This window comes from Zingiber officinale, chromosome 6B, assembly GCF_018446385.1.
Source record: "Zingiber officinale cultivar Zhangliang chromosome 6B, Zo_v1.1, whole genome shotgun sequence".
Taxonomy (NCBI): domain Eukaryota; kingdom Viridiplantae; phylum Streptophyta; class Magnoliopsida; order Zingiberales; family Zingiberaceae; genus Zingiber; species Zingiber officinale.
Genome location: NC_055996.1, coordinates 94,818,960 through 94,885,108, shown reverse-complemented (window position 1 = coordinate 94,885,108; position 66,149 = coordinate 94,818,960). Strand labels below are relative to the sequence as shown.

The 66,149-nt window shown below is 36.7% G+C and overlaps 3 protein-coding genes across 8 annotated transcripts in view; 2 read left to right on the top strand and 1 right to left on the bottom strand.

The window, feature by feature from the left end:
* Positions 1–6,488: 6,488 nt before the first annotated feature.
* Positions 6,489–27,532, bottom strand: LOC121993233 (calcium uptake protein, mitochondrial-like). 2 transcript variants are annotated; one of them, XM_042547945.1, is made up of 8 exons: positions 27,065–27,532; positions 23,447–23,514; positions 11,698–11,921; positions 11,490–11,573; positions 10,547–10,760; positions 8,523–8,696; positions 8,328–8,447; positions 6,489–6,872 (listed from the first exon to the last, which is right to left on the bottom strand). In XM_042547945.1, the coding sequence occupies exons 1-8, from the start codon at positions 27,372–27,374 to the stop codon at positions 6,831–6,833; spliced, it is 1,236 nt and encodes a 411-aa protein (XP_042403879.1). In that variant the 5' UTR covers positions 27,375–27,532; the 3' UTR covers positions 6,489–6,830. The 2 variants fall into 2 exon arrangements, with proteins under 2 accessions (XP_042403879.1, XP_042403878.1); XM_042547944.1 differs by having other exon boundaries at positions 6,489–6,952; positions 27,065–27,531.
* Positions 27,533–50,973: 23,441 nt separating this feature from the next.
* Positions 50,974–54,881, top strand: LOC121993232. Of its 4 annotated transcripts, none has more exons than XM_042547942.1 (10): positions 50,977–51,148; positions 51,393–51,505; positions 51,579–51,667; positions 51,743–51,861; positions 52,594–52,665; positions 53,007–53,062; positions 53,185–53,341; positions 54,016–54,114; positions 54,198–54,287; positions 54,526–54,881. In XM_042547942.1, the coding sequence occupies exons 3-10, from the start codon at positions 51,592–51,594 to the stop codon at positions 54,583–54,585; spliced, it is 729 nt and encodes a 242-aa protein (XP_042403876.1). In that variant the 5' UTR covers positions 50,977–51,148; positions 51,393–51,505; positions 51,579–51,591; the 3' UTR covers positions 54,586–54,881. The 4 variants fall into 4 exon arrangements, with proteins under 4 accessions (XP_042403873.1, XP_042403876.1, XP_042403875.1 ...); XM_042547941.1 differs by having other exon boundaries at positions 50,977–51,273; XM_042547939.1 differs by lacking the exon at positions 51,393–51,505 and having other exon boundaries at positions 50,974–51,148.
* An 11,108-nt stretch (positions 54,882–65,989) lies between these two features.
* The window catches only part of LOC121993230 (homeobox-leucine zipper protein ATHB-13-like), a 1,598-nt gene continuing 1,438 nt past the window's right edge, over positions 65,990–66,149 (top strand). The window contains exon 1 of one of the 2 annotated variants that reach the window (XM_042547938.1): positions 65,990–66,149. This exon is cut by the window's right edge and continues 789 nt beyond it. The gene's annotated coding sequence lies outside the window, so the exon portion shown is untranslated. The other variant, XM_042547937.1, reaches the window with a different exon arrangement.

The window sequence follows — 66,149 nt, the reverse complement described above, 5'->3', positions numbered from 1 at the left end:
CGATTCTCCACTTTTTGTCCGATCGCGTGGAGTCCGTTCAGAAGATCTTGTATGCGAGCATGAAGCTGACTCGCTAACTCACCTTCTTTCCTTTTTATATTATATAATTTATTTAATATTAAATCTTATTTGCTTATCTTCATGTCGGGAGTGCCCTCATGCAGCTCGATTAGTTTATTCCACAACTCCTTTGCGCTGTTGAAGGGGTCGACCCGATTCAGCTCTTCTTTTGTCAGGCTGCATTGTAGGACTCGAGTCGCCTTAGCGTCAACCTCTATCTTTTTCATTAGGTGTGTGTCCCAGTTTTCACACGACACAAGTGCTCTGGTGTTGTCAACTGGTAGGGAGAAGCCCGTTTGAATGATGATCCACATCTCTACCTCTGCCTTCAGATAATACTTCATTCAACCCTTCCAGTAGTCGAAGTAGGATCATTGACATGCTAGAGGGGGGGATGAATAACACTCGTGGCTAATTCGTTCATTTATCGAAAAACTTATAATAACACAGCGGAATAAAGAACAAGACAAAACCAATGCTAACACAATTTCTTTTACTTGGTTCAGAGCATGTGGCAACTCCTATTACAAGGTCCGTGATCGTTAATCGCTTTTGGAGGGTAATCACTAATAGTTCGGAAATCTTTTACAAGTAAGCAATTACAAGTACTGAAAACAAAAAGTATACCGATAAAAAGGAATTAGGAATTTGTTTGTCGGTTGTCGAAGCAACTTTAAAGAGAGCAGCAGTTGTTCATTCTTGATCTCGGAAATTGTGTTCTTGTAGCAACTGGTCAAGCCCTCCTTAAATAGCCAAGCTAGGCCTAATCCAGATCCACTGATCTTGGGATCAGGTTTGACTCATCACTGATCAGTCGACCGATCCCTTGGTTCGGTAGACCGATCTTGCCTGAATTAGTCCGTCTTCCCGTCCAGATTCAGCTTCGGATGAGTCCTCGTTCGGTCGACCGATCCCACCGTTCGGTCGATCAATCCCGCTATCCTCGCTGCCTTATCTGGTCTAATCCGATCAATCCGGACTGATCTCAGTCACCGTATATCCACTGTTCGATCTACCAACCCCCACGTTTAGTCGATCGATCCTTCGGTCGAACCCATTCATCTGGTTGGAAATCTATCTGCTTGCTTAGAGGTTCAGTCGATCGATTCCCAGTTCGATTGATGGATCAAGGCCGAAACTAACCTTGCACAATTGTTAGTTTCCTGTAAAATAGAGTTAGACAAAATAGCAAATGATATATAAATCAATAACTTGACAACCTTCGAACTGTCCAGTTTTGACTTCGAATTTCCTCCGGAAACCCTAGGTCGAACCGACACCTACTGTTCCCTCACGGGGAATGCACCTTCACTTATTCCTCATAGGAAAAGTTACCTGTTACCAGATCAATCCTCCAGACTGACAGGACTTTCTACTGGACGTCTGCTCCATGCGTGTGTGTGTAAGATGGAGTTAAGTTGATTTTATCTTTAACTTTGAAAAATATTTATGATATTAAAGTATATTTCAAAAATAATTTAAGTTAAATTTAGATTTTAAAAATACTGAAATTGAGATTTTAAAATATAAGTTTGAATTTTAAAATATAATTAAACATTTGAAAATAATTAAGATTTTGAAGATCATTTAAAAATAATTCAGATTTTAAAAATTATTTAAAAATAATTAAGATGTTGAAAATTAATTATGATTTTGAAATTAATTAAGATTTTAAAATTAATTAAGATTTTAAAATTAATTATGAAATTTGAAATTTATTATAATTTTGAAATTAATTAGGATTTTGAAATTAAGATTTAATTAAGATTTTGAAAGTAGGATTTTGAAATTAGAATTTTGAAATTAATCAATTAATTAAAATTAATTATATTTTTTGAAAATTGATCATGATTTAAACATTAATTATCATTTAAAAATAATTTAGATTTTAAAAATTAATTAAATTTTTATAATTAATTAGATTTTAAATCATCATCTTTAATTTAATTAATTTAGATTTGGTTGACTACTTTATACCTAGGTCTATCTAACCCTTTTTCTAGATTTTCAATCATGACCCTTACTAGTTTTATGAGATAGTTAATTTTATCTTTAATTTAAATTTCAATCTAAGAATTGATCAATATTTGAGTTAGACTAAGGTTTAACAGTTAGTCAATTAAATATTTATTTCAATAATTGGCTTCCAGACTATGGCGAGGCACTAGACCTTCTGGGATATGGGATCATCCACCACTTCTAGACAAAACTTTTTTAAAAAATTAAATATTTAATTTCCTTTCTGAAAATCTTAGCTCTAACTAGTCAAGTGCGAATCAAGTCTAAGTCATTATCTATCCTAATCTAACCATGAATAATAGAAAGCAGTAAAAACATACATCAAGTAAGTTTATCTAATGAATATCTTTCTATTGGCTCCCCCCTGGATCATAGCCTCGATAAGGCCTATTAAGATAATGAATTTGATCCTTAGGGATCCAATATTGATTAAGTCTAACTTGATTAATTAAGTTAGACTTGGGGGCCCATGCTTGGACTGTTCTTTTATGTGTTCGATTAACAAGCGATAGTTAAGATCTAAACTTACGGTTAGCCTTATATCCAAGTCCAGATCGATTGTATACGACTCTTTATTTTCCAAGAATTATGTCAAGATTCTTGGAACCTAAAGTAAATCGTTCCAATGAGTCCTTTAGTTCTTTGACCTGAGTTTTTAAATTGGAATTCTCTTCCTAAACTTGCTCAGTCAAAGAGCTGGAGTTAGTCACTTCCTTAAGGGATGTTACCTACTTTTGGAGAGACTTGACCCGGACGTTGGATTTGGCCAACTTTCTTAATAAATATGCAACTAAATTTTGTAAATCATCTATCTAAGTACTAGAATTTAGGAAACTTACAATGTTGTTTGGCCCTTCGAAAACGGATACAGATCCGTGACTTCTATCGAACTCGGTTTTTGATTCGCTCTCGGTTTCGAACTCGGGCTTAGTTTTGGCAACGTACGCTTGTACTGGTAGAGCGAGGAAGCTCGCTTCTTCGTGTCCTTCTTTGTCTGACTCTTCTGATGACTTGGACAGCGTTGCCTTCAATGCCTTTCTTCTTCCTTGCTTCTGGTTTGGACATTCAGGCTTGTAGTGTCCCTTCTGGTTGTAGCCGTAGCAGATAACTCCAGACTCGGTCTTAGGGTTAAATTGAGTCACCTTCTTCTTCTTAAGTGCTTTTCAAACTAGTTTGTCTAGTTCAATGGTGATTTCGTCTTCAAGATCCGATTCGTCTTCGGATTCAGGTTCGGTTCAGCGCTTGTTTTTTAGTTCCCTCGTTCTACTTGTACCTACAATCAAAAAAATACCTTGCTTGGTCAGGCATGCATTAGTCTGTTCATGAAGTTCAAATTCTGAAAAGAGTTCATCTATTCTTATAGACAAAAGATCCTTGGATACCTTATAGGCATCTACCATTGATGCCCACAATGTATTCCTCGGAAAAGCGTTCAGTGCGTACCTTATGACGTTACGATTCTCTACTTTCTGTCCAATCGCATGGAGTCCGTTTAGAAGATCTTGTATGCAAACATGAAGCTGGCTCGCTGACTCACCTTCTTGCATTTTTATATTATATAATTTATTTAATATTAAATCTTACTTGCTTACCTTCATGTCGGAAGTGCTCTCGTGTAGCTCGATTAGTTTATTCCACAACTCCTTTGCACTATTGAAGGGGCCGACCCGATTCAACTCTTCTTTTGTCAGGTCACATTGTAGGGCTCGAGTCGCCTTGGCGTCAACATCTATCTTTTTCATTAGGTGTGTGTCCCAGTTTTCGCATGACGTAAGTGCTCTGGTGTTGTCGACTGGTAGGGAAAAGCATGTTTGAATAATGATCCACATCTCTACCTCTGTCTTCAGATAATACTCCATTCAGCCATTCCAGTAGCCGAAGTCTTCATCGAAGAAAAGAGGTGGTCGAACTGTGTTGTAGCCTTCTTGGTGGGCCATTAAAACAGAATCCCGTACAAAAAAAACAATAACAAATGTTCCAAGACTTGGATATTTTTAAAACAAACACGATATATAATTTTCTTTCAAAAAGAGCCCCCTCTGCTCGATTAGTGGTTTCACCAATTCAGAGCAGTCTCGCTTTGATACCAATTGTAGAATCGTTGACGTGTTAGAGGGGGGATGAATAACACTCGTGACTAATTCGTTCATTTATCGGAAAACTTATAATAACACAACGGAATAAAGAACAAGACAAAAGTAATGCTAACACAATTTCTTTTACTTGGTTCAGAGCATGTGGCGACTTTTACTCCAATGCCCGCGATCATTAATCGTTTTTGGTGGGCAATCACTAATAGTTCAAAAAACTTTTATAAGTAAGCAATTACAAGTAAAAAACAAAGTATACCGACAATAAGGAATTAGGAATTTTTTCGTCAGTTGTCGGAGCAGCGTTAAAGAGAGCAGCAGTTGTTCGTTTTTGATCTTGGAAATTGTGTTCTTGAAGTAACTGGTCGAGCCCTCCTTAAATAGCCAAGCTAGCCTTGATCCAGATTCACTGATCTCGGGATTAGGTTTAACTCGTCGTTGATCGATCAATCGATCCCCTGGTTCGGTCGACCGATGCTGCCTGAATCGGTCCGTCTTCCCGTCCAAATTCAACTTCGAATGAGTCCTCGTTCGGTCGACCGATCCCGTCATTCGGTCGACCGGTCCCGCTATCCTCGTTGGCTTATCTGGTCTGATCCGATCAATCCGGCCTGATCTCGGTCGCTGTATATCCACTGTTCGGTTGACCGAATCCCAGGTTCGGTCGATCGATCCTTTGGTCGAACCCATTCATCTGGCTAGAAATCTATCCACTTGCTTAGAGGTTCGGTCTGATCAAGGCTGAAACTAACCCTGCACAATTATTAGTTTCCAACAAAACAGAGTTAGACAAAATAGCAAATGATATATAAATCAATAACTTGACAGCCTTCGGACTGTCCGATTCTGACTTCATATTTCCTCCAGAAAACCCTAAGTCGAACCGACGCCTACATTCCCTCAATGGGGAACGCGTCCTCACCTACTCCTATCAGAAGAAGTTACTTGTTGCTAGACTGGTCCTCCAGATCGACTGGACTTTCTACTGGACGCTCGTTCCACGACCCGTCCAGACTTTCCGCCTAGGCTTACTACCCCCTAGGATCTAGGGTTACCTCCCTCTAGGGTTTTTCATAACTTAGGGTTACTACCCTCTAGGGTTTTCCACCTGCCTAACCGCAATTAGAACTTTCTATCACTTAGGTTACCGTCTCCTATGACCTAGGGTTACCACCTCCTAGAGGTTTCCACTTACCTAGAATCCACTAGGACTTTTGCCTAAGACAACTTAGGACTTTCCTACAAGTTCAATCAATCTTATTAGATCACAAGACAACTTAACTTTAGACCTTTTGACATAATCAAAATCCAAATTTGATCGTCTGATCCTTCTCGCATTAATAATAATAATAATAATAATAATAATATTATTATTATTATGAGAAATTTAATTTTATTATTATCTTTTAGAATAGTATAATATTTACTACAATATAAAAATAATTTATATTTCATACTACAAAAATTATTTTTTAAAAAAAAAAATCATATGAATTTTATTTTATTTTTCTCTTCAAGGAGATCATGGTTGGACTTCACCCAAGAGATCTTAAAAACAGTAACTCCTTGAGAATTCAGTAGTAACGTCAACAAAGGTGAATATGAAAGTACTTGGGCCTATGAAAGTAATCACTCGAATACTACTTAAATTTGACATGACTCGACTTTAATTCATTGCAAATAAAAAAAAAACAACCTAATAAACATATTTCTGATATTAGGGATCAATAATGCAACTGCAATTAACCAAAGAACACATTTAAAATTATAAAATTATCAAAAGACACACATAACTTTTAAATTTATCAAAAAAAAATATTTATTTTTTATTTTACTAATATTAAAAAAAACACTGTGATACAACATTACAACATTTCTGTGATACTGACTTTTAAAGAATAACATTATTATGATATTGCATTTCAAAAATAAATAATAATGCTGAATTTTAAAGAATAACACTATTATGATATTACATTTCAAAAATTAATACTACTGTGACATGATTTTTAAAGAACAACACTATTATGATGATTGAAAATCAACACTACTTTAATGTTATTCTTTACTTTTATAAATCTTTAAATTAAATGTATCTTTTAAAAATTCCAGAACTTTAAATGCGTACTTTTGATTTTCTTTTCATATGAAAAACCTTTATCACCAGAGCAAGTTAATACTCTCAAAGTAAATCAGAAAATTGATAATAATCATAATCATAAGCGCTTCATTTTTGCCACTCTCGTACACCAACTCCTATTATGCATCACTAAAAAAAAACATAAGCATATTCTGATCATTATTTTAATCTGGTCCAACTAAAGCAAATGCATAATATCTATATTGCACCAACCAAAATGATAAATGTCAGAATTCGTATATTGGATCAGATTATACAACTCTTAACAATTTGACTACGGTACACGCTTTTAGAGATATAGTAGTATTTTTTTTATAACATGAGCATAAAAAAGGATTAACTAAACCAACACAAAGATCGTATATATGCTACAATATGCAAGTGAAGAAATTAATGAATCAGTTCTTCATAAGATTTTCTCTACCACAAAGCTAAACATTTGCGACGAGGAGCAGTCTCTTGTGCAACGCAACCAACAAGGCAAGAGCCCCATGATGCCTGTGTTGCTAGGATACTGTATGTCAGTTTCGCGTCCTTGAAGAGCCCTTAAAAACTCCTCTGAGCTTAAGTTTCCGTCACAGTTTGTGTCAAAGACATGAAAAATGACATCAACTACATTTTCAGTCAAAGAGATGCCACAGACCTAGAAACATTACCATTGCTTTGAGATGCATTCTGACAATTTTGAACCAAAAACATAGTATACTATAACAGGATTGTCTGCCCTGCCTATATGAAGCAACGGAAAACTGACAACATATATTCTTTTTTTAAAAAAAAAATTGGATAGGAGTGAACCAAATACATAAAGTGAAAAAAGGAACAGTCAAATACAGGTGAGACATAAACACATCCCACCATTATCAAACGTATATGCAAGGGGATGCAAACCAATACTAATACAACTTATCAACAAGAGATGTTTGCAAAGCAACAGTATTCGCTGATATCTAGGATGTCATGTCCAATACCTTATGATTTTTTTTAATTTTTATACAAGATTAACAGAGATCTGCTAAAATTGGTTTGTCTCGCTCCAATTCGGAATGCAGCCAAAGAAGTACCAAGAGAGTTGAATCTGATGAAAGTAGATTGGGGCACAATTCAATTCGTCCAAGGTGAACATAGTTTGATCCAAAGTAAATCAAAATCCAGTTGATTTTGATCAAGTTAGATGCAGTGCGGTTGAGATGAATGAATTTTTTAGGGGTGAAATTTGACCTCCCAAACTGAAAATAGTACTGTTCAATTGGCGGAGTAAAGTAGATGAGAGTTTGTTACATATTCAATTGGATCATTTAGCTTAACTAAGTCCAAAGTGAGGATATAGGCTTTATCTCTTTTTTTGTCTCTCACTGCAAAAAGCTGCTAAAGATTGCCGAAAGATTTTAAAAGTTGTCAAAAGCTCTGAAAAGGCTATCAAAAGTAGCCAAAATGATTAGAGTATTTCTCCTTTTATAGGCCTCAGGGTGAGCACCCTCTAATGTCTTTTGCCATATCACTGCTCAATTCTATTCAATTGAAGTGAATTAGTTAGCATTCACAACGTGGATAAGTGATCAGGTTACTAGGCGTCGAGCGAAGGTGTCCTTCGGGCGGCCTCCGGCCGCCTGCTCCGAACAAAAATTATAACCTGATGGGGACGGTGAACTCAGGAAGGGATCGTAACCATTTGCGGCCGGATCGCAGCCGCGATCCGGCCGTAAATGCGAGTGGCACATCCCCTGGACCACAAAAAGTGGTCCAGGAGATCCTGCCTCCATTAATTATTACTAGATACTTTTCCTTGTAGTACATGCCAAATGGATTGGATTTTGTGGCATGTATATAGTGATGATTTCGGGCAAAAAGTACTAGATTTCTACATCATTATATTATTATTTTCTAGATTTGTTATTTTTGTTTTGAATACCTATAATTTAACATATCCTAGCTGCTCCAACAAATCTGAGATTGTTCATGAATTATCATCAATGAAGCAATGAGAAAAGCTGTTGAAAGAGAATAGAATATCTTACATGAGATGCTGCACGTATGAAGTCTTGCTTTGTCAACAAACCATTTACTTTTCCATAACTAAAGATGGCCACTGACAATGGTTTCAATCTTTTCCGCAATTCAGCAAAAGCCTTGAATTCCTGGAAATTTCAAGTTCCACATAATTAAGAGGTTCAAAGATTAATCACCCAAGGAGCCAAGGAAAAAATTCCCACCTCGAAGCTAATGTGTATATTTCTAAGAGAACTACTATCTAATTCATCCACAAGATCTAATAACTTGTTTATATGGTTCATATCTGCAGAAGCAACCATTGATAAGGCAAAATCCTTAGCTGATATAGTTCCTCTTGATTTGAAGTCATAATGAGCAAACTCCAAGCGCACAATCTGAACATCATAAAAATAAAATAAATAAAAATCTTGTGTAATTCAAGACCAAAATACAAGTTAACTATTTTTAGTCATCAAAGATGAGCAACAGAACCAACGTGCAAAACCAAAGATTGAGACACGTCAACAAAGCTATAGAGGCCCATTTGTGAAGCTATATTCTTCTGAAGTCATCCGCAGATGATTTTCATTTTTATCAGAAGTCTAAAAGAACTTGGCCTCACTAGTTTATATTGACTTCTTAATGGCATTACAAAGAATTTTTGTCCTCTCTACATATGGCACTAATTCATTTTGAACCGATCCAAGCGAGCTTCAATATACTTCTCTTGTGACAGGCTATCTCTGAGCGGTCTCCAAGTAAGATGCTTCACCGAGACCATTCATTTTACAACCATATGTGCCTACTTATTCTCATTCCTACACACATAACACCAATCAACAACCCTACCATCCCTCAAAACTTTTATGTCCACCAAACACAAAACTTGCCAAGAAGGCAAGTCCTTACCATGCAAATATTTGACAGAAACTATAACCACCAACTCAACTTTTGGAGGCAAAATTGCAGCCCAGCATTAACAATAACCAATTCACCATGCACAACAAAAAGAAACCACTATTCTGCAAACAACATCAATCACACCAGCTGAAGGATCCACCACGAGATACCCAATATCTGCATCCTCTGAGCAGATACCCAAGCTACATCACAGAACACTACAACTGGCTACCACTCCATCCAACCAAGCCTCCTAGACAACCATGACCAACAAACATAGAGAATTGCAATTACCAAAAGGCCTGCTAAATTCATGCACCTCAGCCTCAAATATTTGGACACATTTCACACCACTGCCCTCATTTTGCTTCTTTGCTATTCCTAGGCTTCCAGAAATGTGAAACCAACTACAATATAGACCTTCAAAAGTGCAGGAGCGCCCTTATTACCACCAAATCCCTCCTCCAGCCACCTGCCTTCCAGCCAATTCACCCCTAAACTGAAACTTCCACCCCTTTGGCTTCTTCATAATGTCCCATACCTCCACAGCAAAGGGACATTTGAAAAAAAAAAGTCTATGCCCCTATAAATCCTCAACACAACTGAAACAAGGAGGCACAACACCCTCAATTTAGCACCTGACGTACTTGCATGAGAATGCATCTCTCAAACAGGTTATTCCATGTCATGACACCAACATCACTAAAAAAATTTAAGAAAGCATATGTAAAATTGCAAACTTCCTTGGAAAAGGAGTAAATTGCTAAATCTTACTTTTCTTTAAATTTAAGGAAATTGAAGATCAGTGACCATCAGAACAATGACCTAAACTGGAAATTTCTTAAGCCCCCGGGGCTATGGTGCAACGGCAGGGTCTAGGTTGTCACCCAGACACCCGCGGTTTGATCCCCAGCTATGACGAATTTGCAGGAATTTTTCCTTCAAATGGGGCATGCAACCAAATGATGCTGGACTTCTTGACCGCTCGCCGCGAACATTTCCCGATTTACCCTAGTGGCCTGTGGGAAAATTCCGTGGAGCCGGGTCGGTCACCCCCTGGGCTAACTGGGTTTATCATTTTTTTTAAACTGAAAATTTCTTAGAAAAATAAATCAATAAAGATACCTCCCTCATCAATATTAATATTATCCCATACAACTTCACACTCGGTAATGAAAGAACTGGATATTTAGATTTAATTCATCACGAAGGATTAAGTAAAAAAATCAAATTATTCTTTGATACAAAAAGAAAACTAATGCAAGGGAAAAGCAAGGAGTACAAGGGTCTCAAATGAAAGATAGCCAGTGATTCATAAACCTTATATCAAAAGGGAATGAATTACCTCATCATGCAACTCCCGAAGAAATTGAACAAACTTATCATGCTGGAGGGATCCCATCCCATCCTTGCCAAAAAAGTGCTCAATCAGACCTCCAGTCTCAATAGAACCACCAATGTTTAGACCAATCTCCAGTCCATTTCCATGAGAAGCCCCTTGTCTAGTATGAGCCCGCATTAAGTCCATCACTTTCATGAATTCATCTTTTTTTATCTCTCTGGTAAAAAATGAAAAAATATTGAGTAATGAAAATGAGGCCACGAACTTAACCAAACTAATATATTGTCTTTCTTGTGCCTCTTTTAGAATGATGTTAACCACCAGAAACAGAAAGTGTTCGGAGTAAAAATAAGGTAATTAAGTATATGAGAAAGAAATTATTTAATATCTTAGAATTTCAGATGTGCATACATGTTCAAAGACTAAATAACAGAAACAAAACAAACTTATTCCTAACACCAAAGGCAGATAACAGTCTTAATATTCACATGACGAAGGTTTTGATAAACTGGAAAGTAATCAGGATTGAAAAACACTTGCAGTGAAGCACATAGAACTATAATTAACTGGTGTATTAGGGAAATCACTGGTTTCTTGATTAAGAAAGTCTAAAATGTATACACATTCCAACAAACTGATTTCCCTAAGTCAACTTACAATACAATTTCAGCTCAGCTAAATGCACAGGACCAGATCATGCTAATGTCGCCATGTAATATGGTAAGATTCTGTCAATAATTCATAACAGTCCAAAGTTTCATATCCACTACTTTTTAAGATTATAAATAAATTTATATCACAATGACTAAAGTATACCTTCTCCCTTCCATTATGGGTGCACAAGTGGCGAGTATAGATTGAATGAGATGGTGTCAAAGAAAACTTAGGAAAAAGAACCATGCAAAGTACAGGAACAAAATATGATAAAAGATGGAACAAAGCCTACCCATCATTGTCAAGATCAAACATTCTGAAAGCAACACTGAAGCTTGATTCAGGAATGCTAAGTAAGGTCACAAAGAATATGTACCTAGAAAGGATGAAAAAAAATGTGGGGTGAGAATAAAAAATAACATAATGATTTATATAAGAGAAAATTATCTAGCTGCAGGAAGTGAATGTCTGAATTAAAGAACCAGAAGTCATTGACTTACTCTGGGAAAGATATAAGTCCATCACTATCAGTATCAAAAAGCATAAAAAAGGCAGAAGGACTGCAATATAATTCCCCAGGATTTCGCTCCCCTCTCAAATATCCTTCTCTAACTATGTTGGATTCTGATGGAGGAAAAACAGGAACAATTGCCCGCATCAGATCAGCAGGCTTCATAACAAGTTCTCCCTCCAAGTTTTGGCTTGATGCAAAATACTTGAAAATCTAAATGAAAGGGAAAAAAACATGGAGACAAGTAAACATATCACACTAGTCCCTAGTATTGAGCCAACCAAATAACTAAAATGTAGCATGATTGGAACAGGAAGAAAGAAATAGTAACAATGTATGATCATGTCTACACACAAAACAATAATGATGTATAATTGGTTAGGGTCAAATTCAAACAATAGCAATGAAAGGGAGAAAGAAATTTTGACGCTGATAATTAATTAATTTATCAATATCATCATGGAAGGGGAGCCTTGGCGCAACGGTAAAGTTGTTGCCATGTGACCAAAAGGTCACGGGTTCGAATCCTGGAAATAGCCTCTTGCAAAAAGCGGGTAAGATTGCGTATAATGGATCCTTCCCCGAGATCCCGCATGGCGGGAGCTTCGTGCACCGGTTGCCTTTTTTTTTATCAACATCATCATGATCAAGCAGTGTTATGCCAAACTCCCAAGTATTTGGGGGGTTGACTATGAGGATTTTCCCTTCCATTGAACTCTTTGCAAGAGGTTATATCATTAGTAATGTTCATATCAACTAGATCAATTTTTATTACATGATTAACTAATGTTTATTATGGTCTCCTTCCCCTTATATCTTCCTCTAATCAATTTAGCTTGTCCAGTTATAGAATTCATTTGATTACCTTTGACCATATTAACATCAACTTCACCTATTTTTTTCTCTTCTTTATCATCTACTGCAAATATACCTAATTCCTTTTTGGATAGTAGTATTTAGATTTTTTTTTTAAATAATCCGACATATCTATCTTTCTCTTCACTTCTATATCCAAAATGTAGCATTATAATAATTGACATAAATGTTGTAATACCCAAGTTTTAAACCCAACAGTTGAGACCCAATAACCCATCAACCAGAACCCACAAATCTGAATCCGATTTGAAACTTAACTCTAAGCTCCTGGTTCCTTTCCCCTTTTATGTTTGTGTAGAACAGATTGTTAGCACATGATCTCCTCTTTTGTGTGATCATCCCCTCTGGATCTGACAAAAACTATGGCTTTTCCCACATGTCAGCCTTTCTTCTTCAAAAAAAATGTGTATCTGATTCTCACCGCGCAAATCAGATTTCTTCCCCTCCTCCAAGAAGGCAACTCTCAAGCTCTTTCACCACCTTCACAAGATATGACATCAGCTTCACAAGAGATTGTAGATGTTTCATCCTAATTGCAAGCTTTTGCTTCTTGAGCATGGCCATTTCTCCCATCATTCCAATTATTGTAGATGGATACCATGCATAAAACCCATGATTAGCACAATATGAACGCAAAGTGATCCACAGTGAAAAAGGCAAGTTTAATCAGAGGCAGACACCAGAAGCAAGGGTAACCATTAGCACTCACAAGTCACAACAATAGGTTGTAAATAGATGGTGCTACAGTGTTATAGGGATCTGCACCTTTTTCAAAAACACAGAGTTAATGGAAAGCAACCATCTACTTCCACAGAGGCGGTTAGTTTAGCAGCTTCCAGAAGAGAGAGACAAACCACACATTTGTCTCTCCTCGGCAAGCCAAGCCAAGCACATTAGTCGAGCCACATCTTCCACTGGCCAGCTGAACCTCAAAACTTCAACATTCACCTCCAATGATCCAAGTGCACCTTGGGCAAACTAACCCATCCCCCAAAAGCTAACATCCACTCCAACCGAAATGCATCCCACCTTGGCAGAATTTTATAGCCTCATATGGCACCTCAACTGAGTCGTGATCACTTCGAGTGAGTTGCATTAGCCCACACTCCACCTTGACCAAACATAACTTGTACTCATCTGATTACATGCTTCCTTTGTGGTTCGAGCCTAATTAATGCATCTGGCATACTACTTTTATTTGTTGTAATCCTATTGTAACAGCCCCTATTTCCAGTGAAAAGTACAAGGCCAATCAATGGTTGTTAGGGGCAACAATAATTTCTCTCCATCTTCCTCATGTCTCAACCAAGTTGATAATTTATCATAGTGACTAAATACTTTAGCAACTATCTTGACGGAGGCTACATTTTTGCTCATCTAACATCATGACGTGCAACTACTACTTCCATGGCCGATCTCGTAGATTTGATGGCCTTTGTCTAAGGTGAGTTCACATTTGGCATCTCCTTTTTGTTGTTTTTAATGGTTGTGGTGTTGTTGAATGGTGAAAATAAGAGATTTGATAAAGTAGATTAGATTTGTTATTGAAGTGATGAAATCTAGCTGCAACACTGAGTATGCTTGGGTACCTTTGATTTGTTCTCTTTAATTCATACTTTTTATCTTTGTTTCTCATAGTTGAGGAATGAGATTTGATTTACGAGGAAAGATGGGTGTTATTGTATCAATTTTTTTTATCTTCTCCACTTTACAAATGGTAATTGTTCTAGGGTTGAGTCAAACATTCTTAATGGACCAAAATAGTACATATTGAGTTCAAATATGATCTTAATTTGTGATTTAGAATTTGCAGAGGGTCATTAAATTGTTTTTAAGCTGATAATGCCTGATAGTTTGAAACAACTCACCCTTCAGTTAAAAAAAAAATACAAAAGATCTTAGTCTCATGAACCCTTATTTATCAAAAAATGATAAAGTTTTAGCCTTAAGAAATTTAGAAAAAATATATTTTATGAAGCTAGGGGTTTTGAGAAATATAAAAGAGAGTGAAGAAAGATGCACATTCTGAGAAGAACCAAACTAGGGAGTGTGATTTGGAAAAACAAAGTAAAAGTTAGGCACTTTGCTCGGGAGTTTTGCCTTTAATGATCATTACACATTGTCTAATATCATATATTTTAGAGAAGGGCTACGTATCAAAGGATTATATATATAGAAAATGCTCTTTTCCTTGGTAAATGGAATATATGGTTGTCGTACATTATAAATAAATGCTTCATTTACTTTAATTTTCTTTTACTAAGCATATATGCAAATTCAATCGTAGTTGATAGAGCCATAGAGGTAAAACAAATAATCTACTAATTTAGAAGAAAATGGTTTTCTTCAATTGTCATTAGCAAGCAAAAGTTCAATGTACATAAATGTTATATTATTCATTTTTTTAAGGACCTAGTTGTGATTTCTAAAAATTTACAAACTTATTTGCAAAATTGCAAATTTAATTAGCCTAATCCTCCTTCCTAAACATGTACATCATTGACTCCTTTCCCAGTCATGACACCCATGTCACTGTCAGTCATGACACCCATGTCACTGTCCATGTCGTTGTTGCCCGCGTCGCAGCCACCCATGTTGTCACCCACATTGTCACTACAACACACATTGCTACTGCTCACATCATCGTCACCCATGCCCTCTTGCTTCTCTTCTCTCTCTCATTCATTTTCTTTCACCTCTTGTTACATAGCGCCATCATCGCCGCCCAGCTAGAGTTGTTTGCCATTGTAGCTATAGCAATTGCGTCAGAGGTGATCACCATAACTATCACTGCCTTGTGCCAAGTTTCCACACATGTTTGTCATCCTCGGTTAATTATAAAGGTTTCACCTTGCTCCCACCTCCTTTCCTCACAATAAAGGGCCTAGCGTCCTTCGGGTTTTTTTGTTTTAGCTTGCATGCAACATTACCTCCCTTATCTGTCATTGCAACCGCTGTAGCAGCATCTAAGGCTGCTCTGCATATGCAGTCTCTATATATAGTTTAAAAGGTATGATTGCCGAGGTGAAATTTTCATATTTTGTTGGACATGGGTTGGAAATAGGGGAACGGATGAGAGGTTTTTGGAATTTAATCATAGTTGGAGATAATTGTGTTGTATGCTAAATAGTATCTAATAAAATATTAGAATTGGTGTCCATAGTTTAAATTTCTTATTTTGTATAAACTTCTGGTAATTTTGTTTGCATTGTAATATAAATTCCTTTTTGGTATACACTATATAATAAAATATTAGAATTGGTGTCCATAGTTTAAAATTCTTATTTTTTGTATATACTTCTGGCAATTTTATTTGGCATGTGATATATGTTCCATTTTAGTGTACCCTTCCTTTTTGGTGTACCCTTGTAGATCCACTTGTCTGAGGAGTTTAGAGTTCACTAGAGTGAGCCAGTGCAATCTAAGTCCTCTATCAGGTGGTATTTCCTACTCAATTCTATTTAGCATTTTCTTGTACATGATTAAATTAATGAAACATAATTAGAAGATTATCTTATATTGATGAATATGTTGTTTTCAAAGGGAAAAACTTTAGAAGACAATATTGCATGATAAAATCGAGGTTAAAGAGGTGATTAAAGAGAATGAAAATCTATTTAATAGTTCCTTGTACATGCATCCTGATATACCTTTGGATATTTGCTTCGTGTTGTACATTGAGATATTTGCTTCATAGTATATACATTTGGATATTTGTTTCTTGTTATACATTGGGAGGGTTTATTTTTTGTTTTTTATTTTTTTGGAAACCACTCTACACTCTTACCTTTGATACTTATTATTTCAATTGTTTGTCTTTTTATGATGCTCTTAGTTCTTATTGATTTGTGCCTGCGTACCATTGTTGTTAGTGATAACGCAGACTTATGAAGACTTGATAGGTGATAGAAACTTGGATAGTACCTTAAAGGAACTTAATCCACCTTGAGAACACTAAAGAACTAAAAACACAAAAGCTTATGTAACATAAGATGGACAATGTGTAATACTATAAAGAGGAAACTTGGATAATAATGTCATGATGCTGAATGAATATGAAAACAATAATTTGTGGATCTTTGTTGTTGCCTTCTATAATAATAGATTGTACATATTTTTTCTTACACCCATTTTGCACTAGTGTGCTCATTCTCCACTTTTCCTGACCTTCAGATTCACAAGCTTGAAATGATTTTCGAGGCCTAAGATGTTCATGCTCAGAGATACCCTATTAATGTCCATCCATTTTATTTCTCTTATTGCATGGATTGTTTCTTTATGCATTTTAATTTTGTGAGTTTCTTTATATTAGTTAGTATGGGTATTATGATAGTTTAAAATTTCGAACGTATTGGTGTTTCGGAATAATATGGTTTCAGTAACGTATCGAGCCGATATGATTTCGATACAAAAAAATAAAATATTTTTTTAAAAAAGAAAAAAAAAATGTTGGATCTCGGTGCCCTGCAAGCCCGTGGAGGTTGTTGCAGAATCATGGCAGCTTCCACAATCCCGCAAAGGTTGTCGTGGGATCCCGGTGCCGTGGGATCACGACGGCCTCCGTGACCCTATGAAGGTCGCCGCAAGATCGTGCCCACAGTGCTAGTGTCAGACAGCGGTTGGAATGACAAATTCCACCCATTTCATCCAGCATAGTACAAAATTTTAAACCATGAGTCTCACATAAAGGAGATATAATAAGATAATTGTTAAGATAAAAAATGACGAATTAGTTGTAATTGAGAGCTTTTAACTATTTAAGATCATTTTACAAAAGGATAAAGGGCTCGAGAGAAATGCCTTATATAAAATGAAGGGTAACGTTGCGTCTTTGTGATCCTAAAATACCTTTAAAACTTAAAAGGAAATTCTAAAAATGGCGATTAGATTTACTATATTATATGGAGTTGAATGTTGAGTTATGACTCAAGCACATGAGTAAAAGATAAGAGTTATAGAGATCAGAATATTAAGGTGGGCATGCGAGCATACGAGGACGGAAAAGATAAGAAATAAAAACATAAGAGAGAAAGTCATGGACATGCCCATTGAGGGAAAACTCTAAAGGGTGCACTTAAGATGGTACACACATGTACTTAGGCGATCAATAAATGCTCCAATTAGGCATTGTGAAATTATGATAAATATACGCATTAAATGAGAAAGTGAAACGTTAAAGAATACTTGTTTAGCAACGAAATCAAGATAATATGAATTTGAATATAAATGATTATATAGTAGGAAATAGAGCACAAGAGAATCCATATAGTCAACCCCACTTAATGGGATAAGCCTTGGTTGTTGTTGTTATTATAGTATGAGTCTAGTTATGCTTGTCATCATGAGTGAGACATTTTGTCAACATATTTTTATATTATTTAATAGAAACACTCAACATTTATTATTGTTACAGCTTTATGCACCCTTTAGTGGTTCTATTCTATGGTTATGATGTAATGATTGATGTTGTCATGAGCAAGAAGGCTATCTCTTATATAAGGACACTCCTTTGGATTATAAGGGTAAAATAAGAGTTTCATTTTTAGGCCATCATGAAGAAGTAAACATTATTAGGGAGATACAACAACCAGTCAAATTAGGTTTAAAAGAGCCAATGAGTTAATGTAAGAAATAGAAATGTTAGTATGCCATTGATTTCTTAGCAGTTTTTTTTATTCTTTTTTGGAGAAATAATATAACAAATAATATGTGCAAAAACCACTAAAAGATGAAGGAAAGTGAAGCATCATGTACCAACTAGATGAATCTCTTTAGGACAACATACCATGTTATGATTTGTTGATTCATGGAGTTTATGTGGATAAATAAGTTGGAAACATTAAACATTAGTAGTGATTAAGATAGAATCAAAAGGAGTTTGAGGTGTTTCTTGTGATAATTTTCCTACAACTTAACCAAAAATTAGCCAAGAAAATAACAAAAATAAATTGGCACATAAGAAATTGTTGTTGGAGCACATCCAATGTTCCTCCAAACACTTCAGTGAGGATCAACTTATAATACTTTTAGGTTTAGGCACATGAAGCTTGTCTGAAGTGTTTAGAGGACTCCAGAGGAGATCCAACTCTTGTTGGTATCCTCAAATTAGTTCCCATCTCATTTCATTAAGAGTATTATCTATATCCTCAGGTTTAGTATTCCCAACAAAAAATTGTAGTACATTTCCATTACTATTAAATACCACTGCAATATAAAAAATAATAATTTCTATATAGATTATTTTTATTCTCCAATGTTTGCTAAATTCGAAGGGGAGTTTTGGCGCAACGGTAAAGTTGCAATCATGCGACCTGGAGGTGGGTTCGAGTCTCAAAAATAACCTCCTACAAAACATGGTTAGATTACATACAATAGACCCTTTCTTAGGACCCGCATCGACGGGAGCTTCGTGCACTGGACTGTCTATTTAATGTTTGCTAAATTCATTGAAACTAGACACTTTGAAATTCTTGAACTTTATGGAGGTGGAATAGAACATACAATGTGGCCAAAAAGGCATTTTATGCTAACCATGTTTTGTTCCTGAGTCCTTGTTTCCTTTCAACAATATTATCTCAACTGACAATGCAACATTCCTTCAGGTGCGTGAATAAGCTAGTAATGTAACCATTAGCTGTTTTGATATGCAAGGCAAGAAAATTGCATGACTGCAAGTTGAGTAACAACATAGGACATTTGGATGATGGAGAAATATCCAACAATGCACATTGCTCTTTTGGAGGAATGGAATCTGCAGGAGGATTTTGACATAGATGGAGAAGAGCTGAAGCTAAGAGGCTTGGATTCTCTATCCTTCATAGAAGGCATAATTGTTGCTAGGTTCAGTGTGAAGGCTGATTTAGTTACATTGTCCATTCAAAGTTCATAGCCATATATTGCTTCATATTCACTTCAACTTTAAAGGAAACTTCCTGGAATTCCTTAAAGCACTCAATGCTTTATTTAGAATTCATTCTTCAGTATCACTCCGCTTAAGTATATAGGGGAGCTGTGGGTTCAATTTAATTGCAGAAATAACTAGAGGACAAGGAAACATATCACGTAGGCTCAAACCAGTAGACTGAATTGATTTGTCAAGGGAGAATTTGACAATGAGAAAAAATAATCATATTAGTTCTTTAGGTTAACATGCTACTGGCATCTCTTTTATTTGAACTTATTTTGCATTTCTGTGAAATTCATTCTTGCCAATATTTTCTATCTCATTTCAATGACAAGTTCCGTGCAGCTATTATCACATTATCTAGTCAGGTTTCAAACTGTAACTCCAATCAGGTTGAACCCCTAGCTCTCTTTTGTGTTAGGAGCTGACTTGATATGTTAATTGGGTTCAATTGTTTTATGGTAGCAGTAGATAACTTATGAGATTTGCCAAAAGCATAGAAGGTGAAAACTTTCATCTCCTCGATCTAACTTGGGTAAGAGCCTTTCTTTTGGTTGTTGCTTATTGGTTGTGATAAATTATACTAGAAGCTTTATATTAGGTTTGATATGCAATCAATGTAATAAGTGTATGGTGGAACTAGTATATGGATGTTTGGTCCAAGGTTTAAAGTCTTAACTTGTATTGGAGTTTTGGTCCCTGGCTAGAATGAAATAGGTTCATTTCGTTTTGCCAGTGCCAAATTAGTGTCGGTCACTCCAATGGGGAGTAGAGGGGAAAGAAGTGAAGGAGAAAGAAAAGGAGTGAGGAGGTGGCATGAAACGAGGGCTAGAGCTAGGGCAAGGAATGCTCAAGCAAGTAGATAGGGATGCTCGAAAGGCATTGTGGAACGATGAAAGCCACTCGTGGTTTGATCATAAAGCCTGGACGACAAGAGAGGAAAACTAAGAAACCATCGTGGCTTGGAGAAAAGTCAGAAAGCATTCATAGCTCACTCGTGAAGCTTGGGCAAGGCAAAGAGGAAAGTTCAGGAGGCATCACAAAATAGCAAGCAAGTGATGAGGATACTCACGAATGAAAGAAGAGCTCACAACGAAGAATTGTTCATGTGGCAAGGTTTTGGTGGATCTTGTATGTTGATCAGTGAGTGGAATAAAAAAAAAATTTGCTCATGCCAACTAGCATGAGATGAAATTCTATACCATGGTTTGTTCTACTAGCAACATGCAGTACCTACGAGTGAAAATGGTCACGGGACTGGTACTCAAATTTTTATTTATACCTCAAACTCTCATATTCATTTAAATATCCACTATCAATATCCAATTAAATTCTCTCTTGAGATTGAGTTGATAAATGGTACTCATTGGTAGGTACATGATTTAAATGGTTAAGATATAAGGTACATATAATTGTAAGCAAACTTGAACCTTTTATCATTAAGCATAATTGAATACCAGAAACTAACTTGAATGGGTCAAGAGTACTCCATTATCAGGTATCCATTACCATTCCTACCTACAAGGAGAGCAAGTAGTGATTTGAGGAATTAAAAACCCCTAGTGAGTTGTTTGGGTGGCAACAACAAGCATTGTTGTTTTTTTTTCTCTTCTCATCAGCAACCAACCTCAGCATCTTCTCTTTTTGCAATCCATAGCAAGTGAGAATTATAATCAGGTGCTACCCCTCAATTTGAGAATGGTATAAGAGGTTTCTCTAATGATATTGGGTAATGACATTCCTCTTGCTTAGATCAATATGTTCAGTTTTTGAGCGAGCAAGCACATATCCTTAATTGTCCTTCTAGCAATTTAATTGTGTGGAGAGAATCACATTATTGTGATCTTTTTGAAGACCATATGTAATTATATTCAGCCCCAAGTTTTATCCACAAACCTGTAGATTGAGTTATGAAAGTGTTTAAGGATGCATTTTAGGGGGAAAAAAGAGTCAAATTAGAGGTTCCTCTTTAGAGGTGGGTGTTCTAGTTTGTTTTTGCATACAACATCATTCTGCACAATTAAACTGTCAAACACAATTGGACGTCTCATTTAAAATTTGTCCTATTTTTATAATTGGGTTAATGAAATTTTATGACATGAAATGGGGTAACACCAGGTTCAATACAGAACTAGAACATGTGGTAGAATAATTGGTGAATTCATCTTGTTTATTTTGTAGTAATTTGAAATTAATTTCAGAGGGTTTATTTTCGAAAATTACTTAAACTTTCTCTCCTATTAACCATACTACTTGTTCATATTCCACCATAACTATTATTTCATCTTTCAATATTGAACTGTGATTGAAATTCTATCGCAGCTAGAGAATATTTTTGATGGCCTTCTCCTTAATTTTCAGTGCTTGCATGAAAGTAAACTATAAATAATTAAGTTGTGCAACAAGGAACAAAAAAAACCATGTGGAGAGAAATATAACTCAGGCACACATAACATGATATGGCCTTGAGTTGCTTCGTTGGCATGTACACAAGCATTAAGCTGCTAGCACATTCCAATTAACCGCAGGTGAATGAGCATCTTCAGACTGTTATACCGGAATTTGAGTGTCTGCAAATAACCACTCATGTAGTGTTAAAGTACCAAGGACCACAGCCATCGGTCCAACACTCAATATACAATAGTTGTATAACTAACAAAGTGATAATCATGCTTATCAACAAGATTGTGTTGTAACCTAATAGATAACAGAATACCTAAACTTCAATGTGAATTGATGAAAGTGAAACATGTGAATTAGATTATGTGCATAAGATGATAAAAACTTATGAGTAGAAATGGTAAAAGCTTACCTAATGAATATTAATATAAAGAAGAGTGAAAATGGTGGGAAGACATTATTAACCAAGCTACTTAATCTAAGCTATGTAATCAAGACAAATAGCTCATAGTGCATGAGGTGAGGCATTGAACCTATGCACATTAGTTAGGCCATTGGCGCATGTATCAGAGAATGCACTTTTAATTTATGGACTTGGCTATAGTGTTTCATACTAATAGAGATGTAATTAGTGACAATTTAAAGTAGATAATCAGTGATAGATTTAAAACTTGTTCATTTTAATCCATTCAATAGATTAGAATATCATGTTATGCTAGTCAACACTGGAAAAAAAATATTCTGTTCCACCTATTGAATGACATGAGGAACTCACTAGGATCCCTAAACACAACTGCAATGACTCCTAAATGGCTTCAAGCAAGGTGAGAGGCCGTGATGGAACAAGGTGATGTTGACTTGCTTTCGCAACACTTAAGGGTCTCACATGAAGCAACAACGATGCAGTGGAGTGACTGGCTTCTGCACTGGTATCATAGTGGTGAGTCTCTGAGATGGCAACAAGCTTCCCTAACAACTTAGAGGCTTCCACAAGGTACATAATCCTCCTCCTTTGTCACCTAGTTCTCTTTTGTCATCATTCGTTCTCTTCCACTAAGGATTTGTGCTCAGCACAACCACCAACACTAGCATTGACATGGCCAACATATTTAGTTCCGGTTGTAAACTGAAACCCTAACACAAAATGAGATTTCAATACTTGATCCATGCATATCTATTATTTACCTAATGTGAGTATTTATGTTCACTCCCCTTATTCTTATTTTTAGCCTCCAATTTAAGGTTAGTTATAAAGTTGGCGGTGGCATTGGTTATAATTTTCTCGTTTAAGGTACCTTGTTTAGCTAGGTTATTTGCTCTAATATTACTTTAGATGTGCATGGTTTGGATGGGGCATGACACATGTATTCAAACTTGAATTATTCAAACAAATACCAGATGTAACGAAGGGACACGTCACTGAAGATAGTAAATAAATTGAACATTCTAACAGCTTTGCAAGAGCTCTTAGCAATGGTAAATCCTTAGTCATACGAAAGGAAAGGAGAACAGCTATCACAAACCCTTTTTTTAGAAAAATAAGTATTAAAAAGATTACCTTCTCAGGAGAGCTCAGAATTCTTATGCGTTTCTCATATTTGAAAAACACCTTTCTACGGTATGAATCTGCATGCATATATAATTATATATCATTGTTCAGTCCATCAAAATTACTAAAAAAAAATTCAAAAACTCGATTGTTAAGTTATACTGTGAAAGAAGCAGCAGACAGGACTTAGCAAGCAGTGATATAAACTTATTCACTTAAATACACACTGATATTGAGCATGCAGCAAATTTTTGTCCTACTTATATCCATAGCAAGCTTACATCAACATGTTGAGCATGCAGAAATAATTAGAAACTACACCACCAAAGTCATGGTATTTTATGTCTTGCCATATCAATTAGCATCTTGATCAAGCAGGCTTTTTGAATCTTAAGCACATGCCTCATATAATTAAACAATGAGATCAAGCAGCCCTTGCAACTGTGTTTTATGCAACTTATGTTAGACTACATCAACATTTAAGTGGAGAGTACTTTGCCGTGCATCTAATGTAACACAAAGCAACCTACTCAAGCACATGCTAGAGCGGCGGTTAGATCCTCTCGAGCAACTTGCTTTGATACCAATTATAGGAACGTGTAGGAATGACAGGAGTGAATAATGTTTTTAAAGATTTTAAAACTATTTTAACAGATTTTCAAAACTTGTCTAGATTTGTTTTGAAATCAAAGTCATATGAGTAACACAGCAGAAAAATGAATGCTTTTCACATCGATTTTGATTTTGAAATCAATTTGGTTTTTCAAAAACTTTAACTAATGAATAAGTAAAGAAAGCAAGAACGAGAGACACAAATATTTAACATGATTTGGAAACCCTCAGGTCTTCTTCATGGACTATAACTCGTTCGGCAAGAAACTCCTTGAAAAATCACTATATTTTCTCTTTTTGGGGAATCTTTTCAAGGCAGAGAAATCTTTACAAAACCCACAGTGATAAATACGGCTTTAAAGAAGTTCTTTATAGCAAGAATAATAGCACAAAAGATGACCTACAAAGAAAGAAGACGTAAAAAACTAAACAACAATATAAGAAATTAATCTAATTAATGTACTGAACTGCTGAAAAAATTTGAGAAGCGCACCGCCTTTAGAAGAACTCTTAAAGGGTGTAATGAAGTGAGAATTGAAGCTTATCGATGTATTGGTCAAGCTACATCAAGTCCCCTTTTACAGAGGTTATTTGGTATAATTTAGTGACTACCTTACCATATTGGTCAATCAAATCCAAGGGATTCGGTTGTTATCCACAATGATAGTTATTCGGGGTTTAGTTGACTAATTGATCTTTTTAGTCGACTAAGCAATCTGGTCAACCACAATATGCACCCTGGTCGACTAGAAACCTACCACGTAAGACACTTCGTCCACCTTTGGACTGCATCATTTGCTTACTGTCTTTTGGTCAACCACCTCGTACATTGGTCAACTAACCTGGATAAGTTTCGAGACTTTATCTCTATTGCAATCGTATCTCCTGGCCACGTCATTTGCTGATTGGGTCTTTAGTTGACTAACCGTTTGGTTGACTAAACTTGTATAACTTATCCGTTGATCAGTTTTTCTAACTGACTTTGTATTTGGTCGACCACCTTGCCATTGTGGCTGACTAGCTTTGATTTTTTTCATGATAAAGTTAATTCTTTATTGATTGCTTCGGTTGACTATGCCTTTGGTCAACTACATAGACACTTTTGGTCAATCAACTTGAATTTTATTGAGTTATCAAATTTGCTAACTTTTTGGTTGATTGTTTCGTATTTGATTGACTAACTTTTGTAGCTTGGTCGACTAACTCAAATTAAATTTAGTCATTAGCTTTTTTGAATTTTTATGTTTACTATTTCTAATTTGGCCGACTAGCTCCTATAATTTGGCCGACTAACCTTGTGTTGTTTAATATGAAATAATCCAAAAATATTCAACATATATATCAAATAAATTGATAAATATGAAATAATGTTTCATCGACTAGAATTATGACTTAATTGATTGGAATTAGCCAAATTCGGACTTTGACTTTAAAGCACATGTTGGTTTTTCATCAAGTCATACGCCTAAGTTGCAAAAAAGCTATCCTCGTACCAAAATAAAGATTGCTCTTTTACAACCTTCTTTGCTAGAAGGTTCTCTCCCAGTATCCCGACCTACTGGGACCTCTTTTCAAATGTTGGGTCTACTTTAACCTATTTGGATTTTATCTTTGCATGCCAAATCTTCGATCTACTTTGACCCATTTGGATTTTTCATTTGTGCCAACTCTTGTTGAATTTTCATATTACTCTACAATGTATCCAGTCAGATTTTCCTACACCTACGCACTTCAAGAAACAACTAAGTTTAAACTCTTTGTTATACATCAAAACACTGGTCAAATTACTTATTGTCTGCTTGCACCAACAATCTTAACTTAGAGAGACTTGACCTTTAATAATTCTTGATTTAGTTGACTGAATGGTGCCTTAAGTCGACTGTGGTTTAGTCAACCATGTAGTCCACTCAAGCGCTTCAACCAACGAACATAATTTTTTGCTTGGGGCAATGGTTAGTGTCAATCAACTTATTGTGGCTGGGTTGACCCAGTAATTGACTTAAATTGATAAGACAACAAACAAAATATTCTTATTCATAGATGAGCCAATCAAGCAGTCGACTGATCAGGGATCAATCAATGACCAGATCGAGTTGACTGCTGCTACAATAGAAAAGCTAATGAGAGTCATTAATACAACAACAGTTTGACGACTTATGGCCACAGTGCATATTCAATGGCGTATTCCAGTCAAGTAGACTAATTGATGTCAACACAACACAATTAATAGTCAAGAACAAGAGAAGTTGGATGAAGATCTATAAAAAGGAGTCATAGAGGAGATTTGAAGGCTAATATTCCCATACTATTGCTAAGCCTTATTGTACACTCCTCCTTTTCACTCATGTGCTTCAAATTGTAATCATCCAAGAGCTTGTAAGAGGTTTCTCCACCTCTGAAAATTGTCCAAGAAGGGGCAAGCATAGTGGGCATTCAAGAGCAATCTACTAAAGCATCATAAGCCGTGGCGTGAGAACGATGGCTCTGAACTACATTAAATAAAATTGTTAGCCAGTTTGCTTTGTATTTTCATTTTCCATTGTGTATTTGATTTGAATTAAGCTTGCAAAGTCATTAGCAAGATTCTTTTGTGTAATTGCAGGAAGGTTTGATATTCGCCCGCTAGCTTCTCCGGTGATCTCTCTAATCCAACCAGTCCTAACACCCACCACATTTTTTTTACAACAATGGTCGTGAATGATCAACAAATATTCATCTGTTAGAATACCGTGTGATGGCTCACTTTCCACGATTATTCTCAGTACTTAGACAGCCATAACTAAACCTAATGATTAGCATTTACTTGCACAGGAAGGTCTCCAGCAAAGCACGTTGACATGAAATTGTGGAAAGGCTTCTACATAAAAGTAGATAAAAAAATCGTAGAATTAAACACCAATTAACAATTTTCCCTCTTTTCTAATTAAAAGTTGATATTTGCCTGGCGGTAGACAGTGAAGCAATTTCCAGCATCTGACAAAAAAAAACAACGAATCGACAGAGGAGAATACAAACCTGCAAGAAGATATCTTGGCTTCTTTTCCATCTGTGCTTCATTTCGGCAGACCTGCTCGTTCTGAAGTAAATCTGAGTCAGCGAAGGAAAGCCAGGAGCCGAGGGACGATGAGGACCAAGGAAACAACCAGAAGCCAAGACCCGACGCGCCAACAGCCAGCGCCGTGGCAACCGTTCTCCCGAGCTGTCCCAGGTCGCGATCGGAGGACCTACTCTCTTTATCCGCGGCTGCAAAGCTGGCGAACCGCGCGGAGGCCCTGCTCCTTCTGATCGCAGACCGACGAAGGACCGCCGCAAGGGAAGGTCGCATGAGAGATTGGATGAATTGCTCGGGGGAAAAAAGAAAATTGGAAATCGAGAGAAATGGAGACCGGAGAATGGAGAGGAAGCAGAGTAGCTGCAGAGCCGCAGGATCCCGAGGCGAAATGTTTAGCGGTTTTTATGTAGTTTGCCGGAATTGGGTGAAGCCAGCCGTAAGGATTCGCTATTGCCACACGAATTGATTGAGTTTTTATTATTGAGAAATTAATTAATTGTGATGAAAATCTCAAACCGATCCGGCCCAAAATTTTATTCTTTCTTAAATACCCTTTTAGAGTTTCTTAATTGTAAAAGTACCGTCATACGATTTTCCATCTCTTATTGACCGACTCCGCTGCCCTGTTATTTGAAAATGGAATTTTAAAAAGTGAAAATTGATGAGTTAAATGTTAGAAAATATGCTTTTAATTAGTCAAGTTCAAATGTGTGTTTGATAAAGAATTTAAATTAAATTTCATCAATGTTATGAATATATGTGATTCGGAATCGGTGTCGGACAGGGATCAGTGACAAAGGTAAGAACATTGATGAATAGAGGATTGAGCTTCTGGACCCGAAGATACGCTGCAGACTTTTAGATCTTCGAAGGGAGCAAAGAGGAGGCGTCGAAAGTGGTACCCACGAACTATACACACCCACAGCGAGATCGCACAAGGGTATTAGAGCGAGAACTAAGAAAGAGATCTCTAACGCAGACCCTCTATCGCTTAAGTCAGAAAAATAGTAGAGCGAAAAGTGTAAGAAAAAGTATAACTATAGTAGATATATGTGTGCACGCGTTCCGAGTCAAATGAGAGAACTCATCTTTTTTATACTACCTCATATAACCTCTATGATAATGAGACGTCAAAAAATGTCAAATGTCAAAGTATATCGAATGATAGAGGATGCACGATGAACTTCCATTGAGCAGAGGAAAATTCCATGACTTACATATGGCAAAGTATCAAAATATTCCCTAACAAATAGCCGTTATTCTCTGACAAGTGGTTACAATTCCGTAATAGCAGCGTCCCCTGGTAATAGCCCGGCCAACACTAGGACTAACTGAGAGTATAGATTGGGAGTTGTACCCCTGACAAATGATATGTTGGGCCCTGGGAGTTCGGTCGACGCTAAGGCCGACCGGGAGTATAATGGGAGTCATGCCTATGAAAAGTGACAGGCGAAGCCTTGGGGGTTTGGCCGACGCTGGAGCCGACCAGGATAAAACTAAGAGTCGTTCCCAGGAGAAGTGATAGACGGACCTGAGAGTTTGGTCGACGATGAAATTGACTGGGAGTAGATTGGGAGTTGTGCCCAAAAGAAGTGAGCAGAGCCCTGGGGTCCAGTCGACGATGGAACCGACCGGTAATAGACTGTGAATCGTGTCTAGGAGAAGTGAGGGGCAGAGCCTTGGAGCCCGACCAATGCTAGGGCCGACCAGGAATAGACTGGGAGTCGTACCCAAGAGAAGTGATGGGCGGAACCCTTGGGATCCGATCGACGATAGGGGCGATCGGGAGTAGACTAGAAGTCGTGTCTAGGAGAAGTGATGGGAGGAGCCCTGAGGTCCTGCCGACGATGGGGCCAACCAAGAGTAAATTGGGGGTCATGTCTAGGATAAGTGATGGACGGAGCCCTGGGATTTGGTCGACGATGAAGTCGACCGGGAGTAAATTGAGAGTCGTGCCAAGAAGAAATGAAGAGAGCCAAGTCCTGAAAAAAATGATCCACTTGGATACATACTCCTCTTGACTTTTGACCACCACCGTCACATAACCTTGACCATTAGTCTCACATATCCTTAGGGCCACCCCTTTTTATCAATATGCATCAAATGTATAGATCCTAAATTCTAAATATTATAAAAAATATATGTATAGCTATTAAGAATAATGCACATAGAGCTTTGAAGGATGTTAGAGGACAGACTTATAGAACTTAGAATTTGTGTGGTCAATGGCTTGAAGGTTTAAATATGAGCTGGAGTCAAAAGGCATGAAGGACGAGAGTGTCACCTTATGATTTTACATGGGTTAATGTGAGAATAGTTAGATCAAGTGTCACCTTATAAAGTAAGTTGGCAAGTCAATTATAATGTTTACATATTTATAATTATATGGGTTAAGAAATTATGAATATCAGTATAATAAATTGATTATTACATGATTGAAATGGCAAGTGATATATGCCATTTATGATTGAATGAGTGTGTATATGCATGAAACTATGATAAACTATATGTTACAAATTAGTGATAAATACACGACACATTTAGGGATTTTTTTTTTTTACACTAAGCAATAAAAACGAGGAAACAAATAATGCAGGAAGGAAATATTTTTTTTTTAAAAAAAAAATCAAATCGAAGATAAATTTTAGATTGGCACATCGCAATAAAGGGAAAAAGTTAAAAATATTCAATATTGATGCATCATCAATAAATAAAAATAAATCTAAAAATATGCAAGATTAGCACATCAAAAAATCAAATATTTGATTTTTATTATTTAATAATTAATATTTTTTATTTTGATAACAAATATGAAATAACTATAATCCCTATTAAAATTAACCTATTTTTCTTTATTTAAAACATTTACTATTGAGTGGAGTATATAAAAGAAGTTCAAAATCATGTATTTTAATTATCTTTGAATTAATACAATTTCAAATTTTACTTCTCTACATGAGAGTTTTTCACAGTGAGATTATTTTCTTGTGTCAATTGGTATCAAAGTCTCAAGACTAGGAACAAAGAAAAATAAATTAAAGAAAAATTTCATAATGGTTCCTCAATTGTGAACAAAATATGGAGAAGGGCGGCACTAAATTTTGAGGATGATAGATAATGAAGATAACTAGTATTGAGACCAAACCATTAGGTTTCAGATCTGATATCAATTAACACAACACCAAAACTGAACTGTCAAATTATCCAAAAACTAGAAACAAAGTAGATGAAGTAAAGAAGAAAATAACTTCACACAAAGGAACAACTCTGGCTTAGAGAAGTAAAATTGAAGATTATATTAATTAGATGATTAAAATATAGGGCTCTGAGCTTCTTTTATAGATTTAACTCAATCACAAAAATGAAAATCAATATTTCAATAAAGAAAATAGGCTAAATCTTAATAGGTATTATGGTAATTCCTATTTATTATCAAAATAGACAATATTGATAAAAATTAAATCTCTAATTTATTACATATGTGTTAGTCTTGACTATTTCTAATTCTTTTCCCATTATTACATATGTGGAACTTAACCCCAAATAATAACATCCTAAGGATCAAACTTTAGATCTTTCAGCAACGAAATCATGTGCCCCCAATTGTATTGCACCCTGGGGACTCCTATTATTATACGTGTCATCTAATAATATGCCAATACCAAAACAAAATAACGTAGAAAAGGAATTAATTTTGAAGATATTAAATTAAAAATAAATTTAAGATTGACGCATCCATAATAAAAGGAAAGAAATTAAAAGATTTAAAGTTTGAAAAATATTCAAAATTGATCCATCTTCAATAAATAGAAAAAAAAATTCAAGGTTGATACATGTGTAATAAATTAGATATTTGTTTTTTATTATTTGATAATTAATATTTTTATTTGGGTGATAACTATGAAATAATTATAATCATTAACCTATTTTTTATTTAAATATTTATTTCTATATTTATTATTGAGTTAAGTCTATAAAAGAACTCCATTCATAATAAATCAATCGATCTTAAACCCGGATAAAATAAGAAAATTATGTTAGATTATCAATCAACTTTTAAAATTATAATAAATATTTAATGAATAGATCCATTAAATTATTATGAATGGATTCATTAAACCATTAAACTATGATATTATTTAGTGAGATAAGTAAATCTTGATTGTTATTATTATGGAGTCTATAAAAGAATTTCAGAATTTTGTATTTTAATCATCTTTACTTCTCTATGGAAGAGTTTTTCATCTGAGTAAGGTTATTTGCTTATTTATTTCATCTACTTCGTTCTTAGTTCTTTGGTGGTTCGAAAGCCTTCGGACTACAGACGAAGAAAACTAAGTTAAAGAAAAAAAAAATTCTATATCAGTTCTTCTAATTGTTAATTAATAATGAATAAGGGCGGAGTTCAAATTTGAGAATGATGGATAATGGAGATGACTAGTATCGAACCACACCTGTAATATCAATTGATGTAATACCAAAATTGAATTGTCAAACACCCAAAAACTAAGAATGATAGAAATGGATGAAGCTAAAAAGGAAATAACTTGACACAAAGTAAAAACTCTTCTAAAGAGAAGTAAAATTGGAAATTATATTAATTCAAATATGATTAAATATAGGGCTCTGAACTTCTTTTATGACCATAACTCAATAGAAACTATGAAAATAAATATTTTAAATAAAAAAATAGTTTAATCTTGATACAGATTATAATAAGCCTTATTTATTACTAAAAATAGAAAAATTTAATTATCAAATAATAAAAAAATCTAATAAAGCATTTGGTTATCCTGTTTCTGTTTTTATTTTCTGAAAAATATAAAAAAATGATTTTGATATATTCTCTATTTTAAAAAAAAAATGCTATATATTTTTTCAAAAAATACAAATCAATACTAGTTTTAAGAAAATACACATTTTTAAAAAAAATAAAAATAGAAAACAGGTAAACTAAATGCTCCCTAAATCCCTAATTGATTGTAGATGCACCCATCTAATAATACAAATAAAGAAACAAATAATTCAAGAATGAAATAATTTAAAAGAAATGACGATAAATTTTAGATTGGACGATCTTTCTGAAAAGTTGAAAAATTTTCAGATTGAAAAATATTTAAAATTGGTACAACTACCATAAATAAAAATAAATTGGAAAATGTAGGATAAGAAAAAAAATGATTAATCAGACTGGGTAACGTCGAACCTACGGTGACCGGTCCGACCCCACTGAAGTTTTCCACCAACCACCAGGGTAAATCGAGAAGCGCTCGCAACGGACATCCTAGGAGCTTAGCATCCTTTAGAAGAAGATGATGAATAACATGTGTTGTTTTTTTTATATTTTTTCAAATCTTATTTTATCTTTTCCAAAGTAAGGCAACGAAATATAACACAAAACATAAGAACACATTTTATTTTTACTTGGTTCATAGTCAATGTTGTCAGTCTAAGGCTTACAATCCTTGATCACTTTCAATGGATAATATACTAAACAATCTCCTTCTCCGAATAACAATTTGGAGACGGTGATTTGTCTCTTTTACAAAAAGTGGGTTATGGTAACAAGCTTACCCCTTAGAAGTTAAAGCACAAAGACGAGTAAGAAAGTACAAGTTATATTGACAAACAAAATCTTTGGAGTTAAACACAGTTTGTTGGATTAGCACGTTGGCATTGCATTGAAATTTTAGAGCAAGACGAGAATGGAAGCACTTGAAAATTGATTACGAAGCATTGGCTCGAGGGCTTCTTTTATAAACTCGGATTGGTCTACCAATCCGCCTAATCCATATACCGATCGCCTTGGAAACTAGATCCAGATTCGGTCAATTGATCTGGTGCCACATCAGTACATAGGAGGACTTGGTTGACACATTAGCGTTTGGTCTACTAATAAGGCTGATCGATCTACGCATCCATTTAGTCTATTAATCCAGACAATCAGTTTACCAATCTAGCTAATAGTTTATCGATCCTGTAAAACAAAGGTTAACATAATAATATGAAAGAGCAAGTAAAATAGATTCTGACAGTTGTCTAACTTTTTGATCTTGACTTCAAAAATCGAGTGAATCTCTTAGTCGGATCATCACCTAAAAATATCCCCTTAAAGAGTGTTAGAGTGTATACTAAAAGTCTAGCTTTTTGTATAAATATTTATTTTGAAATAAGAATCACATTGGTCAAGTATCTACATTTATGCTAAGTGTAGTTGTTCATTTAATTTATATTGTAGATAACATGGTGTGAGGAGACACACAGAAGATCATGTTATCAGTTCCTTATAAATTATAAATAGAAGCTCACAACCAAGATGGAATGGGACAAACCATTGGAATGATTGTAGTGTAATTTGGTATTAGTTTATCTTGACTATAAAATTACACTAGTACATTATGAGTGTATTGAGCAGGACCATTGAGGTAGTTTCTTTTTATACTGACTACATAAAAGAACAAAACATCTGTTATTATGGAAGTGTGTACTCTTAATCATGATATAATAACAAGTACGTATACTTAATATTTATTTTTTTAATTTATCAAAGGGTGCGATTTAGTTCGTTAAATCAATATGCCCGATAAGTTGGGAAATGATATTATTTATATGGTGTGTTGTTGATTATAGAATGAAACTGTGTCCTAGTAATCTAGGTTGATGATGTCCCCTTGAGGAGCTCATAAGGATTGTCATGTAAACCCTGCAGGTAGACTTAGTCCGACATGACGATAAGGTTGAGTGGTACTACTTTTAGAGCTAGATATTAATTAAGTGAGTTGTCAGTAACTCATTTAATTAGTGAACATTCAATATCTTAAACACAGGGAGACTAACACACTCATGATAAGAAGGAACCCATATTATAATGTGGGATTGATGCGGTAGTGCAATAATAACTCTTTAGTGGAATGAAATATTATTGATAAACTTGAGTTGGGTGTTCGGGGCGAACACGGGAAGCTCAAGCTCGTTGGGAGACCAAAATTAATTCCTCATCTCGGTCTCTGTTGTAGCCTCTTATTTATAAAGCCTTATATCCACTTAGAGCCAAGCTTCTTATCCATCTCATTGTAGCCTGCCAAGCCATGCTTGGAGCCCAAGCTAGGGCCGGCCAAGCCAAAGGATGGAGCCATGTTTATGGCTGACCAAACTTGGAGCCCAAGCTAGGTGGTCGGCCACATTAAATTAAAAGGTTATTTTAATTTTAAAATCTTTCCTTTTGTGGAAGCCATGGTTTTAAAAGAGAGTTTTAAAATTTTAAAATCTTTCCCTTTATAGCTTTCTACAAAGGATTAAGAGAAAGATTTGATATCTTTCCTTATTTGTAGTTAAGAGAAAGATTTTAATTTTTGATAAAACTTTCCTTTTTTGTAACCATCCACATATTTTAAAAGAGAGATTTTAATTTATAAAATTTTCCTTTTATAACCAACAAGGGATTTAAAAAAGAAATTTTTATTAAAAATTTCTTACCGGAAACAAATAAGGAAGTTTTAATTTTATATTTAAAACTTTCTTTGTTTGGAGCACAAGGAGGTGGCCGACCATGACAAGTATAAAAGGAAGCTTTAATTTTTTGTTTTAAAACCTTCCTTTTTAGTCATTGGTAAGGAATATAAGGAAGTTTTAATTATGTTTAAAACTTTCCTTTTTTACCAAGACCAAGGATTATAAAAGAGAAGGAGGGGGTGCCTCACCCAACAATACATTATACATCTTCTATTCCTCTCTTCCAATCCTTGGTGGCCGACCCTTGTTCCTTTTCTCTTCTCCTTTTGTTTTCTTCCTTGGAGGCCAGCGACATCAATTGTGGTAGTCTCTTGGTGGCCGGTTGCTTGAAGGAGAAGAAGAAGAGAAGGAAGCTCTCTTATCTAGCATCCCTTGGAGGTTAGTTGGTGGCCGGATCTTGGAAGCCTTGGAAGAAGCTTGAATGGATTTCATCTTGGAAGATCGTCGCTCACACGACGTCCAAGAGAAGGAGGGGAATACAACAGAAGATCAAGAGGTCTATAAGCTACAAAAGGTATAACTAGTTATTAGTTTCCGCATCATAACTAGTTGATCTTTTGTATAGATCTTGAAAAATCAAACACAAGAGGTTATCTGTTTTAGTTTATCGTTTCATTATCGATTTTATCTTTTGATTTCATGTTTTGATAATGTACTTCTATTGATGTCTCTATAGTTAAATCTAGTTTACTGTAAGAAGTTAAATATCCAATTTCTTTGAGAGACTTTGTCTAGGAAGTGGTGGATGATCCCATACCCAAGAAGGCCTAGTGCCTCGTCATGTTTAACCTGGAAGCCGATCTTCGAAATAGATATTTGATAACTTCTGTAATCTGATTTAACTTAGGAAGATCACATCGGTTAAACTTGGAGTAAAAATGTTAAGTATCGTTTCCAATCCAAGTTTAACTTCTGAAGGACAATTTGGATTAATAATGTTAAGCATCGTTTGCAATCCAAATTTAACTTCAGTAGAGCACATGGGTAGCTAGGATAGTTTTATACTTGTATAATTTTTTGTACAGGGAAATTAGGACGGTATTCCGAGTAGCAACCAACAAAGAGGACTCGTCCTTACCCACTTCACTCTAAGAACTTACCTCAACTTACCATTAGTCAAACCTTGGTCCTCTATGTTAGTGCAAGGTATACCAAAATCAAACCTAAGTTTTGATGTTATCAAAGGTTCAAGATAAGTCTTGTTATGATTTAATGGATTGATTAAGTGTGCAGGTCGCTCAAACTTGGAAAGTCCTAATAGGTCAAATGGACTAAATACTAAGTGATGAAAGTCTCAGCAGATCATGGAAATTAAGCAGAAAATCTAGATGGGTCAAGTGGACTAAACATCTAGTGAGATGGATTAATAAGTCAGAGATGATCAAATATCCAATCAGGAGGAAGTCTTGGTAGGCCGATTAAATTTGAGCAGATGAAGTCCATGCAAATAGGTTTAGAGAGCCAGATATTTGACGGGTAAGTTAAGGTAAGCTATTAGAGTGGGGTGGTGAGGTCGTGTCCCAGTCGGGACAAACCTTAGGAAATGATCTTACTAAAGAAACCAACGAAGATTTCTAAGTCGAGATCAAGATATTCCTAACTATCTATATTACTCATGCATACTATTATCTAATTTTATTTTACAGGAACATTATTTGTGTTATCTCTATGCTAAACTTTGTTTTGCAAAAAAGTAACCCCCCCTTATATAAAAAGATATTACGAATATGATCGGATCGTCATAGAGAAGGAAATCCCTGGGGACCAGTCGATTTATTAGGGTTAGTCAACTAAAAACTCAAATTTGGCGGGATTGATCAGATTAGTGGACTAGAAGAGGCCTATACAAGAAGCCTCGAGTCTAAGGCTCATCATCAATTCTCTCCACGCTTTATCTTGTTCTTCCTGCTACTATTTGTAACACTTGTAAAGCACAAAAGAAATTCAATAGAAAATATGTAAACACTTATAGTGGATGACGACGAGCAGATCTCAACAAGTTCTTCTTGCTTGTTGTGGAAAGAGCAATCATGAGAGAATCGAACAACCCTTCGTATTCCATGAGCCAAATTCCTCTCTACCAGATGTTCTCCTTGCACGCCCTTAAGCTTTGTTCTCAATTACCTTTTCACTAGATCCTTGGCTTGGACACCCATTTATAAGAAGACTGAGGAAGACAAAGAGGAAGGGGTGCCCCATCGTCTCCTTGATGTTTGCATCAATGAGGGAGATGAAGGGGAAGAAGCGTCCCTACATTTCCACAACATCTAACATCTTCTACTCATCCAAGTCAATTCATAAGGTTATATGGTCACAAAGACCATAACAAAACACTAATTAGTCACAAAGATCAAATAAAAATATCCATTCCATATATTAGGGAAAATGGTTCATGAGACAATAAGCACACTAAGCAATAATTGCTAAGAAGATTGTTATAGCTTACATAGCTACTCTATAGAATGAATCAAAGGTCCCCTCGGGGTTGTGCGGTGGTTAAGATATGGGGTTTGCCACATCTATAGAATGAATCAAAGACATCAATTACTTGCCTTTACCCCAGATTAAATTATTTATATCAATATGAACATCTTTAATATCTCATAATAACTATTATGTCAAGAGCATATTCAACATCTCTAATCAATACAATTATTTACAATTACATTTTATATACTGAAAAAAAATATAATTGATACCAGTGAATAATTGCCAAAGATGTAAATCAATCTTAATATTTTTTTTTAGCTAGAATCTATTCATTCTAATCAGTCACTTTCCTAGTTATACTCCATACACTGAATCACCCATAGCCAATAGGAAATATGCTAAAGTAGCAAACATTAATCAGAATTTCAAGTAGACAACTAAATAGTCACTTACGATAAAATTGAGATTAACTTATAATCTCAAGGTTCTCACATAGTAGAGAAGTAGGGATCTATTCTTTTACTACTCTTTTTGTCACCATAGCACATGTAGTATGAATCACATGCTATGATGTTATTTTCTTTACTAAAAAGAGAGTATGTTTTTCATAAAAATTTAACATCATACAGATTTCGATCTAGACATACCTAATATCTAATCCTGAATTTAACATATGAATTCTAATCTGGCTCTAAGAAAATTCAGTAAATGGTAGGTTCATTTACTCCAATCATTATATAAATGATCTCATCTTAACAAAATTATAAAGGCAACCTTAACTTATGAGTATGTCTCTATTCACAACTACATAAGCTATCCTATAAACAACAACCTTATCTCTATTTATACTTAACAAATAGAGATGATTGCTTAACAAATAGAGATGATTGTCCATGTTAGTGGACCAATCTTAATCTGTCGGCATGCTTATCGAGACTTTATTCAAATGGAACCAAGACATATACATTGAATAGATAATGATATTTTTATTTATCTAAATGTCTTTACAATAAGTTACATTCTTCAAAGTCTTAAAGACTTCACATGTCCTTGAAATGACTCTAGTCAATACCTTATGTAAGGCCCGAAAATTCTCAAAATGATTTTTGGAAATATTCTATGATTTTTCTGGAATTTTAGAATATTTTTAGGGAATTTTTAGAGTAGCGGAAGTAGCAAAAATAAATGAAATCGTAAAATAGCCTACGCGGGTTTTGAACCCAAGACCTATTGGGTCCTACGACTTATAGCGGACTCTAGTAATCAAGTGAACCCAGCAAGGCCGTGCTGAAAGGGAAGGGAAACAATTATATTTATATTTAAGTTGGGTGAATTTAACCACTTAATATAAATAGGAAATTAAAAGAGGAGTTATTAGATTTTATTCGTGACTTTCCTCCTCCTCACCCTAACCTCACGCCGCCCCCTCCCTCCTCTTTTCTCTCGGCGCACCAAGCAAAGGCTAGGGTTCCGCCCTAGGCTCTAGGAGCACCTTCCGGCGACGACCCCGACACGAGGACGCTTCCCTTCGCGAGAGGAACACGTGGACGCGGGAAAATCGTCGAGAAGATCGTCTCCACCGGGAATTTAGCGATTTGAATCGTAAGAAACCTAGCACAGGAGGTAAGAAACCCCTCACTGGCAATATAAGTAGCTTTCGTATGAATTTTAAGCTTCAGTTTAGTAGTATGTAGACTTTCGGCACAAAGGATGCGAACTAGCGCATACCAAGTGTTCGAATAAATTGTTAACACAGTTAAAATGCAACTTAGGCATTTTATTAGCTTAGATAAATGCAATGGAAGCATTTTCACAGCTTATTTAGTCTTGCTACAGCTTTTATAGGACTAGATGCCCAATGGGTGAGCTCCCACAGTCGCCTCTAGGTTCAGACAACCTAGCTCTAGGTTCAGATAACCTAGAATGAGCAAGACAAGTAATAATTAGCTATGTTCAGTATTTTACTTTCTCAGTGACACTGTACTGGATTAGATATCCCTTGGGTTGGGCTCCCATAGTCGTCCCTAGGTTCAGCTAACCTAATAAACCCTACTAGATTCGGAATTTGCAATCCCGGGTTTAGTTAGGGATGCTTGTCGGGCCCAAACAGCAACATGATTATGTATTTTCACTTATTATATATAGTTTTCAAACTCTCACAAGATTGTTATGTGAATGCAGTATAGCCTCAGCATTAGTCTAGCATTAGCTTAGCTCAGCTTTCTGTATCAGATTAGTTTTCCTATTGATACAATGTGATAGTTATGATTAGCTTTATTGCCATGATTAGTTCGATTTCTATGTGTTGTGTGTCATGCCATGCTTAGCATATTCAGTAAACATATATTTCAAATAGCATGTTTTCAAAGCATAAATTGCATCGTATGCATGTTTTGTGAGGTAGATGGTTTCTTACTAAGCATAAAGCTTACAGATACTCTTTCCTTATACTGCAGATAAAGGGAAAGGAAAGATGGACTAGCGGAGGCTGGAGGGCAATGCGATGAAGATGTGTGTGGATGGAACTTGGAATAAAGACCTTGGAGGAACTAGAAATAAATTTGAAACTTTAACATTTTATTAAGTTGTTACTTTCCTTATTTCAGTTATTTTAATGCTATGAATCATGAAAGACCTGGTTAGATTGTTAGTGTTCCTGCTTAGAATGTCAGTTAGTGTTATTGGGATGTTTATGGTCATGTTAGAACTTGTGTGTGTGAATTTGGCACGAAACAGTGCTGAAATCAGACTGGTGGTACGAAATCAGAAACCCCAATCGATCGGCCGATCGATTGGAGGCTTCTCAATCGATCAGCCGATCGATTGAGAAGTTCGTACCGCGAACAGTAAGCTCCTGGATCGATCAGCCGATCGATCCGGATGCCTTCGGTCGCGAACAGAAAGCCCTGGGATCGATCACTGGATCGATTGGCCAGTCTGGATCGATCAGCCGATCGATCCAGAATATTGCCCGAGCATAGTAGCGCGCTGAATCGATCACTGGATCGATCCAACCTAAGTTCCGCATTCAGTAGCATGCTGGGTCGATCACTGGACCGATTAGACCATTCCAATCGATCCACCGATCGATTGGGAAGCCTGATAGCAGCGGGAAACCCCTTATTCCAGTTCCTTGACCATGGGGAAGGTAATATATGACATGAATAGTTTGATTACACCCTTAGCACATATACAATAAAGAAATGATAGTAGTTTAGCCAAGCTTTAATTAGTACAGCTTCCATACCTAGACTTAGTGATGGTCATGGATATAGCTTAGCACAGCATATTGTGACGGTCTGGCCTTACAGCCTAGCCAGTAGAAGGTGGGTCGTTACAGAGTGGTATCAGAGCAGAAAGTTCCATACTTCCTTCACACACATCAGCATTGAACCTGCAGCTTCCAAGTAAGAATACCTCTCACTTTGTTATGTTTATTGCTTTCATGTTTGTAGATAACTAAAGTATGCTTATCTGTGATAGTACCTAACATGATAGTATTAGCTATGTAAACATGATGCTTTAGTTATGTATGTCCTTTGTTCCTTTAGAAATGGCACGAGGACGCCCAGCTAGAAGGGCACCAGCTACTGAACCCCAGCATAAGGCAGACAGTTCAGTGCCTCCCCCAGACCTTACAACATTAGTGGCTCAGTTACAGCAACAGCTAGCTGAACAGCAACAGGAGATAGCCACCTTCAGGCTAATCAGCAGAACACTCCCACTGTCACCCCGGAACCAAACATAGCAACCCCAGTAGTTATAGAGGTTCCACCAGTCCAGCCTACAGCACCAGTAGCCCGAGCAGCAGAGGCAAAGAGAGAAGCCTATCTGATCCAGTGGCAGAGAGTGAAGCCAGAGAACTTCTCAGGCACCAATGAACCATGGGATGCTCAAGCCTGGTTCAAAACACTAGAGAGCACGATGGAGCTTCTGGACTGGCCAGAACATGAAAAAGTGAAGTGCGCCTCCTTCTGCTTGACAGGGGATGCACGTATGTGGTGGGAGAGAATCAGAGCGAAGCGCCCAGTGAACCAGATGACATGGGCTGACTTCGAGAAAGAGTTCTTCGAGGAGTTCATCCACATGCGGGTCACAAACCGCCACTACGACGAGTTCACTGAGTTTCACCAGGGCAACCTATCAGTGGAGGAAGCCGTGAAGAAATTCAATAGACTAGCTCGTCTATGCCCCGAACTAGTCAGCACAGAAAAAGAAAGAGTCCGGTTGATGCTCAAGATGCTGAAGCCGGAAACAACAATGAATGTGGCTGGCGGCGTTCATAGGCCGCAAACCACTGAAGAATTAGTCAGTAGTGCTCTGACCACCGAGCACTACCAGAACAGTATCAAACAGCAGAAGCAAGTCCTCTCAGAGTCCAAAGGACAAGGAGGCTCAAGTACTCAGAAACAACAGGGCCACAACTCTAACTGGAAAGGGAACTCCAACCCAAAGGGAGGACCAGCCAGCAAACAGCCTAGTTATCCCAAATGTGCTACTTGTGGGAAATTTCACCCAGGAGTTTGTCGCAATGGCACACGAGGATGCTTTGAATGTGGACAGGAAGGGCATATGGCTAAGCAATGCCCGAACAAGACAAGTCTTCCTCAACCACAGCCGATACAGTATGGAGGCCAGCCAGCACAGCTACATCAGATGCAGGCCATTTTAGATGGTCCACACATCAGCCAGGGCAGACTAGAAGCCCCTCCAGCTACGACGAATGCAAGGATCTACTCGTTACAGGTCAGATTAGTATTTTACAGCAAAGTGCAACTGTTTTATTCGATACTGGGGCAACCCATTCCTATATATCCAGGGCATTCGCCGAAAAGTTAGCAGTACCCCCAGAGGTATTCAGTGGTCAATTTTTGACGACGCTACCTTCGGGAGAATTTATGGCGTCTACGCACTGGCTCCGGGCCGTGCTAGTCAGTATAGCCGACAGAGAACTCTTTTGTGATTTGATAGTGCTAGATATGACTGATTACGATGTTATTCTTGGAATGGACTTCCTGATCAGATATGGTGCCTCTATAGAGTGCCGTAAACAGAAAGTCATATTCTAATATGAAGCAGGAGTACAGTTTGAATACGTCGGGGAACTGAAGAGAAAAGCCAAAAAGTTTCTCTCAGCCCTAAAAGCACAAAAATTAATGGATTCAGGATGTACGGGGTTCCTAGCACATGTAGTCAGCACCAGTCAGGACAAGGACCAACAGCTAGCCGAAGTCCGAGTCGTATGTGACTACCCAGCAGTCTTCCCTGAGGAGTTACCAGGTCTAGCACCAGACAGGGAGATTGAATTTGAGATAGAACTCATTCCCGGTACAAATCCTATCTCCAAAGCACCTTATCGCATGGCTCCAGCAGAACTGAAGGAACTGCATGAACAATTATAGGAGCTGCTTGACAAGGGCTTCATACGTCCTAGTCATTCACCATGGGGAGCGCCTATATTGTTCGTGAAGAAGAAGGACGGGAGCATGCGCCTGTGCATAGATTACAGAGCACTGAACCAAGTCACCATCAAGAACAGGTATCCTCTTCCCAGAATAGATGACCTGTTCGATCAGCTAAAGGGAGCAGCAGTGTTCTCTAAGATAGACATCAGATCAGGTTATCATCAGGTGAAAGTTAAAGAAGGGGATATACCTAAGACAACATTCAGGACCAGATACGGACATTACGAGTTCGTAGTTATGCCCTTTGGCATGACCAATGCTCCAGCTACTTTCATGGACCTCATGAACAGGGTATTCAGAGAATACTTAGATAGGTTCGTTATCGTGTTCATCGATGACATCCTTATATATTCAGGAACTCAGGAAGAACACGCAGAGCACCTGAAAATAGTGTTGCAGACCCTTCAGCAAAATCAGTTGTACGCCAAGTTCACGAAATGTGAATTTTGGTTAGATCAGGTGTCCTTCCTGGATCACATCATCTCAAAGGATGGTATTATGGTAGACCCCAATAAAATAGAAGCTGTGAGTAACTGGAAAAGACCTAAGAATGCCAGTGAAATCAGAAGCTTTTTGGGATTAGCCAGTTATTACAGAAAGTTTGTAGAGGATTTCTCCAGGATAGCCTCACCACTGACAGCTCTCACCAGGAAGAACAGAAAATTTCAGTGGGCAGAGAACTGCGAGAACAGCTTCATCGAGCTAAAGAGGAGATTGACCAGTGCACCTATTCTGGCTCTACCAGCAAACACAGACAACTTTGATATTTATAGTGACGCCTCTAAATTGGGACTAGGAGCAGTACTGATGCAAGATGGTAAGGTGATCGCCTATGCCTCCAAACAACTCAAGGAATATGAGAAGAATTACCCTACTCATGACCTTGAGCTTGCAACAGTAGTGTTCGCTCTCAAAATTTGGAGACATTACTTATATGGAGCTCAGTGCAGAGTGTATACAGATCACCAGAGTCTGAAGTACTTCTTCACTCAGAAGGATCTGAATATGCGACAGCGTAGATGGCTTGAGCTGGTCAAGGATTATGACATAGACATCCTCTACCACCCAGGAAAAGCCAATAAGGTGGCAAACGCACTTAGCAGGAAGTCTGATGCTACCAAACTACCCCTAGCAGCCATGTCACCGCCCCTACAGAAGGAGATCACAGATTTCGGTCTCGAACTTATAGTGGGGCAGCTCTCTACAATGACCTTAGCATCTACCCTACTTGGTGATATCCAAGCAGCTCAGGAACAGGATCCTGAAATTCAGAAAATCAAGCAAGGGATAGCAGAACCAGAAAGTGGAGAGTTCAGAATGGCTAACAGTGGAGCAGTGTATTTCGGTGACAGACTCTGTGTTCCAGATCAGGAGGAACTAAAGAGAAAGATTTTAGATGAGGCTCACAGGACTCCTTATGCGATGTATCCAGGCTCCACCAAGATGTACCAGGACTTGAAGACACGTTTCTGGTGGCCTGGGATGAAAAGAGACATCGCTAGATATGTCAGCACCTGTCTAACCTGTCAGAGGGTCAAGGCAGTACATCAAAGGCCAGGAGGAGTTCTGCAGCCTATCCAGATCCCAGAATGGAAGTGGGAAGACATTTCTATGGATTTCATAGTGGGACTACCCAGAACCACGAGTGGTTTTGATACCATCTGGGTAATAGTTGACAGGTTGACTAAATCAACCCACTTCTTAGCTATCAGGATATCCTACTCCATGGAACAGCTAGCTCAGTTGTATCTCAAGGAGATCGTCAGACTGCATAGAGTCCCATGAACCATTATTTCAGACCGAGACAGTAGGTTCACATCACACTTCTGGGAGTGTGTACAGTCAGCATTAGGCACTAAGTTAAAATTCAGCACAGCTTTCCATCCTCAGACAGATGGTCAGACGGAGCGAGTCAATCAGGTACTCGAAGATATGCTCCGAGCATGTGCCCTAGATTTCAAGGGAAGTTGGTGCAAATATCTTAGTTTAGCAGAATTTGCATACAACAACAGCTATCAGGCCACCATCGGCATGGCACCTTACGAGGCTCTCTATGGGCGGAGGTGTAGATCTCCAATCTGCTGGTACGAGAGTGGTGAACAGAAAGAACTAAAACTAGCAGATACCACAGCAGCTATACAGCAGATCCGCCAGAGGATAGAGACAGCTCAGAGCCGTCAGAAAAGCTATGCTGATACACGGCGCAGACCCTTAGAGTTTTCAGTTGAGGATTCAGTGTTCCTCAGAGTAGCTCCCATGAAGGGAGTAATGCGTTTTGGGAAGAAGGGCAAATTAAGTCCCAGATATGTGGGATCATACCTTATCACTAGAAGAGTTGGCAAGGTAGCATATGAGTTAGAGCTACCCGAGGAGATGTCAACCATCCATAATGTATTTTATGTCTCTATGCTGAATAAGCATATCCCAGATGCCACCCAGGTGATTGAGCCCCAGTCGGTACCAGTCCGCGAAGACCTCAGCTATGATAGTCGACCTATTCAGATAATAGACCGAGCAGTTAAGAAATTACGGAACAAGGAGGTACCGTTAGTAAAAGTCATTTGGCAAAGTCACATAGCAGAAGAGGCAACTTGGGAGACAGAAGCCAGTATGAGACAGAAGTACTATCTTATTCATGACTACTTTTATAATTGTAACGCCCGAAAATTCTCAAAATGATTTTTGGAAATATTCTATGATTTTTCTGGAATTTTAGAATATTTTTAGGGAATTTTTAGAGTAGCGGAAGTAGCAAAAATAAATGAAGTCGTAAAATAGCCTACGCGGGTTTTGAACCCAAGACCTATTGGGTCCTACGACTTATAGCGGACTCTAGTAATCAAGTGAACCCAGCAGAGCCGTGCTGAAAGGGAAGGGAAACAATTATATTTATATTTAAGTTGGGTGAATTTAACCACTTAATATAAATAGGAAATTAAAAGAGGAGTTATTAGATTTTATTCGTGACTTTCCTCCTCCTCACCCTAACCTCACGCCGCCCCCTCCCTCTTCTTTTCTCTCGGCGCACCAAGAAAAGGCTAGGGTTCCGCCCCTAGGCTCTAGGAGCACCTTCCGGCGACGACCCCGACACGAGGACGCTTCCCTTCGCGAGAGGAACACGTGGACGCGGGAAAATCGTCGAGAAGATCGTCTCCACCGGGAATTTAGCGATTTGAATCGTAAGAAACCTAGCACAGGAGGTAAGAAACCCCTCACCGGCAGTATAAGTAGCTTTCGTATGAATTTTAAGCTTCAGTTTAGTAGTATGTAGACTTTCGGCACAAAGGATGCGAACTAGCGCATACTAAGTGTTCGAATAAATTGTTAGCACAGTTAAAATGCAACTTAGGCATTTTATTAGCTTAGATAAATACAATGGAAGCATTTTCACAGCTTATTTAGTCTTGCTACAGCTTTTATAGGACTAGATGCCCAATGGGTGAGCTCCCACAGTCGCCTCTAGGTTCAGACAACCTAGCTCTAGGTTCAGATAACCTAGAATGAGCAAGACAAGTAATAATTAGCTATGTTCAGTATTTTACTTTCTCAGTGGCACTATACTGGATTAGATATCCCTTGGGTTGGGCTCCCATAGTCGTCCCTAGGTTCAGCTAACCTAATAAACCCTACTAGATTCGAAATTTGCAATCCCGGGTTTAGTTAGGGATGCGCGCACAGCAAGTACAGTTGCCAGGCCCAAACAGCAACATGATTATGTATTTTCACTTATTATATATAGTTTTCAAACTCTCACAAGATTGTTATGTGAATGCAGTATAGCCTCAGCATTAGTCTAGCATTAGCTTAGCTCAGCTTTCTGTATCAGATTAGTTTTCCTATTGATACAATGTGATAGTTATGATTAGCTTTATTGCCATGATTAGTTCGATTTCTATGTGTTGTGTGCCATGCCATGCTTAGCATATTCAGTAAACATATATTTCAAATAGCATGTTTTCAAAGCATAAATTGCATCGTATGCATGTTTTGTGAGGTAGATGGTTTCTTACTAAGCATAAAGCTTACAGATACTCTTTCCTTATACTGCAGATAAAGGGAAAGGAAAGATGGACTAGCGGAGGCTGGAGGGCAATGCGATGAAGATGTGTGTGGATGGAACTTGGAATAAAGACCTTGGAGGAACTAGAAATAAATCTGAAACTTTAACATTTTATTAAGTTGTTACTTTCCTTATTTCAGTTATTTTAATGCTATGAATCATGAAAGACCTGGTTAGATTGTTAGTGTTCCTGCTTAGAATGTCAGTTAGTGTTATTGGGATGTTTATGGTCATGTTAGAACTTGTGTGTGTGAATTTGGCACGAAACAGTGCTGAAATCAGACTGGTGATACGAAATCAGAAACCCCAATCGATCGGCCGATCGATTGGAGGCTTCTCAATTGATCAGCCGATCGATTGAGAAGTTCGTACCGCGAACAGTAAGCTCCTGGATCGATCAGCCGATCGATCCAGATGCCTTCGATCGCGAACAGAAAGCCCTGGGATCGATCACTGGATCGATTGGCCAGTCTGGATCGATCAGCCGATCGATCCAGAATATTGCTCGAGCACAGTAGCGCGCTGAATCGATCACTGGATCGATCCAACCTAAGTTCCGCATTCAGTAGCATGCTGGGTCGATCACTGGACCGATTAGACCATTCCAATCGATCCACCGATCGATTGGGACGCCTGATAGCAGCGGGAAACCCCTTATTCCAGTTCCTTGACCATGGGGAAGGTAATATATGACATGAATAGTTTGATTACATCCCTTAGCACATATAAAATAAAGAAATGATAGTAGTTTAGCCAAGCTTTAATTAGTACAACTTCCGCACCTAGACTTAGTGATGGTCATGGATATAGCTTAGCACAGCATATTGTGACGGTCCGACCTTACAGTCTAGCCAGTAGAAGGCGGGCCGTTACACCTTAGTAAAAGGATCAGCAAACATATTACATATAGGGATGTACTCAAGAATTATCTTTTTCTTGTGAACAATATCCCTTACAAAATTATACTTAATTTCTATATGCTTACCTTTGCTGTGATATTTGGGATCTTTGGTAAAAACTATAGCATCTTGACTGTCATAAGACACTATAATAGGACTCCCATTGTCGTCAGCAATCTTTAGATGCTTTAGAAACCTTCTTAACCAGACAGACTCTTGTACAAGCACTGCATAAGCTATATACTTAGCTTCCATTGTCGGCAGGGCTACACAACCTACTTCTTGCTGTTCCATGAGATGACGCCACTATTCAGCAAGATGGTATAGCCAGATGCAGATTTTTTGTCATCAAGGTCCCTTGCCTAATCTACATTTATATAGCCACTCAGGCTCATATATGATTCTTAGGAATAAAGACAATAATCCGCTGTCCCTTTGAGATATCTAAATATCCTCTTCACTGCTTTCCGTCTTGATCTTGGGTTTGACTGGAAACGACTAACTAAGCCAATAACATAATTTATATCAGGACGAGCACACAACATAGTGTGTATTAAACTACCAATTACACTAACATATAGTTTTTTCTTCATTTCGACAATCTCTTCAGGAGTCTTAGGATATATATTTTTGCTCAGAATAGTACCTCTCGTTATAGCTGCTTCTTGTAATATTCTATTGTTTCATTTCAACCATACCATTTTGTTGAGAGGTTTTAGGGCACGAGAATTTATGGTGATAATAATTATTTAACCAAAATTCAGTAAACCAATATTTTTGAATTCTCCTTTATGATCACTTCTTATTGTTTTAATTTTTATATCTTTTTCATTTTCTATTAATTTACATAAATTATTAAATTGTTCAAATGTTTTATTTTTATATTTTAAGAATTTTACCTAAGTAAATTTTGAATAGTCATCAATTATTACTAAGCAGTGTTGGTTCCTATTTAGTGACTTAGCCCTATGTGAATCGAATATGTCTAATTGTAGAAGTTCAAGTATTGAGTTAGTTGAACTTAGATTAGTTAATTTGTAAGATGATTTGGTTTATTTTCTTTTTTAGCAAGCATTACATATTGTGTTTTCTAAGTTCTTTAATTTTGGTAGACTCTTAACTAAGCCATTTAGACTTATTTTAAAAATGAGTCTTAGGTGAGTGTGGCCTAGCTAGTCTCCTGTGCCACAACTTAATTTTCTCTTGTTATGTTAATAGACACTTAAGTGAAAAGCTTTGTAGATTAATTATATAAATATTATTTTTCTTTATTCTCTTAAATATTATTTCAGGATATTCAATGTTTTTAATCAGACATTTAAGAGGTAAAAAAGTTACTAAATTATTAGTGTCACACAATTGACTAAGTAGGTTGAATTCAAAATTTTCAACTAGCAAAATATTACGAATAACGAAATTAGAATTTAATTCAATATTATCTGTTCCGATTATCTTAAATTTATTATTATTTTTGAAAATTACCGATCTTGAAATGCTACAATTGAATCTCAATTTTATAAATTTCAATCTGTCTTCAATTATGTATATGAAATACCCACCATCCAAAGCTCAATCTCGAGACCTCAGGAGAACCTCTAAGGTCTAAGAGCACCTCTAAGGTCTAAGAGCGATGAGAGCTTCTTGAGACCCTCAGTGAAACTTTGAAGTATAGGAAAGCTAAGAGAGAGATCTTGGATAGACCAATGAGGTTTGGGGAACTGAGGGCGAGAACTCATGTCTTGAGACCTCATGTGTACCTGAGGTCAGGAGAGAGGTCAGGAGAGAACCAGGGGAGGGACCTCATTGTAGATCTACATCTACAGCTCCCTTGGGATAGTTTCAAAGGCATGCTAGAGGGTAAGTGGTGTGATGAACGTTCAGCTACTAGGAGTCCTTTGACCCAACATTGTAAATTGAGGGGTTCCGAGCAGCACTTCCATTGTACTGGCAATCAAATGATTTAGTTAAGCTGAAGTAATGAGCTAGCCTCACCTCTGTTTCTAGATTGTTATGCATGGTTTGGTTGCATTGACCAGTGGAGATCTAAGGCTCCTCCGGAATAGCTCTTCTAGTAGACATCATCTCATCGTTTTGACTCAATTTAATCAATTTCCCATAAACATCGCCGAAATGATAATGTGAAAATCTACCAATGAGATAGGTGTTGAGGTGGATTCGATGATGCGGAGGTCTACCCTGATTTGAGGCCTACCGACGCGGTGGGTGCTGAGATGAGGGTGTCGTTCGACCTACCCAGCACGGTTTGTCTTGCACTACTAGAACAAACGTCAAATCTCCTTTGATGTTTAAGTCACTAGAGGTGTAGTGAGTAGTGAGTAGTGAGTAGTGAGCAAAATATATTAGAAAGTTGGTGATCCCCCCTTAAAAACCAACATATACCTTGGTATTTATAGGTATGAGTTTGAGAATTACCTATAGAGATTATGACCATGATATTCAAAAAATCATTTAGCCATTTCAGTCATTAATCTCAACTGGTTGATCATTAATTACAGTTGCTTTAATTAATGTCAATCGCTTGGTCATTACTAGCCATTAACTCTAAAAATGATAAATACAGAGGGACCACATGGGGATCGCGGGTCAAAATACTTTATAAAAAAAAAATTCAGTTCTCTCTCCAAAATACAATTCCAAAAGTAAATTGGCTTTTAAAAATAAAAAGCAAACAAAATACTTTTTTTTTAAAAAAAAAATCTATCTCATTGCCTTTGAAAATTATTTTATGCAATTATTGAACCAGAAATATAAAGCAATTATGTTTACCCCTCTTTCCATAATATATTAAAATATATCCTCAAATCCTATTTTATGTACCAGATTTTCCTTTCGTTTTTTTAAAATAAATCATCCAAACTTTTTAATTATAACACAGTCAAAGAATCCTTCAAACACTCAATGCATTAGACCCAGTGCCTACTGTGTATAAAGAGAACAACCCTCCACCTAATTGATTCATATGCCTAACAAGTAATGACCAAATCCATTTTCAAATTCTTTTTTTGACCGGGCAGTGTAACGGATGGTTTGATTTCTAACTACACTATACTCCAGGCATTTTTCTTTAGTGAAATGATAAATCTAATATATTGAACGATTAGACTTATTATGAATAGTCAATGAAAAATTTTATAAGACTGAATCAATTATCCTCATAATTTAATAGTTGGTGTAGCTAAAAAACAAAAAAATTAATTCTAGATCTAATCTACTAATCAATAAAATTTATTCATTAGTCTAAAGCATACTTACTATTTTAATATTAACAGTTATTCGTGATTTATTTTTTTCATATTAGATTTTGAGATGGATTGATGAAACGGAATCATATTGTACTAACTTGAGCTAGAAGGAAGGAAAAGGATAAGTTAATTTTGTAGACTTTTTGATGTTGAGAGCTTAATTAATATAGAAAACCATGATGAAAGGTCTCTTCTACCAAATCCAACAACTAAAGAAGTCACATCAATTAATGTCATTTATGAAGAGTAACAAAGAAGGGATTTTGTTTTTGTTATTTTTTAACAAAAATTTTGATGTCATTTTCCATGTCGTCTCAAAATTATTTATAGTTAGAAATTACGGTGTAAATTTTGGAATCTTTTGACAAAAATTTTGCAGTGCGCGAGCTACTGCTCTGCTTCTGTCGTCGATGGAGAGGTGCATCCGTTTCTTTGGTTCTTTCTTCCAACTCTCATTTCCGTGATTCGCGAGGAAAAGAGCTGCCTTTTGCTGTAGTTTTTGTTCTGAATGACTGTGGGAGCTTCAATTTTTGTGTTTATTAGGTTTTAATTGCTTTAAGTTTGATTTAGGAGCGGATTGATTTATCGTCCCTTGAATGGGCATTGCAATTCCAGTCTAGGTTTTTTTTTTCTTGAGATTCCTCTCTTTGTCAACGCTGCAGTTCTTTGTACTGGAATTGGGACTTCCATTTTTCGGATTTTATTCTTGGCTAGGTCGTGGATAGGCAGCTCACTGGCGATTACATGACAGAGTTTTAATCCTGCGGATAACCTTGTAATTTTCTTTTACCGAGGGGTCGGAAGGGAATTGAGATTTCACCTCTTTTTCTTATAAATCTTTGTTGTAGATTTGCGTCTCGTATGGAAGATCATCTGGTGCTGTATGTTGATCGACTCATGCTGCTCGGGAAAAATGGAACGATGCCGGCGGATGAAGGTCCCTCTTTATCCAGGGTAGCTGAAGGACATGATATGCCTGTCCTTGCTAACTGCTAATCTTCAATCGATGTAGAAAACAGTGCTGCAGATGAGGGAGACCAGCTTCTTCAGATGGCGGAGTGTCGTATCTGCCAAGAGGAGGGTTTATCGAAAGACTTCGAGATCCCTTGCGCCTGTAGCGGCAGTCTGAAGGTCTAACATATTTCTTTGATTTATTTTCTGGTTAATTTTAGAAATTTCATTCAAACCAACAGAAAAAGGGGAAGGGGGGAACAACATAATGCTAGTGTTCTTAAACAAATTGTATGAAATTCACTACAAAAGTTTCTGGGTTGACATCCGAGTGAAACCAAAGTACCCGAGATGAAGTTCATGGTCCCATGATTTATGTACAGTTTCACCACATTCTAAAGCATGTGGAAATCTGATTTTTCAACCTAATGACTTGCAAACTATCAATTGTATTTATCAAGGAAAAATTTAGATGCTTGCTAGCCATTGTTAAGAGAGAACTGCGTCAAACAGCCTTTTCGGTGAAAACTTGACGTATATTATCATCCTTCTACATTTATGAAAAAATTTATTTGACTGAATTTGTAATAATTTGCAAGGGATGGACACTTCAGCTATAAATTCAGTTGTTGCATAATATTTCTTTTAGAAAAAAAAAGGATTCCCAAAAATGTCTATATGATGTTCGGTCTTAGGAAGTGATATCATTTTGTAATACTAGGGTATTAATCTTTGAATAACTACTGTCATTGAGAAAAGAGTTACTTATCAGAGAGATCTGTCTCTCTAACTTCTATGACAAGGCTATACAATTTCTCTCTAGTCAATGAAGTCTTGTTATCTAGTAAATTGGTGGTTATTTTATTATCCTTTCGCATGAATCATGATGATCTAAATTTCTTGTATGTTCAGTATGCTCATAGAACATGCGTGCAGCACTGGTGCAATGAAAAAGGCGATATAACCTGTGAAATCTGCAATGAGGTAGTTATAATTTTGAGCACGCACTCAAAATTCTCCATCTATATTTATGGGCATTGCAGTTTTGAAAGAAAATTTGATCATTTCTCTCTTGTGGAAGTTAATGAGCATCAGTCCTCAACTTTTTAGAGGATGAAAAGACAGTTTTTCCTAGACCACACTGCTCTTCTAGTTTGGTCTATGTTCAGTGATTAGTTTTGTTTTTCTCCAGAATCCAAATCTATCTTAGACTTCTAGTCACTGTTCTTAGCTTTTATTAAAACTATATACTAATATTCTTCAAGCATAAAGACTTGCCTGTAGCTAGCAGTCCATGCATCTGAATTTATCCTCATGGTATACAGCAATACACACCTGGATACTCTACACTGCCAAGTGCTCAATGTACAGTTGATGCCAGGCAAGTCTCTTATCTATACCAAAATTAATTTCAGGTCATGTAAACTTCTCAAACTTCATGCGCATCATTTTTCTTTTATGTTGTACAAAATAAAACCATGAAATTATTTCTATTAATTGCAGTGGTGGATTGACTATCTCAGGATCCCATTTGGACTTACACGACCCTTGGTTTCTTGCAACAACAGCAGCCCATCGCCACTCTCTTGAAACTGAGTATGATGAGTATGATTCTGCTGAAGTCAGCGGTCCTGTTCTTTGTCGTAGTGTTGTTCTGATGGTGAGTCTTAATGAGTCACAGGGAAGTATTATGTACTTGTTAAATCTGTCCGTGTAAGAAAGTTACAAAATTCTGTTTGTTATGGTGTTTTTACTATAAGAATATAATGATTACTGAGTTAAAAAAGGTATAACAATGTTTCTGGACATTCAAAATTAAGTTGGTTGCTATTGTTCCATTCACTTGTTTCAAGAATTCATGTTAGTTATGATGAAGACTAAATATTATAGAAGTTTTTACTTTTGGTTAACTAAGCTCATTTGATCATCTTGAGACTAGTATACTTGTCACACGCTACAAAAAGCATTTCCATTCTAAATATTAGTTAGTTCTTGCCTTGAGGAGACAATTATCTGGTTATCTATTTGATATTACCATCTTTGAAAATCATAGTATCCATGTAAATCTAGGTTATTTACCGGTCCATTGGGATCTAAATGGCTATGGTTTTTGCTCGCAAAAGTGTCCTTTTTACCCCATTGTCTACTGTTAAAATGGCTTCACTTAAAGCAAATTTTTTATTGCTTTCTGCTTGATTTCTGAGTATACATCCAAGTTCTGGTGCAAAGTTATAGTGGTTTTGTATTCCATTGCAGTTATTAAGTCTCTTATAACATTCCAATTATACATCCAAATTATGGTGCAAAGTTATAATGGTTTGTGTCCCATTGCAGTTATTGACTCTCTTATTGCTACGGCAAGCATTCAGTATTTCTGTTGTTGTTGAATTTGATGATGGCGATGATGACGATGATGTTTCGACATATTTTTCAGTGAGCAGAGTTTTGGATTCTTTTATTTATTTATATATTAGCATTTCCTTCTTGCTCACTCATGTGACCTTTGACTGGTTTAGATTTTTCTTCTGCGTGCTATTGTATTTCTGTTGCCATGCTACATCATGGCTTGGGCCATTAGCATCTTGCAGCGCAGATGGCGAAGAAAAGTGAGTTTCTCTGAGTGCATTATTAGTCAATTCGTTCATCTTGCACAGAACATATTTTGGAAAATAGTAACAACATTTTTGTTTGACCTTTACCCTCAAATACATAGTTCTTGTTGCAAACTGGAAACACTGATTCTCCTAACTTATATTGCATCTAATAGTTATTTTAAAAAAAAAATATTTTGCTCTCTATTGATTGATTTGAATCTGGCTGCTTATTGTCATCTTATATACTCAGGAAGCAGCTGCATTAGCAGCAAATGAAGCTGCATTAATATTGCAGCAGTCTGCCCTATAAGGAAGGCATTTGCAGGTCTCACTAGCATCTGAGTGACTCACTTCAGACTGAGCTCCCTCATGAAGCTTCCAACTTGCCAGAATTTAATTTTTTTTCTTTTTTTTAAATATATAAATGTTTAAGGTTGATAGTGGTTAATCATTGGTTGAAGTGTACACACAGCCAAGGGAGATCAGTTGGTTCTTACCTTTTTAATTGTTTACTTTGTATCTTTCACGTGTATATGATCCTGACTTGTTTTTTCAGGAGAAAATTACTGTCTTTATGAATATATTCAATAATTCTCCCTTCGATTACTTGAAAAACCAGCAAAGGCTCAAGTCTTTTCTTTCTAGAAGATGCTAGATAGTATAATTCTGCTCAAATAGAATGGTGGGTATATTATAAATTATATAAAAGTATGGAAGACGAATTGACCTGCCACTGCTGCATTATATTGAATGATGGGTATTATTAAATTCGGGAATTGCCAGGGCACACCTAAAGCACCCTAAGATTTTGAAAATGGCTAAAAGGTGTATCTGTTTTTACTCCTCTTCTTTAGGTGTATATTTTTTCTATTTTACTGGTCTACTTCTCCATGTAAATTTTTTTTCTCTTATCTCTGTTTTTTATAGGCATACATACCTATCATGATGTTGATTTTTTAACACAGCTTAATTACATTAACACGGCTGATGATGCTAATTTGCGTTACAACAGATCTGGTCTAATTTAGATCAGGGCCCAATGTGAGTCTAATTTTTCAGAGATCAAGATTAACTTCTAGTTGATTTTTTCAATAGCATGTTAACACCTCTAAAAAAGTTAAAAATCCACGGGACTTGAAATAAGTCTAATCATATCTATCTAGATCCATCATTGGATTTTGACTCTGGATTTCTAAGGTTACAAGAAGTCCAATGATGTTCTCCATTGCTTATTTCAGTCTCTTCGGAGGTGTTAAAATATTATTAAAAGAATAAGCCAGAATATGATCATGCCTCCAGGAAATCAAGCCCACGTTGGGCATGATCTGAATCAGACCAAGCTTGTGGTAGTGCTGATTTAGATCCTCCAGGCCTGGTCTGATTCATATTAGGCCTAACATGTTAAATTTTGGGGGATGCCCCAAAACAAATCGCCTTATGATTTTGTTATTTATTTGATAAATATAGATTCATTATTTGAGTGCATATTATACGTTTGAATAGTTTTAAACTCATTTACTGAATGCCCGTAATATAATTCATAGCATGAAAGAATTTGTGATTGGATCATAAATTATGATTATCTCTACATGTGCAATTATAAAGGTATAAGAATTTCCCTAGTCGTCGAATTGGTACATTCGGACATCATCAATTCTGTAAGACTAGCACGAGTTATACTCCTTGGTTCGGCCAAGCAGTTGTTTCTCACTAGCTTGAGATATTGGGATGTCGAAAGTTAAACGTGGATGCTAGTTATGATAAATAGTTCATTGAAGTGATTTATTGTAAGACTTTATATGGTTCTTTACATATATGTATTGGATTGGATTGGGGGGGGGGGGGGGGGGGAAGGGTGAATAGCTTTTTAAGCTTTTTCGAAAGTCACCAGAATATGTAGTGCAGAAGAATCACGAAAATATTAGTTCAGAGTCTTCGATGACTCCTACTCCAAGGTCCGCACTCGTTGAGTGCTTTCGTTGGACAATCACTATCAGTTCGAATATTTGAGTTACAAAATTTGAGTACATGAACTATAAAATTAAAAGTTATCGATCAGAAGAAACTATGAACAAAGTTCCTTAATCGTCGATTGTCGAAGCAGCTTTTCAGGATCATTAGAGCCTTCTTGGAGCAGCGTGCAAAAAGGAAAGTTGTAGAAAATGTTGTACTGAAGCTACTGGTTAAAGCCTTCTATTATAGCCCCGTCCGAGAGCCTGGATCCCCTCTCGGGCGCTGGACTAGGCTGACATGACGAGCTCTCATTGAATCTTCATCCCTGAAGTTTATCCACCTCCGGGTGTCCCGACCACCTCTGGGTGTCTGGACCGTTGACGTGGGCTGGCCAGTCGCTGCACTCCAACACACCACGAAGATGAACTTTCCCCTGTCCAGGCGCTTGGAGCAACTCCGAGCGCCCAAACCGCCCGGGTGCCTGGTTAGGCACCCGCCTAGGTGCTCCCTGTGTGAAACTTGCTTGGGCGCCTAGAGCAGCTCTAGGTGCCCAAACCCCTTCCTGGCCCCTGAACTACCTTTTTTCAACACTATCTTTCTTGAAAAAAGAGTTAGTCCAGATAAACAAAATATAGAAAGTAAGAGTTTTGACAGCTTTCGGACTGTCCGATCCTGACTTTGAGTTTCACTGAAACTCATGGTCGAATCGACGCCTATTGTTCTCTCAACTAGGAACGCATCCTCACTGGATCTCTCCTCCAGTTGCTTACCTCCACTTATCAATTGTAGACTTCCTTGATGTCAGGTCCCTTGACCCACCAGGACTTCCTGCCATATTTCCACCAATCTAGACTTCAGTCAATTGTCAACCCAACTAGACTTCCTTTTGTCAAATCTCAACCAAAGCATTTCTTAAAAAAATATTTTAAAATGTCTTTCAAAGCAAGATAATTTATAAAATAGTTTTCAAAACAGATAACTTATAAAATAGTTTTCAAAGCATTTTACACGATGGCTTTGCAAAATATTTTCAAAGAGATTACTAAGGAAATTTTGAAAGAATTTTCAAAATTTTGTAAATGGTTGAAAATTAAAATTTTCAAAACAAAATATTTTACAAAGTTAAACTTTATCATAATTTTCCAAGCCAATTTTTAAGATAACTTTCAAAATATTTTTCAAAAGTAATTTTTTAAATTATTTCTCAAAATAATTTTATAAAACATTTTCAAAGAGACTACCAAAAAAGTTTTAAAATTATTTTAATGTTTTTAAGTGTATTTCTTAAAGCAAGTTTTGAAAGGACGTTTTGAAGATAAAATCGTTCAAAGAAAATTTTAAAAAGAGTTTTTCAAATCAATGTTTCAAAGAAATATGACACTTTTGAAAGTAATTTTCAAATATCGTTCCCTAAACCTGATATTACTTTAAAATTATTCAGCTAAAAAGTATCCTTAAATGTCTAACATTTATTTACTAACTATTAGAAGATAGCAGTGTTCACTTGGTTAGTTAAGTTAAGTATTAATGTCCAATTAGAAATTTACTAAAAATGACTGTACTGTTGTATTTTTCACCTAGACTTATGTTGATGTATTGATATAAGCATTTAAAGTATAAACAAAAGGCTTAAGTATCTCACGTCATTCTATATTTTTGAATACACAATCAAGGTAGACCTAGTATATTTGTGAGATACTCATTTCCTAGATCTATAGGATCATGCTTTCTATGAGTTCAATCTAGACTAAGGCTAAAATAATTTTGCAACACTAGAGAAATAGAAATTTTTTTTAAAGAAATTCAAATAAGAGTAGCCTAGATTTGCAAATTATTTGATAATGAGAGTCCTAGTCTATTATGCACATTTTCAATTTTCTTCTTAAGTTACTAAATTCAAACTCTGGTAGTGGTTTAGTGAAGATGTCAGCTAGATTTGACTTGGACTCAATATAGTTAAGTTCAATATCTCCTTTAGCGATGTGATCTCTAATGAAGTGGTGTTTGATTTCAATATGTTTTATTCTTGAATGATGCACTGGATTATAAGTTAAGTTAATTGAACTTACATTATCAATAAAGATTTTTATATTCTAATTTAAAGTCTTTTAATGTATGCATCATCTATAACAATTGTGTCGTACACTCACCCATTGCTATGCACTCAGTTTCAGTGGTAGATAAAGCAACACAGTGTTATTTTCTACTAAACCAGTTGTCAAGTGAAGGTCCAAGTAATTAACATCCATCACTTGTACTTTTACGATCTAGTTTATAGCCATCTTAATCTAAGTCAAAGTAACATATTAGTTCAAAATTAGGTGTTCTAGGATACCAAATTCCCACATTTGTTGTGCCTTTTAAATATCTAAAAATTCTTTTAACATTTGTTAGTTGGGATTCCTTAGCACATGTTTGGTATCTAGCGCATATACTAACTACAAATAAAATATCAGATCAACTTGCAGTCAAGTATAAAAGGTTACCTATGACACTCCTATAATATTTTAGATCTATTGGTTTTTCATTTGGATTACTATCTAAAGTTGTGTTAGTTGTTATTGGTGTTTTTATTTCTTTGGTATTTTCTATTCTAAATTTTTTAAGTAATTCTTTTGAGTATTTTTGTTGGTAAACATAATTTCCTTCATTTGTTTGTTTAATTTATAATCCTAAGAAATAGGTTAGTTTACCTACTAAGGTCATTTCAAATTCTTGTTCTATTAAAATTATAAATTCTTGTAAAAATTCTGAGTTTGTTGAACCAAAAATTATGTCGTCTACATATACTTGGGTTATGAAAATATCTTGTTTAAGTGATTTCACAAATAAAGTTGGATCAATTTGACCTTGGTTGAATCCTTTGAAAATTAGATAGGAGGTTAATCTTTCATACCAGACCCTAGGTGCTTGTTTAAGACTATACAAAACTTTCTTAAGTTTAAACACATGGTCAGGATGATCTAGATTTCAAACCCAGGTAGTTGACCTACATAAACCTCTTCTTTTATTAGCTCATTTAAGAAGGTAAATTTAACATCCATTTTATAAAGTTTAAATCCTTTATGGGTTGCATAACTTAGTAGCATTCTAATAGACTCAAGTCTAGCTACTGCAGCATAGGTTTTATTATAGTTAAGTCCCTCTACTTGACTAAACCCTTTAGCAATTAGTCTAGCTTTGTTTCTAACAATTTCTCTATTTTTACTTAGTTTATTTCTAAACACTCATTTTATTTCTATTACATTTTTATTATGAGGTAATGGTATTAAATCCCAGACTTCATTTCTTTCAAATTAGGTTAGTTCTTCCTACATGACTATAATATAGTCTGGGTCAAGTAGAGATTCTTCTACTATTTTGGGTTCAATTTTAGAAATTAAAGATATTTAACTTAGGTTTCTGAAAGATGATCTAGTTTGAACTCTTAGGTTTGGGTCACCTATAATTTGTTTAATTGAGTAGTCTGAGCTGACTCTTATTGTTCTAGGCTCAGTTTGATTTTGTTCATTTTCTTGTAATTGATTTTGTTCATCTTTGTATTCGTCACGGACACCCGGCGGAAAATGGACAGAAAGTCTTGAAGTCTCGAATGTTGAGTAAAAGTCTAAATAGTAAACTCTCCTGAGAGGGAGTAGGTGAGAATGCGTTCCCCAGTGAGAGAAAAGTAAGTGTCGATTCGACCTAGGATTTCTAGAAAATCTAAAGTCAAAACCAGACAGTTCCGAAACTATCTAAATTAAATTATGTCTGTTATTTTCTAACTCTGTGATGAAGAATAATGAAGCTAGAAGTTGGCTAGAAAAAGGCGATCTAGGCGCCCGAACTGGGTCTAGGCGCTCGAGAAGGAATTGAGCGGGCGACTAGCAGGGGTTGAGATGGTGCACGCAAATTGGCCAGCCTACATCACAGTCCAGGCACCTGGACGGGTCTAGGTGCCCGGACTTGGATAAAGTTTCAAAGATAAACTATCGACAAGGTGCAGCCACGTCAACTTGATGGAGGTGCCCAGACAAGGCTATAAAAGGAGGGTTCGACCAACACCTCAAGGACACTTATTTCAATGATCTTCTCTCTTGTACGCTGCTCAAAAGATGACTCTACGACACTGTAACGCTGCTCCAAGAATCGAAAGCTCGCAACTTCAATTCTTTAGTTGTCAGCATAATTTCATTTACTGCACTTAAATTATTATCTCTTTGTATTTGTAATATTCAGATTTATTAGTGGATTACTCAATGAAAGTACTCTCACGCAAGAGCCTTGGAGTAGGAGTCATCATAAGCTCCAAACTAAGTAAAAAACTTTAATGTCATTATTCTTCTTTCTTACTTTTCACTGTGTCTCTATATTCGATAGTTTTACGGAAAACATAAAAAAGCCACGAGCGTTATTCGATCCTACAGAAAACTTTTAAAGAGGAGGTCACTAAGGGACTCACGTTGAGTGTATAAGCCTTGGAAGTACTGACCCCGGGGTATTGGGATCAAGTAAAATCTTGTGTCTCTTTCTTCCTTGGTTTGTTTTATATTCCGTTGCTACTAACGACTTTGATAAAACAAATGAAAGAATGACAAAAACAAACAATCGAGATTCACCCATTCTCTCGACACGCATCGATCCTACACCTTCAGCTACTAGAGAAGTGGTGCAAGAAGGCCCTTTTGAAATCTTTGAAGCACGTGATGGAACCATCAGGGAGCCAGTCAAACCACCTCTGCGTCGAGCCAGACAGGGTTGCTAAAAATGTTCAACCCTTGACACCATCTGTATATTGGTGTAATAGAGAGGCATTTTCAAATTTGTGAAGATGGTCTTTGGGATTTATTGAGCCTCTATATTCTCCGGCCGGTAAAGGACGCAAATGCTTAGGTAGCCTATCTTCAAGAATCTCCTGAGTGAAGGGCATGCTCGGGCATTCGGGTGAATTATCGGCGGTAAGGGCCTTCCCTGTTAGTTAGAGCCCTAGAGCCAATCATTTGATGATTGTTGTATGGACTCGTTGTATCATATTCTTGTATATAAATAAAGGTATTTATTTTTGGTTATTATACTTACTTATATTGGTGTCAAATAACTAAGTATAATAGCGTCCTTGAGTAGAAGGTTCTTACCTATATCAATCGATTGGTTGAATCGATAGTGAGATGATATAGGGAACACTACTCTTAATCATTCCTAGTCAAGTATTAATATTCAGGGACAATGTTAATGCGATGAGACTAGCATATAGGTCAACTCGATGACTTGATCTCACAAGTCATGGATATGGAGATATCAAGTTGACACATGGGTATGCATTAGAAAATATATACTGAATGACCCACCATGAGAAAGTATCATGGATCGTTATATGAGTGGCATATACTTTCTTATGTGGCTATTAGTATGACTTTTAGTCCTTGGACCTGAAGTCACCATGGTTCCCTACATAAGGAGTTACATAGTTTGGCTTCGTCAATCGTCACCCGTAACTGGGTGAACTATAAAGGCGATTACTGGGTATGTAACAAATTATGCGGAGGGATGTGAGTGATGTAGATGGGATCTATTCCTCCTATATGACGGGAGTGACATCAATATTCTTGATAGAGTGAGACCACGAAGTGCATGGTCATGCCCAAATGAGTCAATATGAGATGTTGAGCTCATTTGATTGAGTGAGTCTACTTGGGATTCAAGATTTAGATTGATTAGAGGATGACACGGTCTATGCCTCACATTGATCAATCTAGATGTCAAGGATAGAAGGACATTTGTCATATTTTGTGAAGAGTCACAATTAGTAGTCACAAGGTGATGTTGGATCTCAACATTCTTATAACTTGGGTAGTAATGATGTGTTGCTAGATACCGCTCATTACTTATGCTTCTAAATGGGTTTAGGAGCATTTTCAATGTTATAAGAACCTATAGGGCCACACACAAAGGGCAATTAGATGGAGATTAGGTTCATTTGATGAACCTAAAGGATTAGGTTCATATGATGAACCAAATTGGATTAAGAGTAATCCAAATTAGGCTAATTGAGTTGGACTCAATTTGGTTCATGTGTTAGATGAGTCTAATTTGGACTTAGACTCATTGAATCAATTTAATTCAATGAATAGAGATTCATTAAATTAAAATTGACTTGAGCCAATGGTTAGATTAGATTAACCATGGGAGAGAAGTGGTCAAGTTTGACTTGACTTGAGAGGAAGATGAAGGGTCAAGTTTGACTTGACCATTTGCCACCTCATTGGTGAGTTGGTAAAGAGTGGCCAATGATGATGCTCCACATCATCATGATTGCTTAAGTGGGATGTCACCTCATGGGAGTTACCAAGAGTTGTGACTCTTGGTATCCCATGGAGATAAAACTCCCTCTTAATGTGTCCGGCCACACTAATTCATTGTGTGAGTTTCATTTCTTTTGTGTAACTCTCATCTTCTTCCGCAAGCTCTCTCTTCTCTCCCTCTCCTCCACCTTGGTCGAACCTTTCAAAGGTGCTAGCGCACCTTTTGTTTGGTTTTTCCATCTCTTGCTTGTGTGGATACACATAGAGGAGTATCTACTTTGATACTCTCGAGATCCGGCGAACCTTGGACGAGCGGGATTAAGCGAAGGACATCACATCAAGGGTAAAGCTCTTCTCCTTTGTAGATCTAGGTTAGAAACTCGTACTCGAAGTTTTACGAAAATTTTAATTTTTTCACACGGATTTGGTGGCGGGGTTTCGGGGTTTCCGCAACGCAAAAAATGATTTTTGCGACCCGAAAAACCCAACATTCCCATGCTTAGGGTCGTGGGGAGGTGAATCTCCTACCGAAGATGCTTGGGACCGCTCGGCTATAGTCGAGTCCTCTGCAGGCACTTAAAGCAAGGCCTTGGGGAACTCAACCTATTGCCTTGACTTAGATCTTCTATTGGTGGTTAGTGGCCCTTCAGATAACATTGCAGACGCTTTGAAGAGGGGTGGCTCCACTGCTTATTACTTTTGCACAAATGTTTGTGCCTTGGCCATTACTAGCAAGTCGAAATCTTCTTGTGACAATGTGATTGTTGTAAACTTTCCAGTGTCGTCTATTTTCATGTTCCAAATCAGGCAGAGAGGTTCCCATAAATGGCGCCAAATGTGATATCATTTAGAAGCAGTGAGTTGTGGACCATCGGTGAGCTGGCTGGGAGTTTGACAGGAAGATGACTTCTATAAGGGAACACTGGGGGAGCCCTACAAATACCAACAGAAGGAGGAGTATGCCAAGATGCCTATTGGGTTGTTAGTCAAAAGATAAGTCATGCACAGGGTGCTCAGTTTTTCATGAGGAGTGAATGACTTATCATAGTATCCCAAGGGGGAGCTGACCCTTATAGGCAACTACAAACTAAAGCACCGAACCCTTGAGGGCATGTCCGATCGGCTTTAGTCGATCAAGAGATGATGGAGAGTAGAACTTCGTAGACATCCGGCAAAGCCAGAGAGTTAGACCCTTGAGGGCATGTTCGATTGTTCGATCCGCCTTAGTCGATCAAGAGATGATGGTGAGCTGGGCCCGTAGACGTTCGACATAGCCTAGAGCTGGGCCCCTGAAGGTCTATTCGATTGGCCTTAGGCGATCAGGAGATGATAGGGAGCAAGGCTCCATAGACATCTGACAAAGTCAGGGAGCTAGGCGCCTAAGGGCCTATCCGATCGGCTAAGCAAGGCCCGTAGGCGTCCGACAACATCGAGCAACTGGGCCCCTGAGAACCTACCGGATCGGTCTTAGCCAATTGAGAGATGATGAGGAGTAAGGCTCCGTAGGTGTCCAATATGGCCCCTAAGAGCTTGTTCGATCGACCTTAGCCGATCGAGAAATGATAGAGAGCAGTACCCTGTAGGCATCTTGCAAAGATGAGGGTTGGACCCCCGAGGACCTGTCGGATCGGGGAGAAGGAGATCCCGCCAGGTCAACTACTCGACTTTTGACCTGCCTTGAACTTTGACGGTCATCCACACCGGTTCATTGACCCGTGGAGCCCACTTATACTCCCTTTCCCGTTCACCGTATGAATCACCAAAGACGTCCATCTGATGGAAAAAGGGCGGCCGTATCGGAAAAGCATCCAAATTAAAAGACAGAGCCAGAGATGGAAGAACGGTAGCAACTCCTTGACCTTCCGTACCGTTCCGCAATGGGAGGACCACCGCACCGAGGAACCACGGGCAGAAAATTTGGAAGCAGAACCACTCTGAATTCTACATGGAATTAATCTGCAAATTGAGGAAAGAAACAAGATTAGATCGATGGAGAAATTAATGGAAGAAGTATCTGCGATCATCAATCTGGTGAGTCCTTGAATCTCTTCTTTTCTCTGCCCGCTCTCTTGCTTTCTTTCTTATTAGATTCAATTTTATTTTTGGAATAACCTAACATAATCTTGCTAGATTGGTATTAAAAATTACAATTGATGATATAAAATAATGATGGGTATTTTTTTCTAAAAAAAAGGAGGTAAATTTTGTTCATGGAAAGATATGATATAATTTTATATTAAAAATGAATAATTTTCGAGATATTTTGTCTCGATGCCATTTTATTTCTCCGAGGAGATGAACCATGGATAAATCAAGACAGGATAGTATAATCATCAAAGAAAAAAAATAAAAAGAATAAAAAGGAGAAGAGGATGGTCCGGTGAGTTTTGGGGTGCAGAACTTTAGTGGTCCAAGGACTATTATAAACATCTTCCAAACTGATGGATCACCTTCTATAGATATATATAAATTAAAATAGCGTCATTCTGTTCATATTGTATAACAAAAAATCTTTCTTTCAACGGCAATTTGTGGAATTTTTTGAAATACTCGAACTGTATATTTAAATTTTATATTTATCGAAATGACTAGGTTGATTGGGATTTATGTCTTTTGTGACCAATAATATTGGATCGTTTAGAATGAACGATATCATATTTTATTCTAATAATTAATTAACTGTTATATAAATTGTTACAATTAATTGTTAAATTTTAGTGTTCTATCAATCTACTGCCATAGTTGATTATTAAGTTTTTATGTTCTGTTTGTGAACTTCAATCGACTATTACTATAAAGAGTGCAATGAGCTTGGTTTGAAGTTTTCCAAAGGTGCTTCAAATTCGATTCCACAATTTTAATATTCTAATTCATATCTAAAGTATGGTTAAACTCATGAAGTTGTAAAATATGCAATGAGCTTGGTTTGAAATATTCAGGGTCGTCAATAACTTTTATTCAAAATTGATTAATGAGCGCTTACCATGTTTAAAATTTTCAAATTTTAACATGGTATAAGGGGAGTCTTAAGAACTCTTTAGCGATGTTAATTAGTGAGTGAGTATGACATGCTTAAACCCTCTAATGAGATCCTGACAAAACATTTCAAAGTTGTGTCTATTTTAAAAATCTACCGTTCTCTATCTCAATTGTGAAATTCATGTCTAAGAACATGGATATACTAAGAAGGATACATGAATTTAGTTTGAAATTTTGGTCCAAACTAATTGACGACTCTATAAGTATTCAGAATTTTATGAGCTTGTTTGAAGTTGTCCATTTTCATAACAACTTCAACCTATGTCGTTCCAAGTGGAGAATTGAGGATTTTTAAAATAAAAGAATTTTTTAATTACATAGATAATTAAGGATATTGTTTTATTATATATATATCAAAGTGGATAATCCAAACCATGGAACACCTGAGACATTTTAGAGATCAACTTATGGCAGGCACTCTATTATTCGTCCATGCTTTCAACGGATGGAAGTAACACAAGCTGGCAATTATTCTACTGACATGTAATATATATATATATATACTTGGATATTTATATCACACCTCGGATTCTTGAATTGAGTGGCGATCGTGATTGAGGGATCCACCTCTTGTGCAGTGCTGTGAGCAATTCAATCCATT

Excerpts from the sequence above, each read along its gene's own strand:
- LOC121993233 (XM_042547944.1), bottom strand. The coding sequence starts at position 27,374 with ATGCGACCTTCCCTTGCGGCGGTCCTTCGTCGGTCTGCGATCAGAAGG. Across the intron at positions 10,761-11,489 it reads TTTGATCTTGACAATGATGG|AGAGATAAAAAAAGATGAAT; the intron begins GTAGGCTTTGTT and ends ATTTTTTACCAG. Across the intron at positions 8,697-10,546 it reads TTCGGGAGTTGCATGATGAG|ATTGTGCGCTTGGAGTTTGC; the intron begins GTAATTCATTCC and ends TATGATGTTCAG.
- LOC121993232 (XM_042547939.1), top strand. Across the intron at positions 51,862-52,593 it reads CCTGTAGCGGCAGTCTGAAG|TATGCTCATAGAACATGCGT; the intron begins GTCTAACATATT and ends TTGTATGTTCAG. Across the intron at positions 54,115-54,197 it reads ATGTTTCGACATATTTTTCA|ATTTTTCTTCTGCGTGCTAT; the intron begins GTGAGCAGAGTT and ends TGACTGGTTTAG.